This window comes from Nuphar pumila, chromosome 10 (assembly GCF_984573655.1).
Source record: "Nuphar pumila chromosome 10, dmNupPumi1.hap1.1, whole genome shotgun sequence".
In the NCBI taxonomy this organism is placed as follows: domain Eukaryota; kingdom Viridiplantae; phylum Streptophyta; class Magnoliopsida; order Nymphaeales; family Nymphaeaceae; genus Nuphar; species Nuphar pumila.
In genome coordinates this window covers 105210271-105282359 of record NC_143258.1, presented here as the reverse complement: position 1 = coordinate 105282359, position 72089 = coordinate 105210271, and the positions used below count along the sequence as shown (strand labels likewise).

The 72089-nt window shown below is 38.2% G+C and overlaps 3 protein-coding genes across 5 annotated transcripts in view; 2 read left to right on the top strand and 1 right to left on the bottom strand.

Moving 5' to 3' along the window:
- Positions 1–7529, top strand: part of LOC149827763 (transcription factor-like protein DPB) — a 14163-nt gene extending 6634 nt beyond the window's left edge. Inside the window, exons 8-9 of one of the 3 annotated variants that reach the window (XM_090019604.1) lie at positions 6848–6918; positions 7024–7529. In XM_090019604.1, the coding sequence (XP_089875730.1) occupies positions 6848–6918; positions 7024–7264 (312 nt within the window). In that variant the 3' untranslated portion in view covers positions 7265–7529. Of the gene's footprint in view, positions 1–5513; positions 5638–6847; positions 6919–7023 lie in introns of those variants that run through there. The other 2 variants (XM_090019605.1, XM_090019606.1) reach the window with 2 other exon arrangements.
- Positions 7530–20200: 12671 nt separating this feature from the next.
- Positions 20201–54358, top strand: LOC149827762 (uncharacterized). Its single transcript, XM_090018243.1, has 17 exons — positions 20201–20623; positions 21724–21826; positions 27924–27993; positions 28093–28131; positions 28295–28412; positions 28522–28579; positions 28708–28772; positions 28987–28993; positions 29089–29149; positions 30198–30257; positions 30359–30378; positions 30469–30534; positions 35828–35995; positions 36086–36343; positions 36558–36770; positions 49850–50121; positions 53691–54358. The coding sequence occupies exons 1-17, from the start codon at positions 20523–20525 to the stop codon at positions 53830–53832; spliced, it is 1821 nt and encodes a 606-aa protein (XP_089874369.1). The 5' UTR covers positions 20201–20522; the 3' UTR covers positions 53833–54358.
- A 10098-nt stretch (positions 54359–64456) lies between these two features.
- On the bottom strand, positions 64457–67188 carry LOC149827761 (uncharacterized). The gene is made up of 3 exons (XM_090018242.1): positions 65807–67188; positions 65458–65650; positions 64457–65363 (listed from the first exon to the last, which is right to left on the bottom strand). The coding sequence occupies exons 1-3, from the start codon at positions 66164–66166 to the stop codon at positions 64768–64770; spliced, it is 1149 nt and encodes a 382-aa protein (XP_089874368.1). The 5' UTR covers positions 66167–67188; the 3' UTR covers positions 64457–64767.
- Between the last annotated feature and the right edge of the window lie 4901 nt (positions 67189–72089).

The following is a 72089-nucleotide window of genomic DNA, read 5'->3' as shown; positions in this document are numbered from 1 at the left end:
CTGTGTATAAAAAACAAGAATTTGAAATATTAGACCAGCGAAGGGAAACATCCAAGAGCCCCCTTTTATAAATTGTCGACAGGTGTAGAAGAAATACCAAAAAGTAATGGGAAAAAAAGGGACTTCAGTGGCAAGAGAATTAGAAGAAAAAGAGTTGATCTGTGCAATGCTATGTCACATAGGTGCGGGTGCAGCAATGCGGCACTTTAAAAAAACTTGGGTGCGGGAGGGTATATGATGCAGCGAGAACCGTAGTTTCGACATCGATGAGGATCAACGTGAGGGCTGTCAGTACGATGAAGGGTCAGGGTTGTTCTGTTAACGGTCTGTCGCGGGCTGCCACTTGTAATGTGCAGCGATGCAATACACAGAATTCCAATGGCCACGTTGAATCAGCACACACTCAGTTCAATAGAACCAAGCAACAATAAATTAACGAACTGAAGGAATTAAGAATATTCACCGACTGATAATACTAAGAACCATCAAACAATGACTAATGGAAAAGTAACAGGGAACATCCAAAATGACAGAAAGAATGCAAAGCCACCAGCAATGACTGTGCGGCTGAAGACATTTATGAAAAGAAGGCTATTTATTTAATTGACTGACGCAAATCACAATGAATCAAAGTAAATAATAAACAAACAATTAACTGATGGGCTAGATGCCAGGAACAAAGGGACAGTCGTGCAGAAAAAGAAACAAAAAGTAAAGGCTGCTGCAATCCCAACTGACAGATCATTAAAGCAATAAAAAAAAAGGCTGACAGGAAAGTAATAAAGAAAACATAAAGGAATGACAAAGGCTGCTGAAAAGAAAGAAAAGCTACAGGGAACCAACAAAAAGAAAAGAGAGGCTGCGTTCATTCCAATCTGTCCATTTTCCACGAAACCCTAGACAGGGTATTAATAATGCCTGGCTGGATCTGGGTCTCGGGTTCAATCCTTGGACTCGATCCAAACGCTGATTGCTACTGGATCTGGGGCGTCTGACTCGTGCTCGCCCGAGGTAGGTACGAAAAGGACATCTCCGTGCCTCGGTTTAGAGAACTGGATCAGATCCACCACTTGGATCCGATCCACCACTTGGATCCGATCCACCACTTGGATCCGATCATCGATTCCATTTGTGCAAATCCAGTCCACCTCTTGGGCCATTTTGTAGGGACCGGACCCGAGTCTGCTCTGCATCAGTGTATATATATATATATATATATATATATATATATATATATATATATATATAACAGTTAACATTAACACTAATGAAATAAAAAAATAATTTTCATAATATCATCAAATTAATTCATCATGCATGTAATAAATCAAATTAACAATCTACAATTCATAAAAACCAACACCACAATTAAATCAACCTAAATATATTATAAAAACAATCAATTAAGTAAAGCAAAAAAGAAGTAAATTATACATTATACTAATAAAAGAAGCAAACAATGCATAATTATTACATACCAAAAGTATATCCTACACAATGTATATGACGATGAGGTAATGAATCATAATAATTTTCTCCTTCATCATCAAATGCATCATAAGAAGGAAGACTAGGCTCAGATAAGTTCATGTTTGTAATGTTGAGATCATGCTCTCCCTCTAAGTCAAACTCTTCTGGGTTTACATCCCAAAATTTGGATGATCATTTTCTGCATTATAAACCCAATTTGAAAATATTAAATACAAGTATATTTAAATGAAGAAACTAAGAAATAGTCAAATAACTAAAACAACAATTGGTACCTGTATTCATCATTGGTTCGCAAAAGTAGTCGAAGATTAGAATGAACATATACTAAATCCTCTGCACGCTTGCTGGTGAGTTTGTTTATCTTGTTGTGGATTTGAGAATATGTGCTTCAATTTTTCACAGCAGGATAAACTAGAAGGCTGCGATAGCAATTTCAATGCAAGACGTTGGAGAAGAGGTGTTTTTGATCCAAATGTTGACCAACATGTGATAAGATCTATATTCTCCTCCTCTCTCGTTATTAATTTTTGTCCATATAATCTCGAAGATGAAAAATTTTCAAACTCTTGTGTGACTTGATTTAGAATATGTGTTTATCGATAAAGTCTTGTCATACACATATTTCTATAGCTCTGGGTCTAAATTTGGAGGGACACGACTAACACCACCTTCCTACCACTTCTTTGCATAATATTTGGGATTGAGAGAACATGCCATGTAATGCAAATGAGCGTTGTTCTTTATCTCATCTTCTGAATAAAATTGAATGGATATGATTAAAAAATTCTGAATTATTCAATGCAAGATTTTTTCTGATGCTTGAAAACTATAACTTGTATTTTTTCAATCATATTATCCCACATTTTATAAACGAGCTTATCCTTATCAACTTCTCTCAACATTTCCCTAATAGATCGTGTAACTGAAGGAAGTATACGACTCTATCCTAAAACTCATCATCAACAATGAATTTCTTAATTTCTTGAGTCTTTACAACATCATCAGTACGATAGAATGCTCAATTTGCATCAGTCACCATGTTAACCAAAGCAGTTTCACTTCCTTAATTCTTTTCACCATTACAATGATGGACGCAAAACGTGTTTCAACAACCTTCAACGATTTCATATCAGAATGAGTATTAAATATAACATTAACATGATGGTGGTTGACAACAAAATTTCTAATGCTTTTAACTTTTTTTTTAATTCTTCAATCTATGAACATAGAGCATGTATTGATGAATTTTCTTCTTCTTTGGGGTTACAAATGCTCTTAAGGGACAGATTCAAGTTGTGTGCTACAGAGGGAGTCCAAAAAATATAAAGATACTCACTTTCCAAACTTAATGTTGCACTTTTACAAACTAAAGCATTGTCTGTGATGATTTGCACTACTTTCTGATCACCCACTTCTTTTATTACTTCTATAAACAACTCTTTCAAATACTCAACATTTTTATATTGCTCAAATACATCAACTGCTTTCAAGAACACTGGGCCACTAAGCGAAAAAGCAATAAAATTAATCAGTGGACGCCTTTAAATATCTGTCTACCCATCAGAAACAATAGAAACTCTATTTTGTTTTCATGAATATTTCTTAATCTCTTTCAATCTCTTAACATTTGTCCTCTCTTCTACAAAAATTGTCGTTCAAAGTTTTTTCGAGCTTAGAGGTACATAGCCACTCAATTTACAATTTTCCAGTGAAGTAATTAAATCTTCCCAATAAGGATTTCTAGTTGCATTAAATGAAAGTTAACTAGAATAAAAATACCTCCCTACTTTTTTATCGATCTCCTCATTTCCATATGTATTGAATGATGCTTATATCGTTTCTCTTTCTCTACCTCCTACATCTACTTTTCTTTTTTTTTAGCATCTTCTTAGTGACTTAAAAAGGGTACACTAATTGCACAAGAATCACTCATTGTCTTCCTCTTCTCATATTCATCCTGTATTTTTTTGTATTGTCTTCGCATTGCCTCATTAACTTTTTTGCATCTGGAAATGCCATGTTCTGATATCTTCAACAAATGAGACTTAATTCTTCTGTAAGACCCAACAAAATCTCTCTCACAAAGCTTGCATCGAAATCTCTTGTTTTCACCACCTCCAGTTTTTGTAAGCTTATCCACATGTGCCCATAGTGGCCCTCATCATTACATGTTACAGCTAACGAAATTGAATCAACACTCCCACTTCCACTACCACCAGCACTAGCAGCAAAACTTACATGCGGGGACGAGGATGACATGAGTCATTTCTCTTTATCCGTCATTTTTGTCCTGAAAACAAAAAAATATTATATTAAAATCAATTATGCACATAATTAAGATTGATAATTCATACTTCATATGAGTCATTGAGTTCTCTAATCTAAGTAAAAAGCGAAAGGTTGAAATCCAAGAATGAAAAGCGAAAGGAAAAAGTGGTGTCTGAAATCAACACACTGGTTGGTTTAGGTAGCCGTCCAAAGAGTTGGAAGGTCAAGTGGAAGAATCCTGATGGATTTTCCAAAGAGGTAGACATCAACTGCAAGGATGTTTACCAGATGGTGGAATCGATAATGACGAATCTCTTCTCGTTTGTCGATGAGGCTTTAGGCCTCAGAGATCGTAAGAATGTGATATCCTTCCCACTAGAAAATGTTGAAACCGATACAAAGCATGGGAACTATGCTTCGAAGTACTTCCTTAGAGATTTGGTCATCGATCAGGATAAAGCCAATTCAGAGTTTCAGATTGAAGTGCTAAGGAAATACTTGTTTTGGCTGTTAAAGTTGGATCCAAAAGAACTAGAGAAGCATTGCATACATCAATGGATTGAAACAAACAAGACCAACATGGTGAATGTAACAAAAGATTTTGAAGCCAAATTCTTGTTGTATGACAAGAAAATGGATGCAGTTTTGAAGGCTTTGAACATAGACATTTGGCAAGATCAAGCTGGAGCTTGTTAATGCTTCTAACCTAAATATCAAAAGACAGGTAGACGTCCTTAATGAGCAACTTAGAGTCTACAGGCAGGAACAGGACAATCTGTTGAAGACTATTGCAGATAAAATGATCTGATCACAGAGCTTCAACAGAAAGAGAACAATGACGTTGAACATTTGAAGATCTATGTCCACTCCCTTGAAGAAAGGCTGACTGTTGTACAGATAGAGGGGACACCCGATGAATACCTTGACATGTTGGAAGCTAAGGAGTCTGATGAAGAATCAGATCACTACTACTCTGAAACAAAGTCAGAAGAGCGAGAGAGGGAGGGGGGGGGGGGGGTTAGCCGACAAGAGCGAGAGAAAGAGGTACAGAGAGAGAGAGAGACCTCACCGTGCCGGAATCTCCACGCCGGAGTCACCGCGCCACTGGGTTGGAGATGGAGAAGAGGAGGCGTCGGGAGGGGGGGGGGGCAAAATTTTTTTGCCCTAATCCCCCTCTCAGCCCATTTCATCGGGATTTTTTTTAAGTCCAAAATTGGATACTTAAGACCTTGGGTGCGTTGACCGCACCCGGTGTTGGTTTGACCGCACCGGGTGCCGCACCCGCATCGCGTCGACGCGGGTGCGGCACCCGGCTGGCCGAATCCCCGTGACATAGGTATGCTATGTCACAGGGACTCGGCAAACCGGGTGCCGCACCCGCATCGATGCTACGCGACGCAGGTGCGGCACCCGATGCGATCAACCCGACCCTGGGTGCGTTGACCGCACCCAGGGTCATTTGTGTCCAATTTTTTATTAAAAAAGCTAGGGAGAGCCCCCGGACCACCCTTTCTACAAGGGCAAAAACTCTAAATCAAGCTCCACAACTCATCAGCTCGACCCCTCCCCTGCACAAATATATATATATATATATATATATATATATATATATATATATATATATATATATAATTTTTTTTGCCGCACCCCCGCACCCAAGTTTTTTGAAAGTGCCGCACCCGCACCCATGTGACATAGGTGCAATGTGATTTGGGGGTTTGCTTTTTCATGTGTGTGTGTGTGGATGATGACAGCTGCTGCAGATGACTTCAAGCAGCAGAAAGTAAGGAGAAGGATACTCAACTGGAATGATGAGATTCGATTATGACAAGTACATAATGGGCAGACAAGGATTCAAGTTTAATAGAGATGAAAAAGGGATATTCTTAATCAACACAAGGCAAGAATGCAGTATGCAAGGATATACAGATGGGACCTTCACAAGGCACCTTCCTAAGGCATAAATAATAAATACAACAAAAGAATGGATAAAAGGTGGATAACATTTCAAGCATGTAATATCTATTCAAGGTACAGTTCTATTGGAACCATAATCTATGGTTAAAATCAGGTTCGAGCTTTTGAGGGAAGGTTGTACACTTTGGGAGACACTCAAAGGTGATATGGTTGCTGAGGCCTCAATGACTAGAGCATTTTGTTTGACGATTGTCCATAGTCGAAGAGCAAAACTTTTGCCAATAAATCTCCATGTGTTTGAACAATTTAGTGAAAGTATGAGTGTCACGATACATTCTGTGAATGGTTATTGGTTGGTATTTCTAGTACCTCATCAATTACTCATGCGAGTTCTAATTGCTTGAATTGGTGAAAGTCCTTGAGTGACAGAACCTGACTGAGTGGAATAGTGGTCGATAGTCCTTACTAATTTGAAAAAAATGAAATGGTGAGTTTTTGGTTGAAACTTGTTACATTTACATGGAAACTAATGGTTGGTCCTTTTCTGAAGAAATCATTATGTTGACATGCCTAAGGAAAACTCTAAATCTTTATCTTCCTATGAAAGTGACACTGAACCATTTCAATCTGCCGAGATTCATGTATGGCAAGTAGGTATACGGCATGCAGTGGGGAGGTGAAAGTGACTAGGTATGCCAATTAGATTTGCAATTCCCACTTAGATATTTAGGTTTAGTATGTTTTCTTGAATTGTGATGTGTCAATGTAATGTATTTCCTTTCTATTCCGTATGACAGGCGTGACTTTTAATTTGGTATTCTCTCCCTTTTCCAATGTTGTCTGTGTAGGTTCCAGATCTCTCATCTGTGTGTGGCTTTATCAGAATGCTTTGTTTATTGGTCTTAGATGTATCTTTTAGATGTCTGCTCATATTTGCTCGTATTTGATTTCATTATCTAACCATGGGCATTGTTCTCTTGCCATATCTGCTTTTCTATTTATTTCCCCTTTTTTCGTGAAATTACTCTTTTCCCCAACTCATTGAAGTTGAGGCATGGTTGTTCTGGTGGGAGAGAACTGTTGAAACATTATATATGCACTGGAATGTCAATGATTATTGTGAATAACATTCTTTTTCCCCCCTTTTCATTGGTTTGATGACATGCAAAAGACACGTCCACATGCAACTGTTGAGGTGGAAATATCTGAAGATATGCAGCTGGTTCATTTTGATTTCAACAGGCAAGTCATGTTCTATTATGCTACATAAGTTCGTACTGCATATTTTCCATGGTATTTTATTGATCTCTGTGTTTGGGCACGTAAACTGCCTCGTCCTGCTTGCAGCACCCCATTTGAATTGCATGATGATGCTTATGTTCTAAGAGCTATGGGGCTCTGTGGTGCGCAACATAGCGATAGAGTTCACGATATTCCAGCTGCAAATGGTGGAGAAAGCTCCAGTATGTTTGGTACGTACCAAAGCCCCTTGCCTCATCCCTCAAGATCAAATGCAGCAGGGAGGCTTTCTTCATCACCAGTTCCAGGTATTCTTAAAGGGCGTCTCAAGCATGATCATAATGTATAATTGTGTATGAAGCACAATGTATAATTATGTTAGGCATTAAGCATATGTATTGGCTGTTTGCCCTTCTGTATAGTGTAAATTATAATCCAGCTGATAATTGGGTGGCTGAAAGATGGGTAGCAGGCTGGGTTTTTTCGATTCCCTCTGGGTCTTGGGCTGGCATTGTCATGTTTTAATTTGATAATGCAATTGAGGTTCTTTTGTTCTTACTCTAGTGCAAGTGCATTGTTATGGATCGACCTGGATCCATTACCCCTTCTTTTTCAGTTCGAAATGTTCAGATTCATTTTAGTTGGGTTTTGGATTTGTTGCTTTAGTTTGGGTTGTTTGAGATCAGATCTATCTTGGACCGATCCTTATTTGCTTTAGTATTTTCTTTGGTTTGTATTGAATTGACACTTGACCTTATTTAAGCGGGACTTAGCCCCAGAATTAAGGTATCTTGGACGTTTTTTGGGAACTCCCTTTTCTGAAAGCATGTTTTCTTCTTTCTTCTCTTTTCACATTTTTTGAGAACACAATCATCGGGAGTGAGGATCTCCCTTTGATTGAACACATCGTCTCTGGTAGTTGGGAACATGCTTTTCGATTTTTCCGGATTCACGACAGCATCAATGAGGGCCCAAGCCCTTCAAGATTTTCGAGAAAAGTGTTAGAGCACCGATACCAAGATCAGTGCCCTAACATTGGTATCAGAGCCGATCATTCCTTCACTGGTGGCATCACCTTTTTCGGCATCTCGATCGCAGCAGATTGTAGGCAACTACGTGGCTCCTTCGCTTGTGCAGACCAACGATCGTTGGCCTCTTTCTCATGCAGACCGATCATCGTCGGCGAAGAGGACAATGTCCTCTCTCTCTCTCATTTTTGTTCATGAGAGGGAAACCCTCTCTCATTTCTGGTTATTGTTCAAGGCTACCCCACCACTGCCACCTCTTTTGCCCTTGTCGCTTCTGTCGTGCCCTCATCCTCGACAACTGTGCCTGTCAACCCTCTTCCTGTAGTTCGGCTGTGCTGTTGTTGATGACAGCTCCTGGTTTTGCCTCACCGGTCAGGTCAGGTCTCTCTCTCTCTCTCTCTCTCTCTCTCTCTTTAAGTGGGTCAGGGCAGCATTGCTGCCACTGAGCGATGCAATAACCCACAGCTGGCCACCCTCCATCTCCGTTGTCTCAGGCCTATCTCCTCCACGCTTCCCCTCTCACTCAGGCTGCCCAATCTCTCTCTCTACTCACCACTGTCCACTGGGGAAACCCCCATATTTGCTCTCTCAATGTTCCTTTCATGTGAGGCAGCACGGGCCCTCTCCCTTGACCGCTGTTGCCAAGCCCTATTGGTTATGCGGATTGTGCATCCAAACCCTGCCGCTTCCTTCACCGCCTCCATCGGAGATCCTTCTCCCACTCGGCCACATCTCTCATTTCAATCATCACATGCACATCAACGAGGGCCCAAACCCTTCATGTTTTTTGAGAAATTCGTGCATCATGAGGTCCTTTCTTTACGAAGCAGGTTATATGTTCCCCCCCCCCCCGAAACATGCAGGTGTGTGTTCTCGGGTCCGAATGAGCGCCACATATGTAAGCACGCGGGGCTTGTTTCCCCGTGTGTGTCTGCATCACTTAGCATCGAAGTTCGGTGCATTTGCAAAGACTTAAGTATATTTTCTCGCCATTAACGTCATGAAACACCGTTTCGAGTAATGTACCAAAATGTCCTCCAGCCAGAAAATGGAGGATAACCTTTTGTTTTCGCCCTAAGCAATAAACACCTTTGCTTGAAGAGTCTCAACCTCGAAATATGTCATCCTCTCCGTTCTGGATCACTCTTACACCTCCGGAGGAACACCCTTTGCCGTCGTTTGCTGTCACGAGAGCACCCTTTGTCATCGTCTGTTGTCGGAACACCTTTTACCGTCGTCTGTTGTCAGACCATTCTTTGTCGTGCAGCTGGGGATCTATCAGATATTAAATCAAGAAGAGCAGATTCAAAAGTATACTCTACAACTGGTAGCTCCATGTTCTTCTGCAGAAGTTTTGACAACTCTGTATCAGGGGTCAGATCCCACATATCCTTTGCAAGCAAACGAGCTCATTCATAATGGTTGTACATACTCATCAAAGAGAAATAATTGAAGATCTTTACAAAGAATGGGTTGACCCTGCCAAAGGAAAGGTGGTTGGAAGCATGATAAGGTATCACTCGTGAGTAGTGTAATAAATTAGAGTTTATTAACTTAGTATACAAACTTTGTAAACTTTGTTCAACATTCAATGCCATTCAGTTATTTGTATTGATCTTCTAGTTATTATTTACCATGCCAATAAAACTAACGATTTATAGTATTAGCATGTTTTAACGCGATTCATACGACAAATATCGTAATAATTGACACCAACAAACACATAACAAAAAAGCATCGCCTAATATGCAACTCCATAAGTGATGGTTCATTCCGATAAACTGCGCAAATGGCCATTGTTTCGTATTAATCTTCAATGTAGTATAAAAAATAAGCACATCATTGAAGCATTTATAATCCACTCTTGACATTGAATCTGCCCAAAACATATTCATAGCATACCCATCTTCATCAAGTTGCATTGCACTAAAGAAACCACGGTCAATGTTTGATTTTTTCTGTAGGTAATCAACTAAAGAACATGTTCCTCAATTCTTCATGTTTTGTGACATCTTCCTTCTCAAGTGGTTTTTTAGATCCATAGGTGTGAATGATACATTCTCGCGATCACCATCTACATGCGCGCAGAAATTGTATTTCTTCCTTGGTGCAATACCGGTGGTATTAGCTATTTCAGTAATTGTAGCATGCACTTCAGTTACTTTACGATGTGACCTTAACATAGGAGTCATAAATAAAGCAGCTAATTCATTGTTATAATCATTGATTAAAGTATGAACTACATATTTTCCGTTCGGAAGTCTTCTTAACACCATTCTCGTTGGACAACCGCATTTTGAATCTGGCTTGCTCCTTGTTGGATTTCCACTTGGCTTCTTCTAACCTTGCTTAGAACAAACATATGCCTTTCTCACCACGACACCCTGTACATTTTTTGCCCAAGAATACTTTCTAACACTGAAGCCAAGTTTTAAGGCATAATCATTGTAAAATTTGTATACCGCTTCCTCATTATTAAACTGCATTCCCTCTACAGGAACAAAGTCAAGTGTACTATCATGTAGACTTGAAGTGCTTGCACCTTTGTCAAGTGCACTGTCATGATCGTCTACCTCATTATTAACTTGCATTTCGTTTGCTGAAATATTTAAGTCAAGAGTGAATCCAATGCCTGCACCCTTCTTATCATATGCATCATTAGTGCACAAATTCAATTCTCCAGGTGCATCGATAGTACGGATGTTCGTTGTTCCATGACTTCCCAATGATTGAGATACGTCATCTTCACTACAACTAGCTAACATGCTCAACACTGTCATGTGCAAAATATCAATTTGCGTTAGCCAGCGCATACGTTTACTACAATTTATTCAAGATACATATAACAACGACTACTGATTAGTTAAGCATAATAGTTTACAAATCGATATTAACAAACAACACCATATCTAACAAATCGATACTCAAAAACACATAATATCTTACAAATCGATATACGACAATTCAGCATAATATATTACAAATCGATAGTAACAAACAAAACAATATCTCACAAATTGACAGTAGAAAACACATAATATCTTATAAATCAATATACGACAATTCAACATAATATATTACAAATCAATATTAACAAACAAAATAATATCTCACAAATCGACAATAGAAAACACATAATATCTTATAAATCAATATACGACAATTCAACATAATATATTACAAATCGATATTAACAAACAAAACAATATCTCACAAATCGATAATAGAAAACACATAATATCTTACAAATTGATATATGGTAATTCAACATAATATATTACAGATCGATATTAACAAACAAAATAATATCTCACAAATCGTCACTATAAAACACATAATAACTTACAAATCGATATACGACAATTCAGCATAATATTACAAATCGATATCAACAAACAAAATAATATTTCATAAATCGACATTAGAAAATACATAATATCTTACAAATCAATATACGATAATTCAACATAATATATTACAAACGAAACAATATCTCACAAATCGATATACATGTTACTACAACCGCAATTTGTGTTACATTGCATATACTGAGTGAATGAACGATACCGGATGGGGTAGAGGTCCTTGCTCGCACTTGTAACCAAGCATTCTTGTCAACAAGTCCCATCGTCTTATAAATGTCTTCAAGTTTCCAACCATTGAAACGATAAAATCTACTTGGAATGATAAAACAATGCCTTAATGACACTCACAATGACATATGTTCTTCAATAATAGCACGATGACATGGAAAGGTACTCACGACGCTTTAATGACACTTGTTTGAATGTTTGTGCTTTATTGCTTTTTTCCATACTGCCTAACAAAAATGAAGAAAGAGAGAAGACTCTAAAAAGAGATAGCCGACAAATCCTCCTTTGACGCCCACCAATGATCGAACCAATTGTTCGATTTATAGTTATCTCCATGAGGTAGGAACGAACCAAGAAAAGTTTTTTATCTAACACAAGGCAAGAACGAGAAGGCGACCATGTGTTGTAGCACAAGCTAAAAACAAAGGGGGAACGTGCAAATCTATATATGGGGAGTGGGAGGACATTTTCGTCCAATGCATATTTACCTTTTTTATATGTTATTTTATTATAAAGTCATCGTAGGCATATGAATTATCACTGGTCCCAAGATATTCTTCCGTACACACAGAAACACGCCAATTTGTGTTTCAGGGAAAACACACAACACCCTCTCCTTTCTTTAGGCCTAAACCCTGGGTCATGGATGGGCTTTAAAGGCTGATAATGAATATGACTAAACGAGTGTATGGGGATATGGACCTTCTTGGTGCATTCAAACCCATGTTGGTTGGGTCTTGGGTCCTATCAAGCCTCTGTATAATGGTAAAAAGAAATAGGTTTAACAGCAATATTATTATTATTATTACTATGGTTTAGTTCACAGTGTACAAAACTGATTAGACTGACTGCCCTTTTACCTTTCCATCATGTAGCCAAGAAAGATATAATTTGTCTTCAGGAAAAAGAATGAGACGAGGCTAACGATTTAACAGGCTATATCCACAAAAAGCTTTCCCTCTATCTAATATAACCACCAAACCTATTTAACTTTTAAATGTCAAAAGAATTCTCTCCGTTAAGTAAATGCACCCAACGGTCGACCACCAGTGAGAGCAGATCAGGTGATTTGTCAAATCACTTGACATCTTGATCGTCCATTGCTTCATTCACGGCCTTTGTCTACATTGTAGACGGTGAGGATGCCAAATCACTTTTCTCAAGGTGATTTGGCAGATCACTTATTCGCATTCACCACAAGAACTTTAAGTGATTTGACATCTTCACCGCGGAAAAAAGTGTGCTAATGCTTTATTTAAATTTAATTTAGAAAGCTGATTTAGTTTTGATCACCTAACAAGTAGTCTTTTGAAGTCAGCATATTTCTTTGAGAATCTCTCCTCCAATTCCTTGTCTTCTTCGTCGCCATCAAACTATTCATTTTCTTTCCTCCAACAATCCGAGTTGTAAACCTTCTTGGCGTAGTTTTCCAGTCACTTCATTTTCTGACCATGTGGATTTTGCCATTTTCTGTGCTCAAATCAGTGTCAAAGTCTGAAACTGGTTTTGGACTTCAGAATATTTTTTCTATAACTGCCTGACTTTTGAATCTTATCTTGGCATTTGGGTATCAGAATCTCGTGATGGGTTGTGGATTATTTTGATATTATTGTAATGATCTCTTGTATTGCACCCGGATCCAAATAGATCCTTTTGGATAGGGGTGGCAATCGGGTCGGGTCGGCAGGTTGGCAGGTCAGCATACCTCAACACGAACCCAACCCATTTATTAAACGGGTCGGCTGTGGCAAATACTAACCTGACCCATTTGTTAAACGGGTAACCCGACACGACATGGTTAACCCGTTTAATAAACGGGTTGGCCGGTTAGCGGGCGGGTTGATGGGTCGGGTTCGGGTAAATGAGTTGGCAGACGAGTTGGCGGGTCGGGTTGGAGTAAAAGGGTTGGCGGGCAGGTCGGGTAAACGGGTTGGTGGGTTGGGTTCGAGTAAACAGGTTGACTCGTCCGCCTAACCCATTTATTAAACGGGCCAGCCCAGTTGGCAGGTTGGCATACCCCTAACACGGACCCGCCAAGTTTAATAAACGGGTTAGGCGGGTCGACCCATTTATGACATGAACCGGTTTAAGCCAAACCAAAACCTGGCTAAGAAGCGGGTTGGCGGGTCGTATCAGATTTTGCCACCCGCCACCCTTACTATATATATATATATATATTCAAGTGGCTAATTGGTCAAGATCCACGTTGACATTTTAGATTTTTCAGGATCGAGGTCATTAAAATATTTTATTTCAAGGACCCAATATAACCCTTAGTAAAAGCAACCCATTTATTATTTGAAAAAAATGGGGGGCTGTCCCCTCAATAAATGACGCTCTTGGTGGTCTACTTTGCATATGTAACACTTTGATTAATCAATTTGGGGGTATAGTACTCTTGGAGTGATGGCCCATTATCCCTTTTTGGAGTATACTATTATAGACCCGAGGAGTAGCGTAGGTTGTAACGAGCCTCGGATGTTGGACGGGCAGTCAAGGTTCCATTCCTGTGGGCGTTATTCTTCTTGCTTAAGCCGAAGCCGGTAGCTCCCTGAGGTCAAGCTGGGTTTACACCCCTTGGGATTTTTTTTCCGTTCCTATATAAAAAAAATATTGTTATAAACCCTGGAATGGAGAAAAATAAAGGCCTTGAAAAGAGTTTCAATGCCGTATTGGCCTTTGCTATTTTAGCAAGCAATCTAACATACACAAAGTGGTAGCATTTTTGTGATTATGTAGTATATACTTACATAAGTAGGGTTTTGAAGGGTTGGGTCTTCCCTAGATGTGTGAGTCATCCTTTTTTCTGGTGAGAAGTTGAAGATTTTTATTTTCTCACTTTTTTGGCAAAATATCTGGAAAATATTACCTTAAAATATAAAACCTACTTTTTGCAAAAAAAAGAAGAAGATTAAAGCATTAATTTTCTGGTGATGTGTACCGATATTTAAACTTTTATAGGCTAGGGAAATTCTCTAATATTTTTGGCATTAAAAAAATCGATATTTTGTCATTATGTTTAGAATCTTATGGTCACACATCTCGTTCTCGGGAAAATATTTGGTGGAAAAAACCTTGTGATATTTTGAAAACTAGTTTTTTTATAAAAAAATCTTGAGAAATATCAGTATATATAAAATGTAAAAAATATAAACAAAAGCATGACTAATATAAAAAACTTTGTAAAAAAGTATGTTCATTGTGTGAAACCCAGATAAAGACACGAGAACTTCTTGCAGCATTGTCAAAGCTAAGAATACTCTTTGGTAGGCAGGGGGCACTTGAAGGGTTTTACTTAGGGATGCACAATGAGCTGAGCTAGCTCAGGCTTGACCGGGTTTAAGCTCGGCTCGTTCAAAAAAATAAATGAACCTAGTTTGAACAAGGGTTCAAGCTTGGTACACATAAACGAGCCGAACTTGAACAAACAGTCCAACTCAGATAAGTTCGGTAAGCCCGATTAAGCTAGGCTCACATAAGTATATAAATAAATTAGACTTTACATATATTTTAAATTTTTTATAATATGTTTATAAAGAAAAGTCCTACCTTAATGAGTAGGTTGTTGGTCGTTCTTAGAAGTAGTATGAGTTCAAATCCCATTAAACTTTCCTTCTTTCAAAAAGATTTTAACACGATTTTCAAAAACTTTAAAAAATTTAAATTAAAGGTATTCAGCTTGAGCATGGCAAAATGTGTTCAAGCTCAACTTAGAGCCAAAATTTCTTTTCTGCTCATTGTGCTTGTAGTTGGTGATGAATATGGGTTTGGACCAAGGCAAAAAATATCCTCATGTGGCCCAAGTTAGGCTCCAACTCGGCTTGTGTGCATCCCTAGTTTTACCAACTGAAAGGCAACTAATGTGGAGTCGATGATTGGGGGGTCCAAAGAAAAAGAATGAAGACATGATATATTCAAAATTGAAAAATAAATCAAGGACTTTTTAGTATAATAATTAGCCTTACAAATATCATGTAAAATTATGATATTTGCAGAATATCAGTAATATTTATGACTATGTTTAGATATGTCAGACTAAGCCAAACCAGGATTTGAATCCATGGACCTTAAGACACCATCAATGGAGGGAGATCAAACAGGATCACCAGCTTATGCTTGTAGGAGAAAAAGGTTCGCCGTCTTTTGTCATCTTTTATCAGCACGCCTGCATTCAGACTGCGTTTCCAACCATACAGCTCTAACCCAGGTCCATATCAGATCAGCTTAAGCCATCTTGGAGATAATCAGTTGGTGATGAATATGGGTTTGGACTCGGACCTGCTCCAGGTTGATCTAGGACCAGGTAGGTGGGTCTCTGAATATTGTATGGCACTATCAGATCCAGTAAACAGAAGATTGAAACCAAATATGTGAAAGGTAGAATTGGTTGGACCTGATCCATATCCGAGTTGAACCCAAACAAGAAATATCAATCCAAATAAGAACCCCGATCTGACCAAGCAAGTCTGGGTCCAATCCAAGGACTCAGACAATGCACATATGATCAGAATATCTGGAAATTGTGGAGGAGGTTCATCCGATTGGGATTCATTTTCACCCTAGTAACTGGCTGTTTAAAATTCCAAGAATGGACCGCAATACAGTCCTAATTTTAAACAGAGTATGAAATTAAGAACTTGGATATGGGTCATATTAGGTCAATCCATTTTCACATCCATGTGAGATAAAGGAGCATGGCCTTTGGGATCATGGTTCCTAGAGTGTGGTGGATCAGAGAGGGCCTTAACTTTCTGCCTTTTGCATGGAGTGGATCAAACCTGTACTTCCATGCTGACAGCTTATACCATCACACTGAAAAATTCCCTTTTCATATTCCCTAAGAACTACTTACTTTTCAAGTTCCGTACAACCTGATCCATGGATATGTAGGTCCATATGAATCAGATTTGTCTACACCAAACAGAAAATACACTGGGCCATTGTCATGTGAGTTTATGAGACTGAAATGGGTTGGATCAAGGATAGAGTTTTTGTAAATTTTTGCTGTTCTGGATCCGAATCTCTACCAACCCTTTTGCATCTTTATGCGCAAGTTCAGAATCAAGAAAAACTCTCATAGAAAAAAAGTTGCCTACGAAAAGTTTTGATATGATAATTTTTTTAAATGAAAAATTTTGACTTGTTTGGGTAGCATGAAAAACATAAAATCAAAATAAAAAAATTGAGAAAGGAAGAGGGTGGTGGTGGTGGTGGAGCTTCGCCGGTGCAATCTTTCAGGAGGTGGGGTGATGGTGGTGGTAGTAGAGCTTCTTCGACACAGGTTTTGGGAGTTGGGTGGTAGTGAGATGGATGGTGAAAAATCATCGTCGGGATGATGGTTTTTCGAGAGGTGGGTGATGGTGGTGATAAATCATCGTGGGATTGGTGGTGGCGAAACTTCTTAGATGCGGTTTTCTGAGAGGTGGGTGGTAGTGGTGGTGGTGAGAGGATGGTGAAAATCATCGTGGGAAAGGTGGTTTTCCATAAAGTGGGTGATGGTAGTGGTGAGATGGGTGGTGGAGAGTGTAAATCATCATTTTTTCTTGGTAGCAAACATTCCTTCACATTTCCCCCTAAGAATGTTTCTTATAAAAAAATATATTAAAAAAAAAAAAAACTCTTTTAAAGAAGTCTCTTTGGTTTGGAAGGGTCAAAAAAACTGTATGGTTTCCCCACCTTGTATCACTTTTCCTACATCTTTCCCACTTTCAAACGTGTCCTATATGGAAGCCTTGAACAAGGGGGTGTTCTGCCGTTTCCCCAACAATCTCTCCAAGTTAGAAAAAATGAATCACACACCCTATTGTTTGGGACTAGGGTTGTTGCCAAAAACACTATCTTGGGGATAGAGTTGATAATCTTAATACGACATTTCAACACTATTTGCAAGAGGATGTTATTGGCAACTATATTGTCTTTTTTGTTATGATGAGGATGCCTCGACGAAGCAAGAAAAACCCCGGGTGAAGCCCAGCCTACCTCTGAAAACTATGGACATACCTGTGCGCCAGTGAGGTTTGATCTAGTGCCTTCCTCTCAGCTACTTCACAACGACCATACTGGCCACACCAGCGACCCCACGGTGGTTATTGGCAACTCTATTGTCAGCAGCACCACAGTTTGGCAAAACCATATTGACGACACGAAATCAAATGAATATTAAAGATCAACCGCTCAACATATATAGACCTAAAACTTGTTTAGTACAGATGTGAACAGTTTGGATTCGGGTAGGATGTAGCCAAATACCATATCTAACTAACTGGATATTGCTGGCTAAACGAGTTCAAATTCCGATGGTGAAAAGCTCATACCAGATCCGCCTTTTTACATGTAAATGGATTTGGATATCTATCAAATTCAGATATTTGTCAGATTCAGTAACAACAAAATCAAAACCACATTATATAATTGGATATGGTTTTGGCTTATCAAATGCAATTAAACAGAATCCGATTCGGTTAGATATCAGAAAAAATCCAATTCATTGACATCCCTACAAACCATGGCAAGCGTATTTACAAGGTGTGATTGGTAAAACTAGTGTTTGAGTGCTTTGGATCTCATATCCGAGGGACTAAATTTGACATAAAGCTCATGCTAAATCAAAGAACTTCAACCACAGTTGAAGATCAGACATTCATTTTTTTAAGTTAAACCCATGTATCTTTTTGGCTCTACTTTGGGGAGGGGGAGGTCAGAGATATGTTGGTATGCCAGAGCGACCAGGTCTTCATGCTGGGTGCCGTTTCTTCGGGTTATAAATTAAAAAAAAAAACTCAGGTCCCTCAGATTTGAGAACCAGAACATTCAAATGCACCGTAAATAATACCTGCAACTATGATTTTTTTTTTTTTGGTTAGAAGGTTTGACTGTTTTAATCAATGTTGTCAGCATCGGTGGGAATTGACCATAATCAGCTGATTCGTATCATGTCGGCAGAAAATCAATACGATACTAACCTGAATCAGTTATTTTTTAATAAATATGAAAAATGCTTAAAATTAACTTTTTAATATTATTTTAATGATTTTAACATGTGTCACGTTATGATTGAAACAAAATATTTTTTTATTATTTTTTAGCTGATTCAGAGTGATTCATTTGAGAATTGGTATCAGTCAATTCACCTGAATCGTTGGCCAAACGATTCGATAGATAGCCGATACGCTTTTCACAACATTGGTTTTATTGCCAAGCCCTGCATAATTATGAACAAATACCTGGTCAACATGTCTTAGATTTGGATCTGAATCATATTGAACTAGTGAGAGAGGATCGGGTCAAGTAGTGCCTTGGATGTCGTTCATATTAAAAATGAACGATACCCATCAAACAGTAAAGAGGGCTCATTGTGAGCTGCTCATTTTAAACCATTCTGATGTGGTCCATTCAGAGCATGAACGACACTGGAAAAAATGGGGTCTATCTAAGTGATGGATGGGGTCTATCTAAGTGATGGACATCTTAATTGTAGTAGTTTGGATGCTGTTCATTTTGAGATCAACGACACATCGGGTGTACCCGAACCCGCCCACATAACAAAATGTAGGATTTGGGTTTTGCAAGGTCATGAAAGTGAAATCCCCAACTCAGATCCTGATAATTTCACAAGTTTGCTTTTACTTAAAATACATATCAAACACTCGGGTCAGGTCGGATGCCCTAAAAAAATCCAGGTCAAGTCAGGTATCCGACAAAAATCGTAACCCAAACCCAGCCCACATATTGCTCGGGTTGTGTTCGGGCCGATTGAGATATTATTCCGATGAAAACTTTTCATGCACATGTCCGATAATCGGGATGGGTTGCATTGGATACTCGGTACTAACTTGCCCTAAATGATTTTTTTTTATTTATCTGATTTTTAATTTGTATCGATATTCATGTATACACATACTAAGCTAACTCTCTAAACCCTATTTGAAAAGCTCATGTCAATGTCTCACTAGCCCCAATGGGGTTGGCTTAGTGGAGTGGGGGCTTAACTGTTAGATGGGCAGTCAAGGTTTGATTCTCATGGACATCACTCTTCTGCGCAAGCCAATGCATAGCATAGGCTCGAGTCCTAGCTTCGGAGTTTTACGCAGCCAGCACTGGAGCCGGGGTTCTAGCTTCGGAGTTTTATGCAGCCAGCACGGTCGTATGTATATGGCAGGCTGAGCCAACTGGATCAGGTCTTGGTGCCCGGCGCACTTTCTTTGAGTTATAAATTCAAAAAAAAATATCGCATAACTCGCACATATATGACAAAACTGATGGGGAACACAACATTTTGAAAACAGTGAGACACGACACGAGGGAAGTTAGGGTGTGTCCTCTGCCTCTCTCACCCTGAGTTTACAGCCATTTTAGCCGTTCAACCAATGGCTCGGATTAATCTATACTCATGGTTACGATTAATCCATATTTTTATTGGATGTGGACTAGTCTTTACCGTCGACATACATCAGTTGAACGGCTAAGATCAACACAGGATCCTCTGACATGATGTGTTAGAGCAGGATCCTTTTACTACAACGCTTCTTAGTCCGTCCTTCCGTCTCCTCGTGAAGACCGGACGCAGTATAAATACCACCCAAGCCTTCCTGTCCCTGCCCGTGGAGACTACGCGCCACGTCTCTCTCTCTCTCTCGCTCTCTCTCGCGCGCGCGCGCACGAGATACTCTTCTTCACTGTAATAGCGGTTTTCCGTGAAGCCCAGGGGCAGTTTTCCAGCTCGTTTGAAAACCAGCAAAAAGGGAGACGACCATAAAGGAAAAAAAGGAAAAAAGCAGGAAAGAAGTGGCGGATTAGCGGAGAAGGAAGAATCTATCGTGGCGCCGGATCTGAGCCATTCGATCCTTTTCCCTTCTTCTGTAGATCAGCGCGTCTGCCGCCATATGCTTTTCTTAGCGCGCGGGCCAACCTATCGATGCGTTTCTCTTCAAGATCGTCCGGACTGCTTCTTCGATTCGAGAATTGGAGGGATTGATTCTGCGGGGAAATGGAGGTTTCCGTCCTGGCGTCGATCGTCTTCTTCTTCTTCGTTGGCTTCGTCGCTTCTTCCGTTCCCGTAATCTCTTTGCCGGATGATTTCCGGCGGGCGTAAGTATTTGTTTTCTTTGCTGCTGCTTCGCTTCTGCAGAAGTTCTTGCTGATCTCTTGTTCCTTGCCAAAATGTGGGATGCGTTTCTGCGTAATAACACGAAAAATTAAGGTTTTTGATCGCTTTTTGAATGTCTGAAGCTTTCTGTTTCATTTCGATGAGGATTCTTTTGCTCTTGTTTGATTTTTTTTTTTTTGAATATTTGTTGCATACCGACTCTTGTTGGAAATGGAAAACGGTGACGGCTTTGAATTTGCTACTTAATTGTGTTGTCTTTATAGCCGGATTAGGTTGGTTTTCGTGCGAATTTGATTGACTTCCGATGGGTTATTCTAGTGACTTTTATTCTGGACGAATAAATTGGTTACAAGTAGGCATGCTAGGTATTGTTCCACTTAAGGAGAAATTAGGGGTCGACGATGAGAGTTTACAAATGCATGATCCAGGTCGAATGAATTAATTGTGTTGATAATGGCATATCAAATTGGATTGTGTAATAGCCCAGCATTGGAAAGTGAGCTTAGTTTGTTTCGGTCGAACACAAATACAGATGTATGGGGAAGCTGTGAAGCATCACGAATCGATTGTTCTCTGTTTGATCTTCGATTTTTTTGAAGCAATATAGTAATAGAAAAACTTCCCAACTTTCTCAGCCCTTGCTAGAAGATGAAACGAACTTCCAGTTGAAGAGTTGTTGTCAAACATTCACACAACCCCTATATGTGCGTCTATATAACTGAAAGACTATCCTATAAACACTCATACATTGAAGAACAAGCATGGATGCTAGATGCATAGACATGTATACCACCTTTGGGTATTCTTGACTTTTGGCATGCGAACTCGCCTTTTGCAGATATTATACTATTTTCATCTAGCAGTATTTAGGTCTTGAGATGATTGTGAGTATTTTCAGGACATTCTCATATCTTCATCTTTTGCATGACATCCGTTCTTGCTTGCATCATGCTATTTCTACTTTTATTATTATTATTATTTTAATTTTTTTCCCTTCCTATTACTGCATTGTTGGTCTGATTTTGTTGCCTTTTGCACCATTGAGCCGGCTGGGTGCTTACTAATGGCACTTCATTTGCAGACTCCCAATCGTGGAGCCTGATCCTGGACATACAAAGCTTCTTCTTGCAAAGGAGGGGTTAGAAGCAATAGAAAGAATAACCAATCCTGTTTCAGCTGTTGCAGTAAGTTAGAGATCAAGTTTTTGTTTATCATTTGTAATGTTTGTTGAATTCTGTAATTCAAGATGTTGCTTTCTAAAATCTAGAAGGTTTTGGTTGTGAAAGTCTTGTTTTCAAAGATGATCAATGTTCATTTGATTAGCTAGCTGTGATTCTTCCATAGAGGTACTCTTATGTGCCTTATCTGAGTGCTTATGCTCTCTCTCTCTTTCTTTTCTCTCTCTCTCTCTTCTCTCTTTTCTCTCCCTCGTAACCTTGGCACTGTGTTGCAGCATCTTTCTATTGAAAACTCTCTCTCTCTCTCTCTGCTTGGTAGTTGTTGAATATGTGTTGATTTGCTATTGTGGACAAAAGAGTTGTAAAGTGGAATATGGTACAGTAACTTCCAACTCATAATTAACCTTCAATGATTGAGAAAATTATTAAGTAGGTAGGAACTGAGGAGAAACTAGAAAGTATGCAGAAAATGACTTGAAACCTGTCCAGATGCATGATATAGGTGGGAAAGAGATCAATAAGTTGCGTCTACCAGTTGTGTGCTTCATGAGAAGGAGATGGTAAGATTCCCTTGCTACATGGCAGAAGTACATTAAACAACTCTAAACCCCTGCCAATGACAAATTCTAAGAAGGATTTGAGGTTTGAAGGTTATGAAATTCAGAAAGTGTCTTGTCTTTTCAAATAAATGAATTGCAATAGATTTGTCTTATCATAAAGATGTACATAGCTGTGATAAACATGACGCCTTTGAAATAGGGTTCCTGCACAAACAACAGTCAAAAAGAAAGAAAAGAAAGAAAAGAAAGAAAAGAAAGAAGGGGATAGATTTTCAATATGGCGTCTCACCCTATTGTAGGGTTGTCCAACAATATATAGATATCAAGACTATGAGAGATTACAATAATACCCTTGATATGATTGGATATTTACAATTACAATGTGTTATAACTACTGGACCCAAATCCAAATCCAAATCCAAAACATATTCTTAACATGCCATCTCAAACTGAACATGTGAAAGCACCATGGCCAATTTGGATTTTAAAAGCCAAAACCGATTCACTGAAAGTGCCTCGATAAACAAATTTGCCACTTGATATTCTCTCCGAATAAATATAGAATGCATTTTTTTAGATTCAACTTTTTCCTTGACAAAATATTGATCGATCTTCACATGTTTTATTTTTCCATGCTGAACCAGATTAGTGAAAATAGAGACTGCACTGCGATTGTCATAATACAACAAGGAACTGAAAATGCGTTGATATAAACTATATAAAATATGCTTAATCCATGCAAATTCAGGAGTAACAGCTGCTATGGCCCGATTCTCGACCTCCGTGCTTGATTGAACAACTATTTTTTGTTTCTTGCCTGTCCAAGAGACGAGATGAGAACCTAAATAGACACCATAGCCAGTGACTGATCGTCTCATCGTGAGATCATGTGCCCAATCAGCGTCCGAATATGCAATCACCTTAATAGAATGATGCATATTCGTATTAACCGGTTTGGCATAAACGAGCCCATCAGAAAGTGTACCTTTGATATATCGGAGAATGCGTTTTACGGCTTTCATGTGTCTTGTATAAGACACGCATGAATTGAGAAACTTGATTTACAGGGAATATCAAATCTGGTCTAGTGAAGGTCAGGTACGAGACCCAACAATACTTTGATATTTTGCAGGATCAGCCAAATAATGGTCATCTTCTGAGTCTGTACTCAAATGTGTGTGAACAACCATTGGAGTATCCACGAGCTTACATTGTACCTTGTCATTGCGGTGCAAAATGCCATGGCCATATTTTTGTTGAGAAAGAACAAGACAATTTGGTTGTTGATCGACCTGCACTTCAAGAAAATATCAGAGAGATCCCAAGTCCTTCATATGATTTTTTTCATGCAATAAAGTCTTTAACCGAGCAATTCTGTCATCACTATTTTTCGTAATAATGATGTCATCAACATAGACTAATATAATAGTGATATCGGAATGTTGTCTCTGCACAAATAAAGAATAGTCACAATGGCTTCTTTCAAAACCAAGGGTCTTCACAACAATACTAAAGGTGTCAAACCATGCTCGAGAAGCCTGCTTAAGACCATAAATAGTCTTTTTCAATTTTGGCATAATGACACTTTGATCTCCTTCTGGATATCCAAGTGGATGCTTCATATCAGTGTTATAAAAAACGCGCCTTAAGGCGCAAAACACAACCCTCTGTGCCTCAAGGTGCAAAATATATATATATATATATATATATATATATTTCTTTCTTTTTTACAACAAGATTTCAGAGACATAATCAACAAAGTTTTTGTAGGTTAATCTCATATATTTTCCATTTATTTCAATTATGTAATAAGTTTATTAGTATATTACTATATTTCAACTTTTGTTAGTTAATCTCATATATTTTTTAGTTATTTTAGTCATGTAATTAGTTTCTTAATATATTTTAACTTTTGTTGGTTAATCTCATATATTTTTCAGTTATGTAATCAGTTTTTTAGTTAATTTTATATGTTAATCTCATATTTTTTAGAATAATCTCATATATTTTAACTTTTGTAGGTTAATCTCATATATTTTTCAGTTATTTCAGTTATGTAATCAGTTTCTTAGTATATTTTACTTTTGTTGGTTAATCTCATATATTTTTCAGTTATGTAATCAGTTTTTAGTTACTTTTATATGTTAATCTCACATTTTTTAGAATAATCTCATATATTTTAACTTTTGTAGGTTAATCTTATATATTTTTCAGTTATTTCAGTTATGTAATCAGTTTCTTAGTATATTTTAACTTTTTTTTGGTTAATCTCATATATTTTCCAGTTATGTAATTAGTTTTTAGTTACTTTTATATGTTAATCTCATTTTTTTAGAATAATCTCATATATTTTAACTTTTGTTGGTTAATCTCATATATTTTCCAGTTATGTAATCGGTTTCTTAGTATATTTTATCTTTTGTTGGTTAATCTCATATATTTTTCAGTTATGTAATCATTTTTTTAGTTACTTTTATATGTTAATCTCATATATTTTCCAGTTATTTCAATTATGTAATCAGTTTTTTAGTAAATTTTAACTTTTTTTGGTTAATCTCATATATTTTCCAGTTATATAATCAATTTTTAGTTACTTTTATATGTTAATCTCATATTTTTTAGTACTTATTTAAGATTTTCTATTTCTTATTGGTCGTTATTTCATCAATAAAGCATTTCTTTATTTATTTGTATTTTTAGATATTTTTTTTTTATAAATTTTTTAAAGTTTTCAATTTTTTTTTGAGGCTTACGCTTTACGCCTTGCCTCGGTTTTTGGTGGAGCGCCTCACTACGCCTCAACGCTTTTCACAACACTGCTTCATATACACTTCCTCACATAAATCTCCATACAAAAATGCATTTTTAATGTCTAACTGAAATAAATTCCATCCATGTGTCACAACCCGTGATATAACAACCGTGATGGTTCCCATCCGAATTATAGGGCTGAAAATCTCATCAAAATTCAACCTATGCTCCTGAGTGTAGCCCTTAGCTACAAATCTCGCTTTAAAGCGTTCAATGCTACCATATGATTTGCACTTAACTTTATATACCCAACGACAACTAACAACATTTTTGTCTGTAGGTCTAGAGACGATATCCCATATATGACACTCATGAAGTGCACCGATTTCATCATTCATTGCCTCTATCCAGTGAGAATTTTGACTTGCCTCAGCAAAAGATCTCGGCTCTTGAGTATATTCAAGAGCTGTAGCATATGTGTAAAAGTCCAAAGAAAAAGATTCATAGCTTACTCATCTAGCTGGTGGGTTTTTCACTCGAGTAGACATACAAATAGGAGGATTGGCCGAAGAACCCGCATCTGGACTGTTATGAATTGGTGGCTGAATTGCACCAGGTGATTCACATCTGCTGCATGATGAAGAGTAGCCTCATTGGACTGTTGTGGCTGATCCAAAACAGTAACAATACGAGGCAAATTTTGCTGCGATGACATCATATTATTTGTTGCTGTTCCACGGCAAACAGATGGCTGCGATATGGTTTCTCTTTTGGTATAAATGTGATGAAAAGATGGAAACCATGTGGATTGAGTCACCCTTATGCTGTGAGAAGAAGGAGCATCAGCTGTGCTGTATGCAACAACACTATGATTTCCTTCACTGGGTACACTATGAGATGAAGGCCAAAACGATTGCAAAAGATTATGATTAGTTGGTTGTTGTGTGCTACCACACATATGCTCATGGAAAGTAACATGTCGTGAGATGATAACTTTGTTGGAATCATGATCAAAACAACGATATCCCATGAATTCATCATCGTATCCAATAAACTGACAAACTGTGGCCCTGGGAGATAATTTGTTCCGTAAGGAACTGTAAATATGAACAAAACATTGTCAGCCATATGTCCTCAATTGAGAATAGTCCAGATGTTTTTCATACAGTAGAAAATAAGTCGATTCTCCTCCAAGAGTAGATAGGAGCATTCTATTTATCAAGTGAACGGCTGTGTGGAAAACCTCCGACCATAATTCAGCCCTCAAGGCTGTTTCAACCACATGACGATGCTTTCGTCCTGCGACTCCATTTTGTTGAGAAGTTTTAGGACAACTCAACTCATGATGAATACCATTATCATGCAAATAACACATAAATTCATTTGACATGTATTCACCACCACCGCCATTTCGTAGGGCAAAAATTTTGCTTGAGAATTGAGTCTCTACATATGACTTGAATTGACAAAAGATTGGAAAAACTTGATCTTTGGATTTTAAAAAAAAATATTTAAGTAAAACGACTATAATCATTAACAAAGATCAAATAATATTTAGATTTTGATAAAGACTTAACAGGAGAAGGTCCCTACACATTAGAATGAATGAGTTTAAAAGGAAATGAAGCATTTTTATTAGATATTGAGAAAGGAAATTCATGGCTCTTACAAACCCGACAACTAACACAAAAGAAGAGTGATTTCTTCTTTTAACATCAATGAAATCTTTATTATATAGACTATCAAGAAAACTGAATGTCGACATCTTGACTATGAATGAAATTTGAAGAAGTAAACAAAGCATGACTGGATGACTTTGGGATTCATCAAGTAGGTAAAGATTCTTGTATCTCCTTCCCTCAGCGAGAGTCCGATAGATTCTCTATCTGGTGTCTCACCCTATTATAGGGTTGTCCAGCAATATATAGATATCAAGAATATGAGAGATTACAATAATACCCTCGATATGATTGGGTATTTACAATTACAATATGTTATAACTACTGGACCCAAATCCAGATCCGACTGATCCAAAATATATTCTTAACAAAATATTGGTCTTGGCTACATATATTGGCAAGGCAAATCTCCTGATAATATAGGTTTTCTTGGAAAAAATCTTGACATTTAAAAGAATCTAAAAAAATATAAGATAGCAGAAATAAGTAAGAAAATAATATGTTTAGATAATACAATACACATGTATAAAATGTAATAAAAGAAATAAGTAAACAATACAAAAGAAAGAAGAAAAAAACATATCTAGGATATAGAAAAGGAAAAATAACTGAAAATATCACAATATTATTGCAATAGAATATTTTGTGAAAATATCATGATATTTTACCTTATAAATCGTTTTTCCAGAAAAAGGATTTATAAAGTTGATATTTTCGATTTATCGGTGATATCTGTGACGAGAGATAAACATCAGTGTGCTCCTTGCAATTAGAGTATATTTGTTGTTTTGTGATTAGTAATATTTTCAAGGTTTGAAAAGTTCAAAGTATTTTAGTTATATTTATTTAATAAGGTCGGATTTATACATTTGGTATGAAGAAACTGGATATTCACTGATAGCATTTGTTTCTTATAATGGACCCATCGGGCATGGTGGCTGGCAGTGTGGACGTATTTAAAATTCCAATAGCTGTTGGGCTTCATGGGCATGAACACCTGTACTAATACTTGCCTTTTTGTGTGTGTGCTCGGTTGAATACACACTTGTGTGCATCTCTGTGTGTGTATTCTCCATTTAAGTGCTTAGAAAAAAATTATTATTGTTGTTTCAGGTTATCGGTCCTTACCGCTCTGGAAAATCCTTTCTTCTAAACCAACTTCTGTCTCTTTCATGTTATGAAGGTCTGTGTTTTATTTATCTAAAACCTTATATTTGGTCTACAACTTTTTAGCTTTGTATTGTCATGCCTTCTGATTGTTATGACGTTTTGAGAATTGCAGGTTTTGGTGTTGGCCATATGCGTGATACAAAAACTAAAGGTATGGGGGCAAGATTTTTATAAATATTTCTAGTTGATCATAGCTCCTTATTGATTGGCTTCTTGTGAATGAGCTGAAAATTCTTCCCCCCTTGGTTGGTAGACCAGAATTTTCTGGTGTTCTTCCTAATCGTTGATTGTTGACATTCTTTCTTTTATTTCAGGGATATGGGTATGGGGCATTCCTCTGGAGATGGTTATTGATGGGGTCAAAACATCCGTGGTTTACCTTGACACAGAAGGATTTGAAAGTGTTGGTAAATCAAATGTGTATGATGACCGGTAAGTTCATAATTGAGGTCATCTTTACATGATACAGGCTCGTTGCCATATTAAACTCACTATTTTCTACATTATATGGTTCCTAATATGGTACACAATTGAGCTGCAGAATCTTTTCTCTTGCTACTGTTATGAGTTCGGTGCTTATATACAATCTTCCTGAAACGGTGTGTTCTTTTGGCTGTGAATTTTTAGCTTGATTGGCTATATATCTCCATCAGTCTGCGTATACTTGGTGTCATTGAAACTTGACTGTTGCTTGTGTATATTTTATCTCTCTGATGTGGAATTTTAGATACGTGAGGCTGACATATCTCGATTATCTTTTGCGGTGGAGCTTGCTGAAGAGTTCTATGGAAGGTTTGTGCCCCATGCAAAGGTTTCCTGTATAAACAGACATGCATGCACTGTTCACCTACACAAAAAAAGAAAATAAAAAAAACATGTAAAACACCCAAATGCATGCAAAGATTTACAATGCAAGTTGATGTGCTATTATATTTGCTGTATCCATATTAATGTAACTAACAGTTTTTTTGGTTTGTTTTCTCTGCTGCAATTTCTGGGCAACTAGAGTTAAGGTGATTTTTGGATCCCGTTATGTGAATTTATCTTCATTGGAACAAATGATATAATTTATTTTCTAAATACTTTTGATTGATTTGACATTCTGTAGGGACAAGATGTGGCGTTTGAGCCAGCTAAGCTATTGTGGCTAATCCAACGGGATTTTCTTCGTAAGTTTAAAGTGATTCTCGAAAAAAAGTTATCCATCCATATGGCATGTAGATTTTCTCCTCCATAATGTTCAACAATTTAAAATTGGCAAATATTTATTTGTCTTGCACCTGGGACAAAATTGTCTGTGCAGTTTTATATGCTTTCTACGTTCTCTACTTATTTCTATATATTTTATAGGTGGTGTTGCATGTATTCTCTTTTCATAATTTGCACTATGATGCATTTTTGGACTCTGGCTGCTTGGACATCATCAAAATTCGTCTTGATCTAACTAAAAAATATGTGATAAGAGCTTTTCTATTCACTTGATATGTCTGTGATGTGTGGTTTTTGCTATTTCTTCTTCCTATGCTAATAAATTTTCCTCTTTTCTTTCTCAGACTTCACTTCCAGCTTATGTTTCTTCTTCCATTACTCTCTTTCAGTCTTTGCTATCTTATTTTCAGTTTTATTTCTGATGCACCATTCAATCAAGATTTGTTTGCCATTTCCTTGATATATATGGCAAAAATGAGTTTTGTTTTGTATGATTTATGTCGAAGAATTTGCTCCATTGGCACAGTCATGATACTTGAAAATATAGTGGGAAATAAGTTTTTTATTGAACCTAGTTATAGGTGATATATTTGAATGAAATTGGTGTAATTTGACATAAGTGATTGGCAATTGGTGAAGATACTTAAGAAATAACAGACAGGAAATGCAAAGTGATGAGAGGAGTAATGACAATATTTAAGAAATAACAGGCAGGAAATGCAAAGTGATGGGAGGAGTACGTGAAAGTAGTTGATTTCATTGCCGTATAGTTATTTTTGATCATTTTGATAGTATTGAAGGGTTGGTGCAATGCATAAACAGTTTTCCACTAATTCTTACATATAATAAACTTGGGTGTTCAATTTGGCTTTGAAAGTGATGGGAAAGTGGCCTGATGATCATTTTCCATGTACTTTTTGCTTGTTTAGGATCGTTGTCTAATTTTGCATGAATGTCCATGTGTGTAATACCTGTCAAAGGTTCTCATTAGGATGATATGTTCTACAGAAGGGAAATCTGTTCAAGAAATGGTTAATGAAGCACTTCGTCAGGTCCCCAGTTACAATGGTCAGTTTGGACTTTGAGCAACACTTTGTACCACAGAATCTGTGTCCTACCTCATACAAAGAGTTAATTTGAATTGATATATGTGCTTGCTTTGCTTGCAGGTGATCAAAATATTGAACAGGTAATATTCTTTAGTCTTTTATCCTTGTAGTAATTTCGGATTGTAGACATTATGTACATCTGAGGTATTGGTTGGTTTGCGGTTAATCAGGTAAATCAGATCCGTGAATCTTTGGCAATTATGGGTGATAATAGCACAGCATTTAGCTTACCACAGGTGCCCTTTATTTCTTTACAGAAACTGTAATTTGTTTCTTCTTATCAAGAATATTTTCCATTTTGTCTGCCATTTCATGCTGTAAGTGAAGGGTTTCATGTCATCATAGAGTCCTTTTTTGGTGTACTTAGAAGCTCATGCAGCGGCTCATTGTTTCTCCTTTTGGCCACATTGTTGGTTATTCCAGGTTTCTCAATGTCAATTATGAAGCTCTGTGTTCACAGATATGCTCGTTGAAGTTTAGTAGGATGAGATCAAGATTATATGTGATGTTTTAATCTCAATGATGCTTTATATATATACCCATTTTTTTGTATCTTTAATGAAAACCTCTCAAACCGTGATCGGAAAGCCTGTTTGAGACCATAAATCGCTCTCCTTAATTTGCAGACATAGTCTCTTGAATCATTATCATTGTATCTAGATGGCTGCTCCATATAAATCTCTTCCTTCAATTATCTGTGTTGGAATGCATTCTTGACATCCAGTTGATTTAAAACCCATCCATGGTCAACAAGGGATAACACTACCCGGATTGTCCGCATTTTGACTACGGGAATGAAGGTCTCATCATAATCAAAACCATGTTTTTGTGTGAAGTCTTTGGCAACAAGTCGAGATTTATATCTTTCTATACTCCCATCATGTTTATATTTGATTTTATAAACCCATTTTGACCCAACTACATTCTTGTCTAAGGGTTGTTTCACTATCTCCCAAGTCTTACATTCATTCAGGGCATTTGTTTCTTTATTCGTGGTTTCCACCCACCTTCTACTTTGGGCTGCTTGAGTATAGGAAAAGGGTTCAACTTGCTTTTCAATTCCTATGGCAAACGCTTGATGCTCAATGCTGGAATTTTGTTAACTGACCCATTTCTGAGCTGGATGTCAGAATTCAGTGTGACCTAATTTCAGGCTGGTTGTGAATCATATGACTTTCATCAGTTTGAGGATTTTTATCTTCTGACCGTAAGTTGATAGTGTTTCTCCTTTGATAGACACACCCATCTTTAAATCTGCCACCCCTGACCTGATCAGGGTCTTCTGGAATTTGTTGAATTTGCTGATGTTCACTTTGCGTATAAGCATGCTGTCCTTTGGTTTCAAGAAACTTCTCTTCGATGCTTACATCATTGTTTGACTGGGAGTACAACTCATCACTTAGCCAAGGTGAATTATACTTTTTTCTAGCCGAACCTTGAGTAGAGGAGCTTGGGGATTCACTCGGCTAAAAAGAAGTTTCATAAAAAATAACATTTTTAGATATTCTAACCTTTTTTTCCTTGATGTCATAACACCTGACACCTTTATGATCATCCGAGTAACCAATGAACTTACATATATAAGCTATGTCATATAGGTGTGAGTTAGATACTTTAAAAATACTTGGGTGCAGGGGGTGCGGGGAGGGTATATATATAATTTTTAATAGTTTTAATTTAACACTAATGAAGTAAAAACAATTATCATATCATCAATTCATCATGCATAAATTAATGCAATAAATCAAATTAAAAATCTACCATTCATCGTGCATAAATTCATCATTTTTGTCCTTAAAACCACAAAAATAAATTTTTATTAAAATAAAATTCATAAAAAAAACTGGCCGAACTTAGAAGTTAGAACCCAACTCAAGCTTGGGTTCGGTTTTGCTGAACCCAGATATGGGTTTCGCCCTTGCGCTAACGAGGGGAGGAGGAGGAAGGTATTGAAGGAAGATGAAAGAGAGGAGGAGGAGGAGAAGGAAGAAGAGAGGATGTAGGGAGAAGGAAGAAGAAGAAATACTAGAGGAGAGAGAGAGAGAGAGAGAGAGAGAGAGAGAGAGAGAGAGAGAGAGAGAGAGAGAGGCTTGTCGTCGCCACCACCATTGCTGCTGTCATCGCCACTATTGAAAGAGGAGAGGAGTCGGGCAGGGCAAGGAGGAGGGGTTGTCGAGGAGGTGAGTTGTGCACTAAACACCCTATGCTATTTTTTGAAAAGTGGACCAAAATGGACTCAGTCAAAGTTGACCGAGTCCATTTTGGACACATAACCCTAGGTGCCGATTGACCGCACCCAGGGTTTATTGAGCACACCCGGTACAACAAAACATGAATTTTGCCGCTCCAGGTGCCATACCCGCACCAATGTTGTATTGCTTCAATGCGGGTGCGGCGGGCTCTTCAGCAAGTCCCTCTGAGATAACATATAAGCTTTAGGATCAAACTTATTTCTCAACGTATCATCCACATGAACATAAGAAAGATAACCATGTTGTAACCTGGATGCTTACCAAACAAAACATAATATAATCTAGAAATTTCATTCGAAGGTTGTTTATATCACGAACAACTGAATGAAAAACTTAGGAACCTTTACTTCATGCATCATTGCCAAAGCACTTTCAACTATATGGCGGTGCTTTCTTTCAACATTGCCATTCTACTGTGAAGTATAAGGACAGGACAACCTTTGGTTGATTCCATTATTCTCAAGGCACTTGATGAATTCAGTGGAAGAATATTCTCCACCACTGTCACATTGGAAGTTAACAATAGACATTGAGAATTGATTTATGACTAAAGCATGAATTTTTTGAAAAGATTTGAAACACGTCACTTTAAGGTTTCATAAAGTATATCCAAGTGAAGCGAGAGAAACCATCAATAAAAGAAACATGATAACGACTACCCATGGATGAAACAATGGGTCTAGGACCCCAAACATCATAATAGATAATATCAAAAAGTTTTGAAGCTCTTTTATTCAAAATATTGAAAGGAAGTACATGACTCTTTGACAATTGGCAACTAGAACAAATGACATTATTTGCTTCGGAACTTAAACTAGACTTAGGAATAAGACCGTTAGAAACGAGTCTTTCAACAAATGACCCAAACGACTATACCATATATTTCGTTTATTTTCATCAGAAACGTTCAAAAGATAAGACATCTTGGACCGTAATTTTGGTTTCGAAACACAAATGACAGGCTTCTGGAATAGATCCTCTATGAAGACATACATTTTTCCAACACGTTGTCCCTCAACAAATGTCTTCTTCATGTGAAGGTCCTTCACATAAATAAAAGGTGTAAAGATAACACATAAATTTGAATAATCAACAAGTTTGAAAACAAAGACTAATTTTTTTTTATATTGAGAACTAAGAAGACATTAGAAAAATTAAGGGGAACGAAATTAGATAAAGGAATTGAAGCACTTGCAATATGTGTGATGTGCTGTCGAGTTCCATCACCAGTTATAACATTTGAGTTACTAGAATAAGAAAATAATTTTAGGAGCTTACCTTCATTTCCTATTATGTGGCTTGCAAGACATGAATCAATATACCATACTCCTTGAACATTTTGCTTTAGATTAAGATAGAGTTACCGGAAGCGCCTAGGCGCATGGGGAAGCGCACTTCCCCGAAGCGCGTTTCGGAAGCGCGAAACATCGCGCTTCTGAAACGTGCAGGGAAGCACACTTCCCAAAAATAGGAAGTGCGTTTCCCTTTTATGGAAAACACGCTTCCCATTTATGGGAAGTGCGCTTCCCCCACACTTCCCCATTTTTTTTTATTTTTTTTCGCTTCCCTCTCGCTTCCGGTTCACTTCCTAGACGGTTCGTAATTTTCTTCTAAGTCATCCCACGCTTCCCGCTTCCTAAATTTTTGAAAGTGCCTCGCTTCTCGCTTCTCGTATCGCTTCCCGCTTCCCCGACTGGTAACTCTGGATTAAGACCAAAGAGGGCTGCCAACAATAACTGCTTATGTACAGTACCTTGCCCTGATGAAGTTTGCTCTGCATCTGTCTGCTGCCCTGAATTGTGAGACTTATTTTGATTCTTGTTCTGATGAGGCATTTGTCTATTGTACCTGAGATCATTCTTAAACCAACAATTTTCTTTAATGTGACCAAGTTAAATGTAACAAGTGAAAATACCTCTACTTTGATTAATTGGGTGAGTATTAGGCAAAGGTAGTATCCCGTGGCTTCCCTGATTTCCTCCTCGTCTACGTCCTCTTCCTCTGCCCATACCAACAGAAAACACTTCATGTGAACCTGCATTTGTCTCTTTAGACAAACTCTTAAGGGTATTCTCATAATTTAGAAGTTTTACCCTTGTATCATCCAGAATAGGAAATGGGGGAAGGTTCTGTAGGGTAGTAGACAACACATGATACTCAGGCCCCAATCTAAGAAGAATCAGCTGCACAATATGTAATATCACGTATTTTCACACTTAGTCATTTTGAGATTTTTCAAAAATTTGGTTAAGTATAGTAGAAAAATCGGTAGATCCTCGATTTTAGGCCGATGCTTTTGAGTCTGGGCGTGGCCTAGGTCTCATCGACTAGGCCTAAACGAATATATATTTCGATTGGCATTTGGACTACGATTTGGAATGTCTTGAGTTCCATGCTATTTCGTGACATACCCAGGCTGCCGAGAGCCCGACCTGACACTTGTCAGGGTCAGGTAATAGCTTCATTCCCAATACTAGCCGCTTGGCCTGCATTGGGCTGGTATGGCGGGTTGAGAGAGAGAGAGAGAGAGAGAGAGAGAGAGAGAGAGAGAGAGAGAGAGATTATGTGGACGTCCTCTTGCAGTCTCCTGTTCACCCAAAAATCATAGACTGATGCCACCATCATGTTCTTTATGTCTGGCCGATGCTCCCCCGTATTCCAATGGAGAGAGAGAGAGGCCATGTCCTTCCCAAGAAAACAAAAAGAAAAGATAGGGAAGGGACACATTTCCCACCTCCCCCATCATGTTGGTTGTCACTCAAAGACATCTAGGAGCCAGGGCCCTACAACCTACCTCTTATCTGTTGGCCTTTGATTTGTTTTCAAAATTTGAAATATAATTCGCTTTTGGTGAGTATGTATACAGTATACATAAATATATTTGAACATTTGTTTGCAGATTACAAGAGCTCAACTCGGGTCAGCATCGGTACCCAAGTCTGACCTGATAACATATCTGGCCGGGCTCAGCCCGATCTTTTTTGGGCCATGCTTTCAAACACCGGCCCGAGCCCGACCCATAGTGGGCTGGGTACCCTGTCCTTTGTCCACCCCTAATTGTTCTTGCTATTGCTTTCTATTGGTGCTGATAATATATGACATTGTTTTTGGAACACACTGAAATTTGTGTTTCTATCCATCTCCATGCATCTACTGCATTCATTTTTTTGATTTTTAGTTTTGCCATATGTTTCTCTTCCTTATCTATATCTAGGTTTTTTCAACATGCTGCATGATTGCAATGCTCATTCATGGTGCACTTTGAAATGTATAACAGCCTCATCTTCAACGTACAAAGCTTTGTGATTTGAAGGACGTTGATCTTGATCCCATGTATGTGAAAAGGAGAGAGCAATTGAAAGAACTTGTTGCCTCAATTATTCGTCCAAAAATTGTTCAGAGCAGAGCCTTAAACGGGAAGGAGTTCGTTTCTTTTTTGAAGCAGGTTCTTGCACCCATATAAAGTGAATAATTTCAAATTAGAATATAATTGCCTACTCTTTTGCATTTGCTTACTATTGCAACTGCATTGTAGATCGTTGAAGCTTTGAACAAAGGGGAAATTCCATCGACGGGGTCACTAGTGGAGGTTTTCAACAGAGCAATTCTTGAGCGCTGTTTGAAACTCTACAACCAGGTGATGTCCAATGTGCAGTTGCCACTATCAGAGAACAAGTTGCAGCATGCACATGAGCAAGCAAGAACTGGTACAATGAAAGCCTTTGAACAACAGCATTTTGGACGACGTCATGCAAAACAGTCTGTGGTCCAATTGGATGATGAGATAAAAAAGGTGAGTGGTGGATATTCTGTCATAGATCTATATTTATACTCATATTTTTTTTTTCAGTTTTATTGGCACTTTCTGATTGGTTAATTCTTGGAATCTTGGTCAATAATTATATGATTTTCTTTTGAGGCACTTAGTGTTTATGTTTAAACAAAATTCATGTGATTCATAAAATTTGATTGTTTGATAAAGATCTTATTTTTTATTCCTATTGCAGGTTTACAAAAATTTTGTCCTTGCAAATGAGTATCAGTCTTCAAAGCTCTGTGAAGCCCTTTATATTAGGTGTGAAGACAAAATGGACCAGCTTCAAGTCTTGAGGCTTCCTTCCATGGCAAAATTCAATGCTGGTTTTCTCCATTGCAATAGAAGTTTCGATGATGAGTGTGTTGGGCCTTCCAAAGCTAACTATGAGCAGCGCATGGCTAAGGTAAGATTTCTATTCAGTATTTCTTGTGATATTTTCAAAATATCACCAATATCGGTGATAGTGGTTACAACCATAATCACATCTCATTCTCGGAAAAATTTGCGATGAATTGAATTTTCTTCTTTCTCAGGAAAATATCGGGAGAATCTTGGTACATTTACAAATTAAAATAGAGAAAAAATAACGAAAACATGTAATAATGTTAAAACTATAAATTGATGATAATACCATGATAAAATAGTGATAATATTGTAATGATTGGAAATAGAAGTGATTTTGAAGACCTGACAACAATATCATGATTTTCATGGCTTATAGAAAAACTTGCAAAAATATTGCACTTTTTAAATTTTTTTGGCAATATCTATGACGCTGGTTATGGCCTATGTTACCATGACATGCCAAGTAGGCTGTCGTACCTGTGTTGACAGGCATCAACATGGGTATGGGTACCGGGCGCAGTGCAGATATGCCGTGGGTCGGGTCTATATCAGACTCAAAACTAAAAAAAAAAAAGCAAACTCGCACCCCCCCCCCCCCCCCCTCCAAAAAAACAAAAACCCTCTCTCTCCCTCTCTTTCACCCCCGTCTCTCCCAGAACCTTCAACTCTCTCTCTTGTTTTTTTTTCGTTATTTCAAACCCTGGTTGTGATTCGAGTGGAGGTGCATGAGGAAGTAGATCTGGCTCAGGGTCATCCATTTGTCGACAAAGATCAACCCAGATCAAGGGTTGCCCCTGTTAAAGTATGTATATATATACATATACTTATATATATATATACATATACTTATATATATATACATATACTTATATATATATATAAGTATATACATACATATATCTTTTCTTTATTGTATATCCAAAAACCCGATAGGGGTATTTTGGTAATTTTCCTGTACCATTTTGTTTTTAGGTTTTTTCTTTTATTTCTTTTACTTCCTTTTTCTTTCCCTTTTTTTCTTTTTATTTAAATATGTAATAGGACCACATGGGGCCCCACCCATCTAGTTGTTGGGGCCCCAACGGTTGGGGCTCCCAACGACTAGAAGGGAGACCCATGTGGTCCCCTCTCTCACTTTCTTTTTCCTCTATAAATTAGAGGGGTCACCTTCTTGTAAAGTATGACTTTTCAGCCCACTTAGTTCCTCTCTTCAATAATATTCTTTGCCTTTTAGGCACTTTACCCCTTAGGGGGTTATTTGTGCACTTTTGTGTTCTTGGCTCTTCGCTTAACTCTTTTAAAGAGTTCTTTGGATTATTGGTACTTCCGCTATTTTCATTACATAGTATTAAAGCTATTAGATTTTCAATAATCTTGGAAGATCTTTAGAGCTATTTATATTCCTTATTTCTCTTCATCAATGGAGCATGAATCAAGAGTTGAGCTCTCCTTCAAACTCAATGGCACAAACTACCTTATGTGGGCATCGGCTATGAAAAATCATCTAAGAGGTAAGAAATTGTGGGGCTTTGTGATGGGCACCACTCTTGAACCTACTTTAAAACTCAAAAAAATTGGAGGAGTTGAGAAAGCTCTAGATGGAGACGACCGCATCAAAGTCATTCAAGAGCACCAATCCAAAGTAGAGGATTGGGAAAGTAACCATGCCAAAATTTTGGCATGGTTCATAAACAATGTTGATATTAAAATTGTGCCAACATTGCAAATTTTAGGAGAGCCGATGAAACATGGTTCTTCCTTAAGGGTATATATACCCAAAAAGATCTAGCTAGACAATTTTTTTGTCAAGAAAAAATTAGATCTACTAGACAAGCGGACATGAGTGTCCGTGATTATTTTAGTGCTCTGACCCCTCTTTGGGACGAGCTTGCTCTTGTTGAGCCCAAATGGGCGGCTCCGGAAGACATGGAGTTAAAAAGCGAACAAATTGAAAAAGAGCATTTCTTTCAATTTCTACACGGCCTTAGGCCAGAATTTGAGCAAGTTCGGGCATCTCCTTTTCATAGAAGCAAATCCCTACCTATTGAAGATGCTCTTGTCGAAGTATGCCAAGTAGAAACTCGTCTTGGCATAAGTCTCAAGAATGATGAAATTTTGACCGTCACTAGGCCGGGAACAAATGTAAAAGTATATAAACCTCCACACTTTTCCAAAAATAATGGGTATAGAAAGGGTGTGATTTGTCACTATTGTAATGAACTGGGGCATATTAAACCTGTTTGTCCAAAGCTTAAAGGAAAGGTGGCCGCGGTTGGAGAAAGTTCTCCAAAGAAAGAAAAAGATGTTAATGAAGGAGATGTTAAAGAGACTCTTAGCCATATTTCGGAAGTCCTCCAACATCTTCTCAAAACATCTTCAACATCAACTTCAGTAGCCGTCATAGCCTATTCATCATCCTCTAAGTATGTGGATACTAGACTCCAGTGCTTCTTTTCATATGACATCTCATAAAAACTCTCTTTCTAATGTTTTTTTCGACCACATTGAAAAAAGTCATCACCGTGTATATGTCTGACCCGATCCATTTATATATTGGATCGGGTCCAGACCCAATTGGTGTATATATAAATTAATATGTACAAAAGGGGTATTTTTGTACCCTAGTTTTACTTAATACATTTAATAGAATGATAGGGTCAGCCGATCATTGGACTGAACCCCTTTCTCTGAAATCTCTCTCTCTCTCCCCTCTCTCTCTTTCTCTGTGACAGGCAAACATGGAGATCGAAGGCTCCTTTCTTTCATGGTATCAGAGCATCGTGACGACTGTGCGTGAAGAGCTGCCTTCGTTTCACGGTGGCTCGATTTCACGGTAAAAGACAAATCCTTTTCACGGTGACTGTTTCACAGTGACAGTCGATCCTTTCTGAAAGTTTTTCACGGTGAGTTCGTGATTCTAAATCGACCCTTTCTGGAAGTATTCACGGTGAGTTCGTGATTCTGAAATATATATTTCTGAGTTCGTGATTCTGAAACTGCTGTTTCGTGGGTTCTGGAAATCGACCATTTCTGGAAGTATTCACGGTGAGTTCGTGATTCTGAAAATATATTTCTGAGTTCGTGATTCTGAAACTGCTATTTCGTGGGTTCTGGAAGTATTTCTGCTGTGTGAAAAATATTTATGAGTTCGTGATTCTGAAACTGCTGTTTTCGTGGGTTCTGGAACTGTTGTGCGTGATTCTAAAATTGTTGTTTTCGTGGGTTCTGGAACTGCTGTATCTTCCATCTCTGCTGATCTATACCTAAGTGTCAACCGAGTGCCCTGTCAGCCGAGACCTCAACTGTGATATACCTAAAACCCTGTTAGTCGAGTCCTCTGCTGTGATATACCTAAGTGTCAGTCATGGTTTTCATGGATTCCTCTTATGGACGGTCATGTCTGCCCTCAAGCTTTCTCGGTCAACTAGTCTCTGAAAAATTGAATAACTCCAATTTCTTAACCTGGAAAAGACAAATCATTTCATTTATAAAGAGTCATGACCTCTTTGGTCATCTGGATGGATCTGTTCCACCGCCTCCAGAATTCCTCTCACAAGAAAAGGCGGACGATAAAGGAGAACAATCTGTTGTTCTTCTTAAGAACCCAGAATATGTTACTTGGATGAAGAGGGATCAATCGTTAGTGACCTACATCACTTCAACTCTCTCACAAGAAGTCCTTATTGCTCTTCCTGATGATTGTTCGGCCAAGGAACTGTGGGATGAGTTAGTTCAGACGTATTCACAAATTTCTGAGGCAAGAATTATGTATCTTAAGCGAGAGTTTCAAATGATGAAGAAAGATTCCATGTCTATTATGGAATACTTGAACAAAATGAAAGGCATCACAGACCAACTGGCTGTTGTTGGGTGTCTTGTCAGTGAAAATGATAAAGTACAACAAACCTTGAGTGGATTGGGGTCAGACTATCGTGTTATGACGACTACCTTATTATGTTTACCAGAACTTCCAAAGTTTGAAGATCTTCATGCGAAATTATTGCAATATGAGATGACTCTGAAAGGATCTTCTGAAGATTCTCATGGGAATTCAGGAACACAAGATGTGCTGGCTATGAGAATGAATTATGGTCGAGGACGAGGAAGTTCTTTTCGAGGAAAAGGAGGCCAAGGGAGAAACACCTATGGAGGTCGTGACATACTTCCGACACCCAATATACAAGGACAAAGACCCATTCCCACTTGTTTTCTATGCAACAAGAAAGGACACATTAAAGCAAATTGTTGGTTTAATCCTCAAAACAAAGGGAAAGCTCCACAAGCAGAGGCTAGGAAGGATGAAGAAGTAAAGGAGTTGTTGTTGGCAGCCTTGGCAGGATTGAATATGAAGCAAAATGATAAAGGAATTTGGTATGTCGACTCTGGAGCAGCTACTCATGTCACAGGTGATGCAGGTAAACTCTCGACTCTTACTCCTTATGTTGGTAAGAATAGCATAGTCACAGGAGATGAATCTCATCACTCAATCTCACATACTGAAAATGCCATTATACCAATGTCAAAGTCCTCTCTTAAACTTCTAAGTGTCATCCATGCACCTAATATTTAAAAGAACATTGTTTCTGTCTCAAAACTTGATGATGATGATGCCAATGCTTCAGTTGAATTTACTCCCTCTTCTGTTTATGTCAAGGATCTTCGCACGAGGAAGACATTCGCTGAAGGAAAACGATGGGGCAACATGTATATCTTTCAAGAAGATCCTTCCTCCATTCACTTTGACTATTCATCCTTGAAGCCTCACCAACGTCAAATTTTTTATTCTGATTTTATATTTAATATTTCTAAATGTAATAAGCCAAGACTTTGACATAGTCGTCTTGGCCATTGTGGTCGTCATTTTATTGAAAAACTTGTCTTGAATAATTTTATTCCTAAGTCCAGTCTGAGTTCAGAGGTCGTTGATACAAAGTGTTCTAGTTGTCTTTTATGTAAGAGTCATGTCTTACCATTTGCTTCCATCAATAAAAGAGCTTCAAGTCCATTTGAGGTCATTTGTTCAGATGTCTGGGTTCCTGCCCCAATTACTTCTCTTTCTGGCAGTAAATACTATCTTATTTTCATTGATAGTTACTCACGTTATACTTGGATATTTTTTATGAAGCACAAATCAGAAGTTTTTGGATTGTTCCAAAGATTTCATTCTTTTGTTCAAAATCATTTCTCTACCAACATTCTCAATTTCCAGTGTGATGGAGGAGGTGAATTCTCCTCGAATGACTTTGTTGGTTTCCTTCAACATAATGGGATAAAGAGAAGAGTGTCTTGCCCGCATACACCTCAACAAAATGGGATTGCTGAGAGGAAGCATCGACATATTATAGAGACTGCAATGAGCATGATGCACGGGAGCAATCTTCCTGTATCATTATGGACTGAGGCCTTTCACTCCATAGTCCATGTGATAAATCGATTGCCCATGAGTATCTTAAAAAATAAGTCACCATATTTCTCTCTTTTTGGCATACAACCTGATTACCATGCATTACGTGTGTTTGAGTTTGTTTGCTATGTTCACATTGACAGTTCACTCAGACACAAGTTCCAAGATAAAGCCTTAAAATGCAGGTTTATAGGATATGCAGAAGACTACAAAGGGTACAGGTGCTATGATCCTCTGAGTAAGCGTGTCAAGATATCAAGGAATGTAATTTTCGATGAGATGAACTTTGATGCTCAGGATGCTAATTCAACCCTTCATGCTGATAACTCAAGCCCCAACATTGAGGTATACTACCCATGGTTAAATTCAGAACTTTTTTCAAATGGTAAAGTAGACTGTCCAGAAAATTGCAGTCAGAAGGAGACACATGAGGAATCAGCAAATGGAACTCAAACGGAAGAAACTGTTCCACATGTCTTGGAACCAGCAAGGTATAAATGTATTGTGTACACCCGGCGAGAGAAAGAGCCCTCATTCGTCTCTTGTACGAGTACTGATCCATCTTCACAGACAATGGATATCAGAAGATCCTCACAGATTCGACATCCACTTGACAGGTGGATAAGTTATAAAATTTTTTCATTGGATTTTCAATTGTTCTTGACATCCATAAGTAAAGAGGAAGAGCCCCTCATGTTCTATCAAGCTGCGAGCTCTAGAAGATGGGTAGAAGCACTGAATGAAGAAATGGAAGCTCTACATGAATGTGGAACATGGGAGATTGTACCCAGGCCATAAAACAAAATTGTTGTTGGGTCAAAATGGGTGTACAAGATAAAGTATAAACCAGACGGGAGCATTGAAAGGTACAAGGCTAGACTTGTAGCCAAGGGATTTACACAAGAGGAAGGCCAAGACTTTGATGAAACTTTCAGTCCTGTAGTTAAAATGGGGACCATTCGCATTGTGTTGGGTCTAGCCATTAAATATGGATGGACATTGAGCCAACTGGATGTAAAAAATGCTTTTCTGCACGGGGATTTAAAAAAGGAAGTTTACATGGAACAACCCACTGGATATGCAAAACGAGAAGCCAAAGAATATGTATGCAAGTTAAATAGATCTCTTTATGGTTTGAAACAAGCCTCTCGTTCCTGGTTCGACAGTTTTTCTCTAGAGATACAACGACATAGCTTCTCTCGGTCTCTTCTGGATCACTCACTATTTATTCATAATGAACAAGGAGTCACTACTTTCCTATTAATATATGTAGATGACGTCATCTCACAGGGAACTGTAAAAGTCACATTGAGCAGGTGAAGAAGTTATTAAATCAGAGATTTAAGATGAAAGATTTGGGAGAGCTGTGATATTTTCTTGGGGTAGAAGTTGATAAAAGAAATGATACACTCACCCTTACTCAGCACAAATACACGTTGGACATTCTCAGCAGAGCAGGCATGACAGATTGTAAGTCGTTGACAACTCCAAGTGTCATTCATCAGAAATTGAGTTCAAAAGAAGGAGACATATATGAAGATCCCACTAAGTATCGCAGTTTAGTTGGCATGTTGCAATATCTGACTTTTACTAGACCTGATATAGTATATTCGGTTAATCAGGTATCCCAGTTTATGCATGAACCTCGTATGTCACATATGGAGGCAGTCAAACGTATACTTCGTTACCTGAAGGGTACAATTGGTGATGGGCTGGTATACAAGAAAAGGGAATTAGATTCAGGCGGGGGCCATGAGGGTCATGAGATCGTCACTTATGCTGATGCTGATTGGGCGGGTGATCCAGACGAACGACGATCAATATCCGGTTATTGCAGTTTCATTGGGCCAAACTTGATATCCTGGAGCAGTAGAAAACAAAAGGCGGTTGCTAGATCGAGCACTGAGGCTGAATACAGATCCATGGCCACTGCCACGGCCGAGGCTACATGGATAAGACATCTCCTGACAGAAATGGGAGAACCGATTGCTCGGTCACTGTTGCTGTGTGACAATCAAAGTGCCATCAACATGTCCTTCAATCCCATCCACCATAGTCGAGCAAAGCACATTAAAATAGATCAACATTTTATTAGAAAAAAGGTTGAAGATAAAGAGATTGAGCCTATGTATGTGCCAACTGAAAAACAAAACAAGTTGCTGTCATTCTCACTAAAGGGTTGATGAAGGACAGATTTTGGTTTCTGAAAAGCAAGTTGTACATGATTCAACACCATGCACAACTTGAGGGAGGCTGAAAAGAAGTCATCACCGTGTATATGTCTGACCCGATCCATTTATATATTGGATCGGGTCCAGACCCAATTGGTGTATATGTAAATTAACATGTACAAAAGGGGTATTTTTGTACCCTAGTTTTACTTAATACATTTAATAGAATGATAGGGTCAGCCGAGCATTGGACTGAACCCCTTTCTCTGAAATCTCTCTTTCTTCTCTCTCTCTCTCTCTGTCCCCTCCCTCTCTTTCTCTGTGACAGGCAAACGTGGAGATCGAAGGCTCCTTTCTTTCACACATATCTTCTTATGTTTCAACGGCCGATGAGACATCTTTAAAAATTGAAAGTATTGGAACACTTGATTTAAAATCCTCTCAAAATTTTTTGGTTCCTAAAGTAAGAGTTGTTCCAAAAGTTAACTTAAATCTTTTTTCGGTTTCTCAAATCACCGATCATGGTTGCTAAGTCTCTTTCTCACCCAAAGATTGCACCGTGCAGGATCTCCAGTCAGGGAAGCTGATTGAGAAAGACCACAGGAGGAGCGATCTTTATTTTATGGATTTTTTTAATCTTCCATCCAAGTCATTTTGCAATTTTGTAAATGTCAAAAGTATCGAAGTTTGGCATAAGAGACTTGGTCATCCGAACTTTTTAAAGATGTCTCTTTTTTCTTTTTTGGACAATACTTGTAAAGACAAACACATGACTTATAAAGATTGCATATTTGGAAAATCTAAAGCTATTCCATTTCCTCAAAGGAATTATGTTCCCACACGACCATTTGAACATGTTCATTCCAATGTATGGGGTCCCTCTTTTATTGTACCTAAAAGAGTTTTTTCATATTACTTAGTCTTTGTTGACGATTGTACTATATTTACATGGATTTTCTTCCTAAACCTCAAATATGAGGTTTTCTCATTTTTTAAAGAATTTCATGTAATGGTTAAAAATCAATTTTTAGGAAACCTATCCATTCTTAGATCCGATTCGGGAGGAGAATATATGTCCAATGAATTTCAAAACTATTTAAAAGAAAACGGAATTTGTCACCAACGTTCTTGTCCAAACACTCCGCAACAAAATGGTCTTGCGGAAAGAAATCATAGATACATATTAGAAACAACAAGAACTCTATTAATTTCAAAAAATATTCCAAAATCTTTTTGGGTCGAAGCTGTTCCAAAATGGTCCAAACACTTCGACATATCTAATTAATAGAACACCCTCATCCTCGTTGAAAAATCTTTCTCCATTTGAAAAACTTTACAATATGTCTTCCGACTATAAAAGACTAAGAATTTTTGGATGTAAGTGTTTTGTTCTAACTCACAAGAACGATAAACTTTCTTTAAGGGCAATTGAATGCATATTCTTAGGACATGGCGAAAAACAAAAAGGTTATCGATGTTTTGACCTAGTAAATAACAAACTTTATATTTCAAAAGATATCACTTTTCTAGAAGAAGAAAATGGTTTTTCGCATAACCAAAATGAAAATGTTGATTATTCCTTTCTATTTGACTTGTTACCTCAAGAAAAATGCATAGATAATCATGTTGAAACTATTGAACCTTTTGAAGCTCTCATCGAGGATCATGTTGATTCTCCAAACAATGAACAACATGAAAACATAAATGAAAATATATCAAGTCATACTCAAGTTTATACTAGAAGAAATGGAAATAATCATCCTAGTGCCCTTGAGAAATTCTCTCAAAATGTATCATTAGGAGAATCCTCTCAAAGAAGATCAAATCGTATTTCTAAAATACCTAATAGATTTGTATCTTATGATTCTTTTTCTCTGAATTTTTGAGCTTTCTTATTAGCTATTCACTCTTTCCATGAACCATCTCATTATAATGATGCCAAACAATATGCCCATTTGATTGAAACAATGAAACTTGAACTTAATGTACTTAAAAAAGCACAAACTTGGAAAATTATTGATCTTCCTAATGGCAAGAAACCCATTGGATGTAGATGGGTCTTTAAAGTAAAAACTAAAAGTGATGGTTCTTTATAAAGATTTAAGGCTCGATTAGTAGCCAAAGGATATGCTCAAGAGTATAAGGTGGATTATGATGAGACTTTTGCCCTTGTTGCTCGAATGACTAGTGTTCGAGCCCTTATCGCAATAGCTTCTATTAAAAAATGAGTCATTTTTCAACTTGATGTTAAGAATGTCTTTTTAAATGAAGATCTTGGTGAAGAAGCTTATATGGAACCACCTTCTGGCATGAATTTGAATGGTAAAATTTTAAAATTAAAAAAGACATTATATGGCCTTAAGCAAGCTCCTAAAGCTTGGTATGACAAATTTAGTAATGTATTAATCAATTTGGGTTTTACTTGTTATACTGACATTGCTTTCTTTGTTAAGAAAACAAGTGATTCAATTGTTATCCTATTCTTTATGTTGATGATATGATCATCACTGGAAGTGACAAAAATGGAGTAAATGATGTTAAATGTATGTTAAAGAAAACTTTTGATATGTCTGACTTGGGTTTTTTGAGATATTTTTAGGTATTGAAGTGACATATTCTCTTCGAGGATACATATTATCTCAAATGAAACTAACAACAGACATATGTACCAAGTCGGGAGTTTCAGATGAAAAGAAAGTTGAAACTTCTGAAGTTATTAATGCAAAGTTGAGACTTGAGGATGGTGTTCTACTTGAGGATCCTACCCCCTATCGACAATTGATTGAATCTCTTTCTTACTTATCCATCACCCGTTCGGATATAGCTCATGCGGTTCATGCTGCAAGCCAGTTTCAGCACGCTTCTATTACAGTTCATATGGTGGCTGTGATGCGAATTGTCTGATACATCAAAAACACCATTTCCAAAGGGCTTTTCTTATCCTCTTTTTCATCTCTTGAATTAACTGTATTTACTGATGCAGACTAGGAAGGAAATCCCAATGATCGAATCTCAACCACTGGTTTTTGCATTTTTTTAGGTGAATCTTTTATCTCGTGGAGATGTAAGAAGCAACAAAAAGTTTCACTATCATCCACTGATGCTGAATATTGAGCCATGACGATGACAACTATGAAAATTGTATGGCTTAAAAGTCTCCTCTGTGATATGGGCGTTCTCATTTCCTCTTTCACCAAGATGTGTTGTGATAATAAAAGTGTGATTTACATCGCAAGACGAGCGTACCAAGCATATTGAAATGGACTGCCACTATGTGCGAGATGAATTTCTCAGAGGAACCATCACTTTACCATTGTTACTTCAGAATATGAGCTGACAAACTTCTTCACCAAAGCACTTCTAAATCTACGATTTATGTTTTTTCTTGGCAAACTTTCGGTCTTCTCCCCGTAAAGTTTGAGGAGGCGTGTTAAAATATGTATATATATACATATATATATATATACATATATATATAAGTATATATATACATATATGTATATATATACATATATCTTTTTTTTATTGTATATCCAAAAACCCGATAGGGGTATTTTGGGAATTTCTTTGTATCATTTTATTTTTAGGTTTTTTCTTTTATTTCTTTTACTTACTTTTTCTTTTTCTTTTTTTCTTTTTATTTAAATATGTAATAGGATCACATGGGGCCCCACCCATCTAGTCGTTGGGGCCCCAACATTCATTAATATGACTGTCGGGGCTCCGAGCGACTAGAAGGCAGCCCCATGTGCTCCCCTCTCTCACTTTCTTTTTCCTCTATAAATTAGAGGGGTCACCCTCTTGTAAAGTATGGCTTTTCAGCCCACTTAGTTCCTCTCTTCAATAATATTTTTTGCCTTTTAGGCACTTTACCCCTTAGTGGGTTATTTGTGCACTTTACGTGCTTGTGTTCTTGGCTCTTTGCTTTACTCTTTTAAAGAGTTATTTGGATTATTGGTGCTTCCGCTATTTTTATTACAACCCCTGGCTCAAATCTACTTCCTCACGCCCTTTTTTCAAAACCCTTTCCACCTGTTGCGCAAGGAAGAGGAGAAGAAGAAGAAGAAAAAAAAAAGGGAGAGATAGAGAGATAATGAAGGAAAACACAAAGAAGAAGAATTAGGAGAGAGAGATACCTCCTTATTCGATTGTCCCTCCTCGTTCTCCTTCTTCTTCTCCTCCTCCTCCTCCTCCTCGTGCTCCTTGTTTAGGGATCACGAGAGAGAGAGAGAGAGAGAGAGAGAGAGAGAGAGAGAGAGAGAGAGAGAGAGAGAGAGAGAGAGAGAGAGAGAGAGGTTCTTTTCTTTTTATTATAAAAGAACAGAAAAAATATTTCAATAGCCCCTCATTTTTTTCAAAAAATCCATTTTAACTTCTTTTATATTCAAAATATCAAAAATTTCCCCTTTTTCAAAAATTTCATTTATATTCAAAATATCAAGTTCTCTTCTTTATATATATATATATATATATATATATATATATATATATATATATATATATATATATATATATATATATATATATATAACAGAGAGAGAGAGCCGTGTCCCCGTACCCACATTTTTTTGGAATTGCCGTGTCGTACCCTCCGTACCCGCACCGGTACCCATACCCAGGTGACACAGGTTATGGCACATGATTAAGATTACTAATGATATATGCAAGTAAAATTGCGTGCAAAGTATTAGTCATAGCCACATGTATCGTTCAAGGTAATTTCTTAGGGAGGGTTTTCCTTGCAGATATTTTCAAAAAGTGATTTTCTTGGGAAAATATCAGGAAAATCTCTGAAGCTATGAATAATAAAAAAAGATAAGAAATAATAGGCTATATTTATTTTCTTGCAAAAATATAAAAAACAATTAGAAAGGTTTTAAAATATAAAACAAACAAAAAAGATACTTAAAATCGTGATATTTTCAAAATATCAGCAATATTGGTGAAGATGCTGTTAATATACTTTATGAGAAAAATTCAGAGTTAGGCTCTAAAATAGGCCCTTTTGCTAGGTCCAAACTTGCCTTGAAACCTTCCTGTATCATCATGATAAGGTTTTTTAGCTTAAAACTAGCTCTCTAAGATGAGTTTGTTCACACTAGGGCTTTGCACATCTGGCTTATTGTGTGAAGTGTATGCTTGACATGGCATTGTTTCCTCAAAGCTCCCACATGAAGTCAGATTTTGGGCCAGTAACCTGGCCTGGTTAAAGTAGTGAAAATCCAAGTGCTAACTGTGCTCATGCTAGGTTAGGGTTCAACAAGTTCCCTGAATGGCTGAACCAACATGAGATTGCGTTGGAAACATCCAATCCTGCCAAGTCCAGTCCATCTTACTTTTAAGAACTAAATTCCGGGGTTTAATTTCTCTCTCTCTCTCTCTCTCTCTCATCTTGGAAAAAATTATGACAGAAAACACTGTTTCATTTCAGTGGTTCCACATTTTGATGTGATATTTCCTGATGCCTCTAGAAGTGCTAACGTATAAGATATTCCCAGCAACACTATTTTATTTAGGTAATGCATTTTGATAAGCCAACTAAAATCAAGGAAATATCTGCAGATGCTCATGAAATCCAGGTCCCTGTTTATCAAAGAGTACAACCACAGGCTTTTCAACTGGTTGGTGGCGTTCTCCCTTGTCATGGTCGTGGTTGGCCGATTTGTTATGAAGTTTATTTTAGTGGAGATTGCTGCATGGATAATGTTCATCTTCTTAGAGACATACACAAGGATGTTCTGGTCATCAGAGTCACTGTATTATAATCCTGCCTGGCATCTTATTGTAGCATCTTGGGAGACTATAGTTTACAATCCTGTTCTTGATTTAGATAGGTATGATCAATTCTCCCTTCATTTCATTTTTAGCCAATCTGAGATTAGCTTTGATATATTTTTTTCATTTATGGTATTTATGAATCTATTTGTTGCATGTGATCATTTCAATATTCTTGCATTTAAGTGGCAAGTGTTGCTGAAAGCATGGCATTAATGAATTGCGCATACTGGTCATTGTATCACCTATTTCATTTTCGAAAGGGAAACACTAATTATCATTTTACATGTGAAATGCAAAGGCATGGGAAAAGAGGAAAGCATGACATCCTTAGGAAGAGGCCGGTTATATAGTAGTGTTTCGGGGTATAAATAGCATGCCTGTTTGCCTTTTCTTGAAAAGCAGTATTGGCTCCAAGCATGCTTGGGGGAAAATAAGTTGGGGCGCTCACTAGAACTGTATGGGGTGTGGAGCTCCATCTCCTGGAAATTAAACAGAGGAAGCAATTATCAAACAAATAAGTGGTGCATTATTTCTTTGTAAATCTTTACAATGTGGAACATCCAAACCTGCTATTGGGTGCAGTGTGGAGTTCTAGAACATATTCTTCTGCTATGAATGCATAATTGTGGCCATGACATGGATTACTGGATCATATTCTTCTGGTATCCCTGTTAGTAGTGTGGATGTCATTATTTGTTTGAATGAGCAGGAAAAAGAACTTATGCATATTAAAACCACTTAACATTGTGTCAGTTGGAGGAAGAAAAGACATTGTTATTTTGTACAACTGAACAAAATAATGCATCTTAAGCCAAAAGAGAGACAAAATGATGCATCTTAAGCCAAAAGAAAGACAAAATGATCTTGTGAATAGGAATAGATAAATCAAATCTAGTGCACCTTCAGCTTCTAGATTTACTGATGTGGATGATCCCTTGTTAACATTGTCAAAGTGATTCTTTCAACTTGTTAAAACAATTTGTCTGAAAGAAAAAGTTCAAAAGAGATTTTCAAGATTAATGTTAAGTTGGGGTTGAATGAGATAGATGGATGGTTAGGTCCCACTATCATAACCAAGGGGGTCTCTGGCTTGAATCCCATGGGTGCTAACACCCAAGCTTGCCTATCCGAAAAAAAGAAAAAGGGAACAATGATAACCCATGAAAGCATCAAAGTAATATGATTCATCTTTCATATATCAGGACCAAAGAAGAAGAAAAAGCTTGAAAAGAGCTTTCCTCTGATCAGGACACACACACTTACATATATATGTTTATGTACTAACGTATGTAATGGCCATTGCAGCATCAAAGCAGTGTAATTCATTTTACATATATTGGGATTAAACACAATTCAGTTAGACTAGGATATCCCTATATATAATGGGCCAGTATGATTAGGACATGACAGAGATATGACCACTACACAGTAGGAAACAACGTTCTTGAATTAGTTGATTCTGAGGAGTAAGGCAACTGAAGGAAGTACCTGTTAAATTATAATGAATGTTTGCATCAAATAATGCACGAAAGTCAAGCCTAATTTTTTTTGTATGGTCCAAGGGAACCCCCCCAATCATCGACCGCACATTGGCTCGCCTCTGGTTGGTAAAACCAGAGTTACCGGAAGCTTCTTAGATAGGTGGGAAGCCCGCTTCCCAGAAGCTCGCTTCCCGTCGGAAGCGCGATACTCCTCGCTTCTCCTATGCTTTCCACACACATCATATATTCTTATATATTTTTTCACTCTACTTTTCATGGTTTTTATGTGTTTTTTCTCACGCTTCTCACTTACTTTCATGTGTTTTCTCTAAATTGGCAGTCATCATTTTTAGATTTTGTTAAAAATTTAATTCTTACACTAAAAAATCATGAAATTTAAGAAGTCACTTTTATTTTAGTTTTTATTTGTCTTTCATTTCTATTCTCATTCAATTCTTATATTAGTTTTTTATTCCTCGCTTCCCGCTTCCTATACATTTTAAAATGCAGCGCTTCTCACTTCCGCTTCCCGTAATGTTTCCCGCGTCCGCTTCCTAGTTTGGCAACCTTGGGTAAAACCCTTGAGGTCCCCCCTGCCCACCAGGGAGTACACCCAGCTTCGACCTTGTGGCAAGGGGCGCCACCCCTGGATTTCTAACTTGTGAGACATTCACAAGTTGCCCCTACCAGATGAGCGGAGCCCTTGTGGGGAAGCCTAAAAAATGTTGTCAACCTTCGGCTATATGAAAAAAATGGCCTATGGTGGCACATGATAGGTATAGACCAGATAAGACGATCTCCCATGGCTAGGCAAATGGAAGAGCTCATTTCTGGCTGTGTGTGTGTCTACAATTTTGTATTATGAGTAGAATCATGTAGGCACACTTTTTTCAAGTAAATTAAGCTGTATAGATGCATTTGTCATGGTTTATTTAGTACCAATCATACTTTGCATCAAGGGAGTTGTGCAGTTTCATTTTTCTGGATCACTACTTTTTGGGCCATCCATTATGATATGAATGAGTTGGAACATATCAACTTGCCTCTTCAAGTATGTTGGGCTGGTAAAGACGCATCTAGTGGTGTATGTGAAGGTTCATTTTATGGACCGGTGCATTTTGATGCAATCTGGGCCAACAATTTTTATATATATATATATATATATAGAGAGAGAGAGAGAGAGAGAGAGAGAGAGAGAGAGAGAGATTTTACACCATATTAGCAGTGTAGGCATTTTGCATTAGTCAAACAACCAAATCTCCTTGAGTGGTTGACATCTTATTTCACATAAATGGCTCTACTGGTTTTTGGTCTTTGAGGATGCTCTCTGAAATTTCAATGGGCTTATAAAGAAGTAACCATCCTATATAGTGGGTCATGATTTGAAGCCTAAATTGGTGAAGTTGTTGGGTGGAACATATTACGGGTGATTTGTTATTTGCTTGATACCATTTGGGAGTTCTCATTTTGACTGATGAAAATTACAAATTACTGTGGAAGGGAAAAACATTGATTCTCCCTTCCCTTGCGTGTGCATACACAAACTCAAAACTCATGCACTGCCTGGACAGAGTACAAACTGTGATGAAATTTATGCTTAACTGCTGCAGATTTTGTTGACCCATGTTAATGGGTTCATGGCCATGGTGCCTCTCAGTGGGGCCCATGCATTTGAGATGAGTAGGGCCTCAAATGCATGGATATGATAACTTTTGAGTTATCTCTTATCCAAACTACTTTTTGTTTTGGGTTGAGTTTTATCAAAATCCTTTTCATAAAGCCTAATCTCGTTTTTATGGATAGACCCTACATTAGAGGGGCAGTTTCTAAGTGGAGTCGATTATCTGGGCTGATAGCAACACCAGGAGGTGTAAATATTTTATATATGCCCAGGGTTCTACCATACGTGGTGTGTGGTTAAAGAAAACTTCTTAACCCTCCTAAAGGAAGCCATCAACCTCCTCTCTCTCTCTCTCTCTTTCTCTCTCTGTGTGTGTGTGTGTGTGTGTGTGCTCTACAAATCTGCTGCCTATATACAGGAAATTGGGCCATCAGATTTCTGTCTTAGAAATCAAAATATGATGCTGAAGTTTACTTTTCCTTCACTGAATTATTTGTTTTCTTTTGGTCATTTTGGTTTTCAGATGGTCCATACCAATCGGTTCAATGCTTCTGTTGTTATTGCTCTATTGGAGGTGTTGTGGCAGGAGGAAACATGGAAGCTGGTCTATATTACCTTTGTATGATAGTCATAGAGATGGATCGAACCACAGGAGATCTGATTGAAATGGGGTGGTTTGGTTTTGTGCAAAGATTGGAGGCTCTATTTTGTTCTCCGACTGGCCATTTTATCACCTGATTCCATCTGGTCAATCTTTCCCTTCTGCATTTGGCTATTATATTTGTGGATTTAAATTGCTCAGCAAGTTGAAGCTGCAGAAGGGTGGTGCATTGAGAGGCTGGTTCGCTTTGCAATCCATAACCCTGGCATTTTCATTACAATATGAAATTGCTGGTTAAACTGTACGTTATTTATTATTTATTTATAATCAACTGTACGTCATATTATCCATCAATTGCTATATTGAAAAGAAAATCTGCAGGCGAGTGCTTGTTGTTCAATTTAATCTATAACCCAAGCCTTCTTATTTGTGAAAAAACATTAGGAATCTAGAAGGCTAGCTATGTAACATACTGTGAGATCATCATGGTTTTTTTCTGTTAGTTTCAGAAGCTGATCTCATGCGAAGACATCATGATATTTTTAAATGTTGCATACTTTGAAAATATTGTGATAATAACATTATTAAAATAAACTTATTTTGTTGTTATAAACTTTTATTTATTTTTATGTTCTGTACAGAAATTTCAGAAACACACCTAAACTATTGGCAATAACCAACCACACATCTAAGTTTTGAAATTTCTTAAAAATGCATCTGAACTTATTCATGGTTAATTAAAATTACTTACAGTTTACTTCCTGTAAATTCGCTTAGAAATTGCCACTTTGCCCATGAAAAGAAAGCCTAACAAAGGAAATTCGAGGTAATGTAGTAATTTTCTGCAAAATTCTGCTTGGTTGTGTGATAACCCAATCGAAAATGAAAAAAATGTAAGGGTTGATTAACGGAGCATGAGTTTATGATTGTTTTTTATTATCGCTAATAGTTTTAAGTGTTTCTTGAAAATCTCCCTTTTCTATATTTCGATCTTTTATATTTGCCAATATTTTCTGGTGTTTTTCCCAAATAAGAAATATTTTAATTTACCACCTGATTTTCCCTTCACTGAGGAAATGCTATACTGAGGCTTGTGGCGTTGATTTTCCCTTTTTTATATTTCGATCTTTTATATTTGCCAATCTATTTGTTGCATATGAGTTGAATCGAGCACAACCCTTGTTATTTGTGAAAAAAAAACATTAGGAAGCTAGAATGCTATGTAACTCGCTATGAGAAAATACCATCATATTTTTAAATACTGCCTTGCTTGAAAAATAGTGATATTAACATTATCATTTATTTTATTATTTATAAATTCTTTATATATACGTGGGCAAGGAGGGCCTAGGGTTAATACACCAATGAGCTGACCAGTGAGTGTCGTAGTTTTACTCAATTTCCATTATATATTATATCTGAAATCGAGTAAAACTAAGATACTCACTTGTAAGCTCATTGGTGTAAAAAGCCTAGGCGCCCTCCTTGCCCACCTGGGAGTATACACGGATTCGGCCTCGTGATAGGGATTGTGTCACGAGTCGCCCCTACGGGATGAATGTAGCCATAAGATGTTTTATATTTGCCAATATTTTCTGGAAAATTCTCCCAATATGAAAAAGTTTTAATTTGTTTCTGATTTTCCCACATGGAGAAAATCCTGAGTTTCTACTCGTTGCATAGGATTTGAACCGAGTAATGTCCCAGGTTTGGATTGACTCTTTTTTGCTGACCACATTTGCAATGATTTAAGCCCTGCTTGGGAGCTGGCGTTCGGAGGGATTCTATGGATTTGGAAAAGTGAAAGTCATCAATTATTGGAATTGGGAGGGAGGGAAAAGTGAAAGTCATCAATCACTGGAATTGGCGGGTACCACTTCAATGAGGTGGTAGTTGCCAGTTCCAATTTTGAATGCAAATACAAATGAGAGGACGTATTGTCTTGCTTCTGTTCTCATTTCCATAAACTTTTTTACACCATACAAATATATCTGTGTTCAGATTAAGCAAAATGAGACCATGACCCAATTTGGATATGGTTTCACTCAAATAACATTTGGATCAATGCATTTATACCCTCTCTCTCTGTGGTTGGTGTAACAAACACCTGATCTGCACTTGTTTAAGTGATTCATTTAGTTGGTCACTTTGTGAGCACGACCAATGGGGCTGTCAAACAGTTGCACCAGTGAAAGTGGTAAATCCTCAGCTGAGCCATTCCACTTATCTCAAACAACAATGTGGATTTGCTAAAATAACAAATTTTGGGGATTTCGTAATTGCATCCTTAGCTACCACTGACTGGCGGTTTCTAAACAGGGCCTCTAAAAGTCATCAATGACTGGAATTCAAAGGGAGTCTATGGATTCGGAAAAGTGAAAGTCATCAATGCCTGGAATTCAAGGTACCACTTCCAGGAGGTGGTGGTTGCAAGTTCCGGTTTCGAATGCAAATACAAATGTCCATCAACTATTATTTTTTGGTAGGCTCCATAAACTACTTTTTGACAACATACCAAACATATCTTTGGGTTCAGATTAGGCAAAATGAAACTATGATCTCTCTCTCTCTCTCTCTCAATGGTTCCTTCAGCAAACACCTGCTCGGTGCCTGTTTAAATGACTCATTTAGTTGATCACTTTGTGGGCACAACCAGTCCGGATACCATTTGACCTAGATGAATATTGGACCAAGACCAGTCAGATTTCACATTACATATATGAGTACGTGGGCATGGGGTCTAGTACCTGACCTGAGATGGGCTGGGTTTTGGGCTGTCTACTGGATCCCAAGCCCGATAAGATTCAGCCATGTTCCGAGGGCCCATATAATTTAATAACCATGTTCAAGTTCGGGTTTTGTAGGGTCACAAAAATGGAATCTCAAACCTGCACCTGGATAATTTCAGAAATTTATTTTTATTGAAATGCATATAAAATATGGAAAATGACCGTACTTGTATGCCAAAAATGATGCATTTTTCAAAATGCCCTACAAATTTTGAAATCCGCCTGATGTCTAAATTCACAACTTTCTTATTGTAAAAAGACCTTTTTATCCTTCACACAAGCAAATTTCTTTTAGATATGCAAATTTCCACACAAATATTCAAATATGTGAATTTCTCCTACATTTGTGAATTTTCTCTCAAATATAAGAACATGTAAATTTTCTCCCAAACATAAGAATGTGTTTTTTTTTTAAATATATGAATATGCGAATTTTCTCTTAAAGGCTTTAGTGGCGCTTTTGAAGCACCACTAGGGCCTTTTTACCTTTAGAGTGCCACTAAAGGTTTTTTATTTTTAGCGTAAAGGTTTTTTTACCTTTAGCGACACTTTTCCAAATACCAAGCACAAGGCCCTCTATTAACAAATACAGTACGATATTAGCAACCATGCAGTTGCAAAAGTTTTCAAAATGTGTGAACGGTTGGAGTGTAGAACTTGATTTCTACCTTCATATAAATATCTAAAGTTTGCATATCTAAAGGTATACATTTTGGGGACCTTCACAACTCATAGTTGTGAGTGTCCTCAAAATGTGTGAGCCTCCTTTTAATAAAATCTCACAAGGGACACAAACAGACCATTCACAAATGTGTTGGATAACATTCATATATTTAGGAGAAAATTCATATATTTGAGAGAAAATTCATGAAGTTTGCATGTCTTGAGGAAATTCGTTTGTGCAAAGGGTAAACATTATTTTATAGTAAAAAATTTGTAAATTTGGACATCAGGTTAAAAAGTTATAGGGCATTTCAAAAAATGCATCATTTTTGTCGCGGTCATTTTCTGTTTTTAGATTGCAATAAAAAAATCAGATTTATTATTAATATTTTTTTTGTAGAGAAAAGACAATTCAGTTTTATTTATTCACAATCATAACAATCTTACAAAGTTCAAGACTGATTAATACAGATTTATTTCCAATAGTAGTTGGTCTTGGAAACCTTGATCCAAAGCAATATGCTTGGGCTGACCTAGACTGATGACGATTCCAGGTGGGGAGTGTCCGTAGCTTGACACTGAAGGCAAGGTAGTCATGGGGCCTCATCTGGGGTTTTTCTCGCTTTGGGGAGGGTTCCTCATCAAAAAAAAATGTTCCGGCCATGAGTTTTATATTGCGAACATCGAAACAGGGCCACGGCCACTGTGGCACCTTTTAGTCCCATTATGAGATCTCAAAACTAAAGCAATGGTTTCTCCTGTCATCAGGAAAAAAAGAAAAATCAAACAATTGAGTTTTGTCATGGCTGTCTTAACTTAAAACGGTATGTAAATCCAATTTTTGTTCTGAATTCGATTTCATAATGGAATCTCTCTCTCTCTCTCTCTCTCTCTATATATATATATATATATATATTTGTCCAATTTAGTTGGAATCTCATGATACAAGCTGTTTTGACTCAATCTAACCTGTGGATCATATTTTTTTTATGAAAAAACATGTTTATTTGAGTTGGAAAAAAATCAGTACATTTGCAACCATTGATTTTTTGCATTACCAAGAATACTTGTAAACAGGTCGGACTCCAGCCATTCAAAAGATGATTGTCACCAAAAACAGCATCTAAATCACAATAATGGAGACGTTTGGACCAAGGGAATTTTTTTTTGAATTTTGCTAAATCGTTTGTAACAAACAATTGTAGCAAACTTTAACCCTATATACACTGGCGGAGAATTTTTGACATGTGAAAGGTTGGGTTAGGGTGGGCACCACCCGGACCTGATGCTTTTAAGCATAGTCCATTCCCGACCCTGTCTCTCTCTCTCTAAGAAGTTGAATCATAGTCATTTGTTTGTGATGTGTTTTTTTTTCTTTTTCTCATATACTGTTGTTCTGAAGATCATCAAGGAGAAATTTTCTGTGCCTCCCATAAATGTAATTCATGTTTTTTGAGTTTAATCGGATTTTGGGTTGTGGGTGTTGTTAATTACTGCTTGTATTTTTGTGTTAGGTGTTTCTGAAGGTGATGATAGGATTAGGTCTATGTGTATGGGCTTACTGTTGAAGGGAAGTTTCTTTTATGTTTACTGATTCCAAAGGGAATAGGTTGGGGGTTTCCCTTCTGCTTTTTCTGTTCTCCCTTTTATTGTTAATTGATTTTTACTACTTAGTTTGTTATTTGGTCGCGGTTGTAATTAGTTTCTTAATTGTTGGAGAGAAGAGAATGAAGTGAAAGTTTTTGGAATACTGTCATTCTCACTTAAGATGGGAAGGCCACATGCCATGATTAAGAGAAGCATAATTGTTGTGTTTTGCAACAGAATGCTTTTTAGAGCATTAAGTCACGTAAAGCACAAAGAAAAAAAAAGCATATGAAAACTTTGCGAAAAGAACTTTTGAGCTCGGTGTGTTTTTCTTTTCATCTGAATAGGAATCTCAACTAAGTTGACAATTTACTAATCTCTGGACTAGATGATAAATAGCCAAATATTGTGGTCTATTACTGCAATGCAATACATGGATAAATGGAGCATTTTATTATATAGAAAACTGAGAGCCTAATGCAGCTTAGGAATTGTCAGTTTGATGGTTCAGAGATTTTTTGCAATTTTGGTCAATTGCCTCAGCTTCTCTCTTGAGAAATTGGCCTAACATGTAGAAACCCAGACTTTTATTTTATTGTATCCCAATTGCAGGAGGAAATCAAGAGATTAAAAAAATGTTATGGATCAAGTTGTATATTGATAACAAAAAGACAGATAATGAATGAGAATGAATTTGAGGAAGTGTCTCTTATGAAAAAAACTTTCTTGACCAAGATGCATGCGAGCAAGAAATATTTCCACTAGCAGTTTGAGTTTTGCCTCACCTACTGATAGAGAGAAATGTTAAATATAATTTTTTTGAAAGTTTAGACACTTAGTTTAGATCCCTGGCTCTGCTCCCGCCTATATATATATAGTCACTAGAATATGAGAACTGAAATATAATAACTAGAATATGAGAACTAAAAATATAGGCATTTTCAACACTTTTTTTGTAAATCCAACCATGTGGATGTGCTTGGCATGGTGAATTTGCTAGGAATCAACCATTGGATCCAATACTTTCTCTGAAAATGTGATTTTTGAATGCTTGAATATTTATGAAGATTATGAGCTATTGATTTTAATATCTTAAAAACAATCTTGTTTATGCATAAAAATCAGATGATTCAAGTGCGGGTTCTTATAAAACCAATCCTATAGATCACATCTTTATGGTTAGATTTAAGAGAAAAGAAAAAAATTTCATGAAAATGGTGGTTCACACTTTAGTTCTCATATTCTAGTGACTGGCGATGAATACATAAATAAAGAGAAACTGGTACCTGCTCCCAGATTAGATGCGAAATGATACATGCTAAATGGGTAAATGTGTCAGTCATGATCGATTTATGAGGAATCCACACCTAGATCATGTGTTTTCAATGAAAAAAATGATATTTGAAGCCTACAAAATTTACAAAGATTTTGGACCGTTTTTTTAAACCTTATAAAAACCCACCCGTGCATTGGAATCAAACACTTAAGAGCTGATCACTATAAAGTAAAGTAAACAGCCAAAATTTAAAAATAAAATGAAAAAAAACTGAACGTTCATTTAGCACCTAACGTGTGAGCAGCCACCAATCACTCCATAAATAAATACAACCTTTCTAAATTTACTTTTATCAATTGGCGTTGTGCATTCATAGTAATAAAATATACGCATATATTTATGAGTTTCATGCACATTATCGTCCTTTCATGATACCTGCGCGTCTACGATATCTTTTTAAAACCTATTTACTTATTCAGCAAAAAAGTTGTTATATATAGACTATAGTAAACCTACAAATAATAAATAAAATCTGAAAATTGTTTTTAACGTGATATTAACGCATGAAAAACACAATATTTTCAATATCCGTTAGTTTTGGAAAATATACTGATTTTGGTGGCAAATTAATTGACATTGAAAATATTGCATCAAATCTGCAATTGTGACAAACGGAACTGCCGCTGCCAAGAGTTGGGTCAGTGCATGGGTTTGGATTGCCTCAAGTTGAGAGATCCAAATCCAGATTCAGCACATATTATTTAAAAAAAAGTTAAAATATGCATTATTTTACTTAGAAATACATTGCCATACTTGGGATAGGGATTGGTCCAGATAGATCAATTTATTGCTTCCTCAGTTCTTCCCCCAACAATAGAAGCCTAGCCCTTCAACTACTTTTGAAAATATTGGATTGCTTATAGTAGGCTTTGATATTCAACGGTTCCCATTAAAAAGTGATCACTTTCGGGTCAGATATTTAACCAAAGTACAGCACAAACCTGACCCAATTTGGATATGGTTTCACTCAAATAACATTTGGATCAATACATTTATACCCATATCTTGCAGTACGTATTCCGGCAGAGACAGATATCCAACATAGATCCAACCCATTGACAGCCTATATAGTCTCTCTTTCTTAATTGTATTATCTTAGTCAAGTCAGTATATAGGGAAACACAAGATCACTTGGTCAAAAGTGGCAGAGGCTTGATCACTTGGCTTTGGCACGTCCACGTTCTCCGTGAGCCCAGCTTGGTTGATCCGGCTAAGTATACCCTTGACCATTGTAGATCAACACAAGGATCGGACACAACTTAGCCTAACCTAGACCCAGCCCATTTATTTATTGGTCCTAGACACGGTCACTATTCGCAAGTGAGTCCGTTACACCACCCACGCACAAAAAGCAACCACACTCTAGAGCACTTGAATATGTTTTTTTTTGAAAAGCAAGATGCGGTTAGGCTGACCCTCACCAGGTACACAACATATATCATTGGGTTTTGAACTTGCAACATCCCAACACATGGTGATGTACAATAACAGCTCCTACCACACAAACCGAGCCCCCGTTGGTAGAGCATTTAAATATTTGCTAGGGCATGCTTCCGAGTGGTTGGTAGGAGCTGTTAGTGCACGTCTGGTTGCGGCAGGTAGTAGCTGCCTACGACTTTTTTAGCCTACCATCAGCTTATTAAAGCTTTTGAAGTTTTTTTTTTATATTTTCCTAAATTATTTTTTTATAAGGTTTAAAAATTGCAGGTTCATAAATATTCAATACTTAAAAAATCATGTTATTTTGAAACATGTTCAAAGTGCAGTTTTCTAATAGATGGGTCATGCCCAACACATATGCAGGTTCAGATTTGCGAAAAACAACTTTAAAACACCTATTTTTTCACGGTAGGCCAGAAAAGTGGTAGGTAGCTGCCTATTTTCCAATTGGCTAAAGCCACAAATATTAGTACCAGGATTTAGTTGGTGAGGGAAAATCTCAAGATAGATTAAAAAATAAGTTTATGAGAAAATCTTGAGAAACTGTTGGCATATATAAAATCCAAAATATAAACAACAATAATGAAATAAAAATATTAATAATTTTTAAGAAATAAAATTTATGGTACTTTCATACAAGCAAATAATCACTTTTTTTTTTAGTTTTTTTACTGGGCGAGAGTTACTTGGTCAGCCTTTTAGCCTAAGCTTCAACCCACTTAACTCGGTCAACTCTACTATTTTATTCAAAGCCCCAGTGTTTGACCAGCCAAACCTCTGACCAAGAGCTTTATTACCTTGGCAAGGTAAGGCTTTTGACCCATCAGATTTAGTCAATGTTCCAAGCCACGGCTGAGTCAATTCAAGAGTTATGAACCGCCCGACTACGGACCCGTTCCTAGCAGGACCATGGACATCTCCAATCCGACCTGAACCCAGGTAGACCCCACCATCTGGCTGTCTTCCCTAGATATGAATTTGGATCCAAAATCGGTTCTAGAACCAAATAGGATGTATTTGGCCTTACATAATCCACATTCAGGCCTGCAACACAGGTAATGTGTAGGGTCAGGTTGTGTTGAACCTGGATGTGACTTGCAAAAGTTCTGATTGGAACGGGTAGGTCCATTCCTGGGAAAGGAAAACCCAAATCCTGTCAAGCAAAATCCATGGACGACCCGGAAACCACATATGGGATGGGCTTGGGGGAATGGATTATGGATGCAAAATCGGTCCTAATTCCCAACTTCAATAAGAATCGGTTCAAAACATGTTGCTGGATCCAGTATATATCCAAATGAATGTCATAAATCTGGTTCTTGGGAAAGACTGCTAATATTTTGAAATTTTTACTTTTCTCATGAAAATTTCGAGAAGATATCATCAGCATATATATATATATATATATATGAGAAATAAAAACCTACTAAATAAAACATGATAGTAGATTTTCATGAATTTCTGGTATTTTTTTTGAAATTCTGAACATATGTGATCTATATGCTTGTTTCTATAGGAATCACTTCTTGGAACATTTGATTCCGATGCATGGATAGGGTTTTATAAGGTTTCAATAATCAACATGCTACAATCTTCATAATTTTTTGAGGCTTCAAATACTATTTTTCCATCCAAAATGCATGATTCAATTGTCGTTTTCTAGTAAATCAATCATGCTGAACGCATCTATGGAGTGAGAAATTAAAAAAAATACCGATAGGTTTGTATTTTGTAGGTTTCCATTTTCATGTATATATATATATATATATAAGTAAAAAAATTATAAGAATGTTATAGCATATTTTTACAGTGTTAATATCACAATAAAAAATGATACAAAAACAATCTAAAAATACTTGCTCCATCGTGAGGGACAATATCACTGAAATATCACGATAAAATTACGAAATTTGTGACAAAGATGTGAATATAGATCAGTTTTGGAAGGTCAAAGATATCCAGGTTGAGCTTGGGTCTGACCTGATGGGTTTTATTTTTCTCAAAAGAATCAATAGATTTCGAGTCCATGACCCATACTAAATCGAGAGTCGGATACAATTTCGGGTCGGCAACGACTCGTACACATCCCCAGTTGAGCGTTGGGAAGGTCACGCTATTTCAATGGTTCCAACTTCCAACCAGTTCAGATTTTTTTTATTATCCATTAATACGCGTACGATCCAAACAAGAAAAAGGATAAATAAACCACTCTCACATTTTACGAAACTGCCCCCATCGTCGACCCTGTTCCCGAAGGAATGGATAAGGTCTTCACATGTTTAAAAACACCTTCCTTTACTTAATCTGTCACTCATAATTCCAAATTACTAATATACCCCTAAGACGTTTCGCGACACATCTGTTTGTCCCACTTCACTTATCACTTGACACTACGCGTTCCATTGAAGAAGATGAGGGTATTTTGGTCATTTGGTAACGAAAACTGCTACCCGTTCGTTCCCATCGTCAAACCGCGGCAGAGGGAGAGATTCTGATGCAAGAAAAAAAAAAAACTAAAAAAAATAAAGAAAATGAGACTCAAAAAAAAATCCTCCGTTCTCTGAAAAAGAGTAAAGATCAGAAACTTTGATGTAATTGTGATCGTTTGTTTTATGATGGCAGAAGAAAAGAATACCCAAAAAGACGCGGCCTGTGGAAAAAGAGAACCCCCTCTGCAGTTCTCTCCAAAAGCAAGGAAGAATATATATTAAAAACACAAACCTTTTTCAAAAGGAACAGAAGGAACCCTCACATCCAAGAACAGTCTTCTCACCAAAAGCAAGGAAGAATATTTATATATATACTGAACACGATTTCTTTTTAGAAAAAGATCAGAAAGAAACTCACATCTCTCTCTCTCTGGAGACAAAATAGAAAAAATAAACAACAAAATTACTATTATATCAAATTCATCCATGTTTTACTGCTTGCCATCTATAGACGAAACAAGTGAGAATTATTACTGCCTCCAATTTTTTTTCTCTTTTTTCGGTTTTTCTTTCCTCTGTTGGTCTCTCTATCTAACTAAATACATGCCCTTCAAAAACGGGGATGGAAAAGGGGCGGGGGGGGGGGGGGAAGGGAAAGAAGGGAAAATTGGAAAAAAAAAAAAACAAAGAGAAAGACGATCGGTATTAGTTTTTTTTTTTTATACTACTTTTTTCTTTTTTTTGTCTCGGTTTGATTAGGGTTTCTCTCGGAGAACGGAGGCTAAACCTGTGACGATCTTGCCCTCCTTGTGGGTACTCTTCGGTTTGATAGCCGGCGGCGTCCACTCCGTCACCACCACCACCCTCACCTGGCCGCCACCACCACCGTTGCCGTCCTTGCCGTCGCCGTGGCTGCCACTAAAACGCAACTCGAACTCGCCGGAAAAACTGGTGGTGGAAAGGCCGGTGGGTTTCACGGCAATGAGGGAAAGATCGGAGGTGACAGTGGCGGTGGCACCCTTCCTCTTCTCCTCCCCCTCCTCTTCGTTCACCTTCGTCCTTTCGTAAGGAGAGAGCCACTTGGCGCGCATGTACTCGGGTTTCCGCCAGGGAGGGAAATGGAGCCCCTTCTTCTTCAGCGATTGCCTCGCGGCCTCCGTGACGAGGGAGACGATCTGCTGGAGCCGGTCCGGTTTCCCGACGAAGATGGACGGCAGGGACTGGAGCACAGCCCGGTAGTGGCTCGTCGACCGAGCGATCTCGAACTCCGATTTGAAATCGACGTCGACGATCAGCCGATCCGACCCTCCTTCGGCCGAGGTCAAGATCACGTCGATGTATTCGTATTCCCCTTTATTAAAAGAAAAAAGAAGAAATCAACAACTAAAACGAAGAAGCTAAGAAAATCCCGAACAAAAAGGAACGGAAAAGTTTGGGGAGATTACCGGCGGGGTGAGAGGGGGATTGCTCCCATTTCGATCTACAGACGGAGGCGTCGTAGCCCAGGGCGAGGAGACCCTCTGCAACGAACGCTCTCAGCGAGACGTTCTTTCTGCAACTCTTACCCCTCGACTCCACTAGCTTCGCAGTATCTGCCAGAAGGTTCTTCTCCGCCACGCTCGCACACGGAACCAAACTCTACGGAAATAACCATACACACAAAAACTAAATAAAGGAAAACGGCAAATCAAAAATTAAAAAGGAAAAAAACAAGGGCTCAATGTATCCAGGCACAAAATCGTCCTGGATAAAAAAAAATTATCCATTTTCTAAAAAAACTGAATTTTTTACTACCTTGAGGATCTCCGAGGCTTCGCCGGAGGAGAGGGACGAGTCTCCGGCGTATTGATCGTCGTCGGAGCTGTCGCTGCTATTTCCGTTGAAGCAATTACAGCGGGAGCGCCCGCACTTGGTCTGCTTATCGGTATCCTCCATGAAGTTCTGGACCATCTTGGCGAGGCAAACCGAGCTGGGCTCGATGTCGACCCCGCTCTGGGTCTCCCCGGCCCTCTCCGACGAGGAGTTCCTCAGGACGCTCGGGAATTGCCGCTCCAGCATCCGCTTGAGCAGCGACTTCGCCGCCGGCTTTGGCCCGACGACATCGCTCTTGATCGGCTTCGGGGTGCCGGAATCGGCGATCGGCTGGATCTTCATCGTGAGCGACCCTGTCAGAATCCTAGGCCTCCATTTTTTGCACACAGAGGCGTCGAAGGGAAGGAAAAGGAAGCTACTTGCCGGAAGCTTCCTGGGGAAGAAAGCGATGAAGAAAACTCAAGAAAACCCCCTTTTGGAACAAGGAAACAGATTAAGGCATATACAAATTCAAGAGGCGTGAAGCAGAAACATGATCTCAGACATGAAAAATACGATTTTAATAGCCTTTCGATGGTAAGGACGGGGACGAAAGCTCGGAACGAGGGCGAAACGCAAGAATCGCCAAAACGTTCATTAACACAAAAAATGACGACAAAATACGATAAAAATCCCCGAAGTTCGGGTGATGAAAGCGACGATCTGAATTTCTGAACGTGAAATTGCAAGCAGAGAACTTCCGAAAATGTGGAAACGCGGAAGGCGAGAAACTGATGGATTTTAGAAAGATCGATCAGTTTCCCCTTTAAGAACTCATTCAAAGTACCCCCCTAAAAACCTCGATTTGCTTGATCAAGGATCACGAAAAGAAGATGAAAATGTGTGATCAAAGAGGCGGGCTTTTTTTCCCTTGCACTTCGTTCCCCTTATTTAGTCCTTTCCCGAGTATTCAAAAACCTGAACTCTGTCAGGACCATTAATATTCCGCCCAAAACCTTAAAACCCGCCGCGATCAAAGAACTAAGCAACCCGACGGGAAAGAAAGTGAAGAAATGAAGAGGACAGAACACTCGCGTCAAAGACAAACGGAATCAGAGAGCGTGATCTTCAATCTGATAAATTTACGTGATCTCTCTCTCTCTCTCATCGCATAGATTTAAAGGCAGAGTGAACAACCCCTACGCCCTTCTCCCGCTCGCAGGGCGTACGGCATCACCGGAAAACGGCCTGATTCTCAGGAAATCCATAAATCCAGTGGTTTTCCGGCACTGTGTTTAACAAAATCCCAAGTTTCCTCCACTCTTCTTTGTCGTCGAAAATTTTTATTTCCGGTGAGCTCCGGACTTCCTCGTCGCCCTCTTCACCGTCCGATGCCTCGCCCTTATAATGAACCGGTAGGAGATGACGTGGGCCACGAGTCCGACGTGGCCTACCCGAATAGGATAATAAAATCCAACGTGTTCTGCCACGTGGAAATATGGACACATGGTCTTTGCGCTAGACGACACTCTATCCGTTCTACTTCAGGACGCTAATGACGCCATCCGGATTCCATAAATTACTATATTGCCCTTAATTTTGAGTCTGTTGCCGAGTATGACCCTTTGCTTTTACGCCCTAATGTTGTCAGTATCGGTGCGTATCGGTCTATATCTTCCGATACGTATCTGATCGTTATAAAATCGATACGCTTCACCTTGAATCGTCTATTTTTAATAGATGTAAAAAATAATTAACATTATTTTAATACTATTTTAATAGATTTAACACGTGTCTCGTTTTAATTTACATGTAATATTTTGCCCATTCGGAACGATTCACTTGAGTATCGGTATCGTTCGATTCACCTGAATCGTTGTCGAAACGATACAGGGCCGATATGCCATGGACCGTCATTGCCTTCCGCAAGACGACAAAGTGCTTAGACCAAAAAAATGACAATAACACCCTCTATAGCTAAAGTCAATGTCAGGTCAGGCCATCATCTTGTTTACTTTTTAGGTGAAGTAAAAGTCAAATTAATGACCCTTTTTGTCGCTTTCTGGAGGTTAGGTGGGGAAAAAGAAACATGGGTGTTTTTTAGTAAAAAATAAAGCATCTAAGAAATATGCGGATAAAAACAGGGGTATTTTAGGCATTTCAATCCATGTCATTATTTCATTCGTGGGCTGAAGCACGTGCCACACGAAAGACTAGCGGTTTCGAGTCCTCACAGGCTCACACAAGCATGACATACGTGTAGCCTGTCGTTGATGGACACGTATCCCACTTCGCTCACCTAATCGCCAGAAAAAAGAATGCGACTGGCCGAGTTTACCAAATTATTCGTCAGCATTACCATAAATAACAGGATGCCACTTCACGAGAATGCCCTCGACCGGTTTCGGTCGTGGACAAAATTAATCTTTGACTACTGTGAATGCGAACGTCCCGTGAGTTCCTTCTTTTGGATGACTAAATTACCCTCAGAGTTACTCGGTGGGTGGCAATCGGGTCGGGTCGGGTCGATGGGTTGACGGGTCAGCATACCTCAACACTTTATTAAATGGGTCGGATGTGGCAAACACGAACACGACCCATTTATTAAACGGGTAACCCGACATGACACGGTTAACCTGTTTAATAAACGGGTCTCGATCAGAGATTCCGCCACTAAGCTCTGCATGAGCCTCGCAACCGCCTTCGACGTCGGTCCCTTCGTCCGTCTCTCGTACCGCCCCAATGACCCCTCCAACGCCTTTCACCTCATCGTCAAGACCGGCATCGGCCCCTTCGGCTCCCCCGCTGCCTCCCCGCTCTCCATGAGCGCCGAGTTCGACTTCCTCCGCAGCGGCCGCGACCCCAAGTTCTTCGTTCGGTTCAACCCTCGGGCCGGTGATTTCTCCATCAAAAAGGCGGCTAGATCGTCGCCGATCGGATTCTCCGATGATCCTGGTGCCTTCTTTGATTGGAAGATGGGCGAGGGTTTGGAAGTAAATGGCCTCTTGGAGGAGAACGACGACGGAGGATCGGCCGATCGTCTTCGGCTAGGGTTCTGCGAGAACGGAGGAGTGGTCGCGGCCGAGCAGCGCAATGAATAGATGGTGGCATCGAGATCATTTGCCGGCGTGATCAACGACCTATTCTCTGGTGTCAAGATCCGCATGAAGAGCGCCTTTCTGGTGAAGAAGCACGTCGTTGTCAGTTTCGGGTGGGGGATTAGGGTTTCGTCGAGGCTGTTATCTACCGAAATCTTGCTCAGGAACCTGCCGGTCTTGGTGATGGGACCCAAATACCATAATAGGATTTGTGTTTGTGTATTTTGAGAGACTCGGGTTGCGAGTTGCGGGTTGACCCGCCCGCCTAACCCGTTTATTAAACGGGTCAAACGGGTTGGCGGGTTAGCATACCCCTAACACGAACACGACCTGTTTAATAAATGGGTTAGGCGGGTCGACCCATTTATAACATGAACCGTTTAAGCCAAACCCTAACCTCGCTAAGAAGCCGGTTGGCGGGTCGGGTCAGATTTTGCCACCCCTAGTCACATAAGTTCAAAACGGCAATCTCAGGTATAAAATACGGGCAGTGATTAGGGGTACTTTTGGCACCTGGAAAAATAGAACCAAACTCTCCTTTTTTGTTTTTTTTCACCTTTTTTTTTTTAAAGATTTACTCGAAGAAACAGACCTAACCGCCCTGGCTCAGCCTGCCGTATTAGGGTATCCGTCCGTGTTGACGTAAAACTTCAAAGGCTTACCTCTTGACCCTAGAGAATCACCAAGCTTCGACTTATGCAAGAGGGTGACGCTCATGGGATTTGAACCTAGACTGTCTGTTTAACAGCCTAAGCCCCATTCCACTACGCCAAACCCCTCGGGTCTCTCACAAGTCAATCTAATGAGTACGGAGTTATAAGAAGAGGGAGATATCATGGGGTTTTAGGGATCGTTTGACTGCGTGTCCAAGCTGTTCTGTTCTTATCCAAGACACACTGTCTTGAGTAGGAACAAAAAAGACACTCTTTCGCGGGACTCAGAGGCATGAAACAGCACATTCGCACATCCTGCGTTTGATTGCAACGACATCCCATGCATCCGCGACGTTTTACACAATGCACTGGATGCGGAGTCAAACAAACCCTTTAGTGTCCAAGATGGTCTATGTGGTTTAGAACCCACTTGTTACAGTTTGATACACTTAATAGGTTTTTCTTATTATTAGAAAGAACAAAAGAGTTTTTTCTCTTAAAATCAAGTTGGGTATGGTAACTTGGGGTTTCATATCCAAGGCTCCACATGATATGAATCCAAAATTAAATAAAATTGGATCCGTGTTTTACTTTTAAAAAATAAATTTTTAAATACAATTTTTTCTTGCACATACCATTTTTCTTGAATCAACGAGTTTTTTTTTTTTGAATTCTTAAAAAGATGGAGCTTCATTTGGGTGTCAAAGTTTTGATGAGTTTTAGATGGAGTTTTGCTAATCAGAGTAAATATTTGTATAGTGCTTGTTTTATTTGTTTTTTTAAAGGTAAGCTGGGTTAGGTAGACCCACCAGTTATCACTCTACATACCACACTGGGTTTTGAACCTGCAACGTCCCACCACAAGGAGACTTGCACCGACAGCTCCTACCAACCACGTGGAGCCCCCCGCCCGTTGTTTTGTATAGTGTTTAATTGCTGAAAGAGATAATGTTAATCGGAGTCATTATTTAATTTTTTAGTTGGAGTTTTGCTAAACAGAAACTAGATGTGATAGGACGTTGCAAGTTCGAAACCCACTGGTATATAGGTGGTTGAATAACTGGTAAGGGTCCGAAGGAGGAGAAGGTTTTAGGATCTCTCTAATCTAACCAAGTCTTAATGGCTGAGCCCTCAAGTGGTGGTTACTACAATGACATAAATGTAAAGAATTTGGATAATCAAGAGCATCTTGTGAAGTATGAACCCACCAAAATTTGTTAAACAAAGGGTTTAATAAATGTGGTTTTGGATTGATGTTGGTTATGTTTGTTGAACAAATTGGGTTCATTGCCTTTTTTATCTTTAATATTATTGAAGCTAAAGAACAACAAATAATTGCATAGGTCACATAATCCTAGCTAGAGTTGGGTCCATATCCAAAGCCATGTTTGCCTCTATTATTAGGGTTTGTTTGTGTGGCATGGGAAGGTGCCTTTTGTGTGGGGGCACAAATGAAGCAATGTGTCCCCACATGGGCACCAACTTTTCCTAGCTAGAGGACCCCACAATACGCGTTTGCTTCCCAAGGACGAAAAGGGCTCCGCTTATATGGTAGGAGCAGCTAGTGCACACCACCTTGTGTTGGGACGTTGCATGTTCAAAACCCAATGGTATAGTTGCAAAACTCGTAAGGGTCTGCCTAACCCCAGCTTGCCTTAAAAAAAAAAAAACTCGCAGCATGTTCTTTTGTGGAGCCCTCTTTCACATTGGAAAGAGGCCCTCGTGTTTGCATTGCCATGGTGGGGCCTGTGTTTTCTGCAAAAACAGTCAAGTTTCTGCATCACCCAACCTTAGGCCTACACGCATTTATAGATGGTAGTGGATCGGGGTCAAGATCTCCACCCTCGCCCCGTTTCTAAATCCAAGCCTCCATCCCCGCACGGGGATAGATTTTAACTTCCACCCCCGCCCCGTTTCTAAATCCAAACCTCCATCCCCGCATGGGGATGGATTTTAACTTCCACCCCCACCTCCATCCCCGTTTTATGTCCTCCATCCCCGGTTCAAACGGGGGTGGGGCGGGGCCCGTTTTCCCTTAGTTCATAGTCATCCCTTAAAGGATTGAGAAAAGGGCAGGGCGGGGTAAAACATAAGTCCATCCCCGCACGGGGATAGATTTTAACCTTCATCCCCGGTCCAAACAAGGCAAGGCGAGGTGGAACCCCATTGTCCCCCGATCCACTACCATTCATACGGGCATTTTTGAATAAACTAATCTTGTTCTGGACTCAAAGCAAGGACTTGGGTACAAACCCACTCAAACTTGGGTACAATGATTGAGTTGTTCTGACCAATGTTGTCACTACCCTATGCTGATTCTTATCGTATCGTATCAACCAAGTACGATTCGGCTTATTTTTAATTATTTTTTTAAATGGTTTAAATTGTTTTTAATATTTTTGTGATATGTTATTTTCTGGTTAAAAAAATGATGGATTCAGTTCGGAATCGGACGATTCTCTGAATCGATTTTCAATACGATTCTGACACAAGATTTAACGTAGAGCTAGCATAATTTAGCAGCAGTTTATAGCT

Coding starts and splice junctions, on each gene's coding strand:
- LOC149827761 (XM_090018242.1), bottom strand. CDS start 66,166: ATGAAGATCCAGCCGATCGCCGATTCCGGCACCCCGAAGCCGATCAAG. Junction 65,651..65,806: donor AAGCCTCGGAGATCCTCAAG/GTAGTAAAAAAT, acceptor TTATTTCCGTAG/AGTTTGGTTCCGTGTGCGAG. Junction 65,364..65,457: donor ATCCCCCTCTCACCCCGCCG/GTAATCTCCCCA, acceptor CTTTTAATAAAG/GGGAATACGAATACATCGAC.
- LOC149827762 (XM_090018243.1), top strand. CDS start 20,523: ATGGAGGTTTCCGTCCTGGCGTCGATCGTCTTCTTCTTCTTCGTTGGC. Junction 27,994..28,092: donor GTCTCTTTCATGTTATGAAG/GTCTGTGTTTTA, acceptor TGAGAATTGCAG/GTTTTGGTGTTGGCCATATG. Junction 36,344..36,557: donor TGGATGATGAGATAAAAAAG/GTGAGTGGTGGA, acceptor TTCCTATTGCAG/GTTTACAAAAATTTTGTCCT.